Below are 72,089 nucleotides of genomic sequence, written 5' to 3' on the forward strand. Positions count from 1 at the left end.
CCTGTCAAATATTGTTTTCATCTCATAAACATAATTTTGAGAGAATAAAACATGTCACTGCACAATACATATTATTATTTCCTTTATGTAGGGTTAAAATATATACAAAACTAAACGTACAGCTTAGGAATACATACATTTGAGATAAAATCATAAAAACAGAAGGAAAAAACAAAAAACTCAAATTTTAAGATAATGGTTATGAGAGGGAGGAGTGTACAGGGATCTTTCAAAATGTTATCATGTTTTTACCCTTCAGTTGAATGTACACAGAGGTCCATTTATTGTAATTTTTACCACACATAGACAAAATATATAGCCTTTTTCATGTCTGATATACTTCATGAGAATTCAGAGTTCCAAGCTGGAGAGATAATTTTTTTAAAACACAATGTAATCACTTAGTATACAGTGAAACTCGAGAACTTCAAAAATGAATAAGACTTTCTTAAAAGTTTCTAAAATATCTCTAGAGATAAAGAAAGAATTCCCTACTAAGCAAAAAGATCAGATTGACACTTTAATTAACAAAAGATACAGAGAGAAAGTGAAGAAAGACTTTAAAGCATTGAAGGAAAGAAATTTTAAGATTAAGAATATCTGCCCAGTGATGCTTTCTCTTTTTAGATAGAAAGCCTTGGAAAATTTACCCAATATCCACCTTCTTTGAAAACAGTTTTTGGTAAAGTATGCTAATAAGAAGAGAATAAAACAAGCAGGATTCTATATTTCTTGCTGAGGATTGTATCACCCAGAGTATGTCATCCTTCTCAGGGTACCCTGAGGCCTGAGTACTTTCTGCCATGGCCTGTGACGGATAATCTGTCTACTGTCACTCTTGTTCTATTCCTCAATCAAGAACAATGGAGGCAAGAATAAGCAATGGGGAAAAGACAGTCTCTTCAATAGGTGGTTTGAGAAAAAGTCAGATACATGTAAAAGAATGAAATTAGAATATATTCTCATGCCAGAAACAAAAGGAAACTGAGACTGTATCAAAGGCCTAAATGCAAGATTGGAAACCATAAGAACAAAACTTGGGGCAGAATACTCTTTGACATAAAACACAGCAGTTAGTTTTTGGATCTGTCTCCTAAGGCAAAAGAAACAAAACAAAAGTAAACAAATGGGACCTAATTAAAAGCTTTTGCAAAGCAAAGGAAACCATCAACAAAACAAAAAGCCTACTGAATGGGAGAATATATTCGAAAATGATATGGCCAATAAAGGGTTAATATCCAAAATACATAAATAGTTCAGACAACTCTATATCAAAAACAAAAGTTTAAAATATCAGCAGAAGACCTGAATAGATATTTTCCAAAGATGATGTACGGATGGGCAACAAGCACTTGAAAAAATGCTCAACATTGCTAATTATCAAAGAAATGCAAATCAAAACTACAATAAGATATCCCCTCATATCTATCAGAAAAATAAATCATCAAAAAGGCCACAACTAGTGCTTCCCCAGTGGTCCACTGCTTAAGAATCCACCTTGCAATGCAGGGGACACTGGTTTGACCACTTGTTGCGGAGGATCCCACATACTGCAGAGCAACTAAGCCTGTGAGCCACAGCTACTGACCCCATATGCCTAGAGCCTGTGCTTGGCAACAAGAGAAGCCACCACAATGAAAAGCCTATGCACCACAACTAGAGAGGAGCTTCCACTCACAGCAGCTAGAGAAAGCCTGTGTGCAGCAACAAAGACCCAGCAAAGCCAAAAATAGAAATAAATAAATTGTTTAAAAAAAAAAATTGGTGAGGAAGTGGGGTAAGGGAACCCTTTATACTGTTGGTGGGAGTGTAAATTTGTATAACCATGGTGAAAAACAGAATGGAGTTTCCTCAAAAAACTAAAAATAGAATTACCATATGATCCAGCTATTCCACTCCTGGTTACATATTGAAAGAAAATAAAACACTAATTTCAAAAGATACATGCACCCCAATGTTCACAGCAGCATTATTTACAATAGGAAGATACAGAAGCAACCAACAGATGAATGGATAAAGATGTGGCATGTATGTGTGTATGAGTGTGTGTGTGTGTGTATATGTGTATACACACATATTTACAATAGGAAGATACAGAAGCAACCAACAGATGAATGGATAAAGATGTGGCATGTATGTGTGTATGAGTGTGTGTGTGTGTGTATATGTGTATACATACACACACACACACACACACACATATATATATACACAATGGAGTACTATTCAGCCATAAAAATGAAATTTCGCCATTTGGAACAATTTGAATGGACCTGGAGAGTATTATGTTTAGTGAAATAAATTGATGTGTGGCAGAACCAATACAATATTGTAAAGTAATTAGCCTCCAATTGAAATAAATAAATTTAAATTTTAAAAAAAAGACAAATACATGTGTTAGCTCTTATATGTGGAATCTAAAAAAATAAATGAATCAGTATAACAAAACAGGTTCACAGATACAGAGAAGAAACTAGTAGTTACTTGGGGGGAGAAGGAAAGGAAGATGGGCAAGATAGGGATAGGAGATTAAGGACTACAAACTACTAAGTATAAAATTAATAAGGTACAAGGATAGACTGTTACAGCAAAGGAATATAGCCAATATTTTACAATAACTAGATGGAGTATAATCTACAAAAATTCAGGATGGGGAACACGTGTATACCTGTGGTGGATTCGTGTTGATGTATGGCAAAACCAATACAATATTGTAAAGCAATTAACCTCCAATTAAAATAAATAAATTTATTTTTTAAAAATTGAATCATTGTGTTGTATATCTGAAACTGATAAAATACTATAAATCAACTATACCTAAATTTAAAAATACAAACAAACTCAACCATTTGCATTTATATAGACTGAGAAGAGAAAGTGGTGAAGGCAGGTTTTGACCTCCTTGCTGACCATTAATTCGTTTCCCAACATGGTTTTGTATCACTGTTCAAATTACTTGCTAACCCCTCCTGAGGAAGAGTCATAATTTCTCCACAGCCCATGCACCTCAGGTTTTACCCGTGCCTCCTGGTGGGAGGATGATACACCTCTGCCCTACTGAAGTCAATTGTGGCTATATGACTTGCTTTGGTTAGTGAAGTGTGGTCCAAAGTCCCCTATGGTTTCTGAGCAGAAGCTTCAAGAACCAGCTCACAGTTCATCATTGTACTCTTTTCTAACAGCCCGACAATAGCCATACCCCAGTTTAAAGGCTGCTCCAAAAGTCTAGGTCCTGAAGAAAATTCTGTGTAGTAAAAAAGTCACAGCTCTCCTAACAGACACATAGGATGAGAAGTGAATCTTGTCTATTGTTACGCTGGTGAAATTTTGGGTGCTTTTCACAGGATAACTTAGCCTAAGCTGACTGATACATTCAACTTCTGTTCAGTTCAGTTCAGTCGCTCAGTCGTGTCCAACTCTTTGCGACCCCATGAACCACAGCACGCCAGGCCTCCCTGTCCATCACCAACTCCCAGAGTTTACCCAAATTCATGTCCATTGAGTCAGTGATGCCATCCAACCATCTCATCCTCCGTCGTCCCCCTCTCCTCCTGCCCTCAATCTTTCCCAGCAACAGGGTCTTTTCCAATGAGTCAGCTCTTCGCATCAGGTGGCCAAAGTATTGGAGTTTCAGCTTCAACTTTAGTCCTTCCAATGAACACACAGGACTTTAGGATGGATTGGTTGGATTTCCTTGCTGTCCAAGGGACTCTCAAGAGTCTTCTCCAGCACCACAGTTCAAAAGCATCAATTCTTCAGCGCTCAGCTTTCTTTATAGTCCAACTCTCAAATCCACAATGACTTATGAAAAAATCATAGCCTTAACTAGACAGACCTTTGTTGGCAAAGTATGTCTCTGCTTTTTAATATGCTATCTAGGTTGGTCATAACTTTCCTTCCAAGGAGTAAGCATCTTTTAATTTCATGGCTGCAATCACCATCTGCAGTGATTTTGGAGTCCAGAAAAATAAATTCAGCCACTGTTCCCACTGTTTCCCCATCTATTTGCCATGAAGTGATGGGACCGGATGCCCTGATCTTTCTGAATGTTGAGCTTTAAGCCAACTTTTTCACTCTCCTCTTTCACTTTCATTAAGAGGCTTTGTAGTTCCTCTTCACTTTCTGCCATAAGGGTGGTGTCATCTGCATTTCTGAGGTTATTGATATTTCTCCCAGAAGTCTTGATTCCAGCTTGTGTTTCTTCCAGTCCAGCATTTCTCATGATGTACTCTGCATACAAGTTAAATAAGCAGGGTGACAATATGCAGCCTTGACGTACTCCTTTTCCTATTTGGAACCAGTCTATTGTTCCATGTCCAGTTCTAACTGTTGCTTCCTGACCTGCAAACAGGTTTCTCAAGAGGCAGGTCAGGTGGTCTGGTATTCCCATCTCTTTCAGAATTTTCCAGTTTCTTGTGATCCACACAGTCAAAGGCTTTGGCATAGTCAATAAAGCAGAAATAGATGTTTTTCTGGAACTCTCTTGCTTTTTCCATGATCCAGCAGATGTTGGCGATTTGATCTCTGGTTCCTCTGCCTTTTCTATAACCAGCTTGAACATCTGGAAGTTCACAGTTCACATATTGCTGAAGCCTGGCTTGGAGAATTTTGAGCATTACTTTACTAACGTGTGAGATGAGTGCAATTGTGCAGTAGTTTGAGCATTCTTTGGCATTGCCTTTCTTTGGGATTTGAATGAAAACTGACCTTTTCCAGTCCTGTGGCCACTGCTGAGTTTTCCAAATTTGTTGGCATATTGAGTGCAGCACTTTCACAGCATCATCTTTCAGGATTTGAAATAGCTCAACTGGAATTCCATCACCTCCACTAGCTTTGTTCGTAATGATGCTTCCTAAGGCCCACCTGACAGAATGTGGTCCACTGGAGAAGGGAATGGCAAACCACTTCAGTATTCTTGCCTTGAGAACCCCATGAACAGTATGAAAAAGCAAAAATATAGGACACTGAAAGATGAACTCCCCAGATCAGTAATTGTGCTGTTTGTCTCTGTATGTTTATTCTTTAATTCTTCTAAGTCTTTGTTAATTGATTCTTGCATTTTCTCCATTTTGTTTTCAAGCTTTTTGATCTTTACTATCATTATTCTGAATTCTTTTTCAGGTAGTTTGCCTATTTCCTCTTCATTTATTTGGACTTCTGTGTTTCTAGCTTGTTCCTTCATTTGTGTAGTATATCTCTGCCTTTTCTTTTCTTTTTTCTTAACTTTTTGTGTTTTAGGTCTCCTCTTCCCAGGCTTCAGGGTTAAATTCTTTCTTCCTTTTGGTTTCTGCCCTCCTAAGTTTGCTCCAGGGGGTTGTGTAAGCTTCCTATAGGGTGAGATTTATGCTGAATTTTTGTTTGTTTGTTTTTCAAGGCAAGGCTGAGTGAGGTGGTAATCCTGTCTGCTGATGATTGGGTTTGTATTTTTTGTTTGTTTGTTGTTTAGATGAGGCATCCTGCACAGGGTGCTACTGGTGGTTGGGTGATGCCAGGTCTTATATTCAAATGGTTTTCTTTGTGTGAATTCTCACTAATTGATACTCCCTAGGGTTGGTTCTCTCATAGTCTAGGGCCTTGGAGTCAGTTCTCCCACTCCAAAGGCTCAAGGCTTGATCTCTGATCAGGAACAAAGATTCCACAAGTGGCATTAAGTGGGATTAAAACAAATATCGAAAAGGCATTGTTAAGGCATTGAAAGTAAAGTTGCTCAGTCGTGTCCAACTGTTTGTGACCCCATGGACTGTAGCTTACCAGGCTCCTCTGTCCGTGGGATTTTCTAGGCAAGAATACTGGAGTGGGTTGTCGTTTCCTTCTCCAGGAGATCTTCCCGACCCAGGGACTGAACCCGGGTCTCCTGCACTATAGACAGACGCTTTACCATCTGAGCCACCAGGGAAGTCCTCAATTAAGGCATTAAGTGAGATTAAAACAAATATCCAAAAACGAGAAACCAAAGATGAATCCCAGACAAATTGCAGCTACAAAATCAGCAAATAATAATTAAAATAATGGAATATACACATATACATATGTGTATGTATGAGCAAAGTCAAAAGAGTCCAAAAAATTAAATAGATTGACCTAGTGAACAAAGGAGATGAAAAATTATATTTACCAGTTAAGAACAAAACTAACTGAAGCATAAACTGGAAAACAAAACTAAAGTAAGATGCCAAGTGGAGAATAAATCAATGAAAACAAAACTAACAGTTTTGTTGAGAGGAAAGAATATAAAGAAAGAATAGATATGCAAAGTTAAACAGAAGTAGATGAAGAAGATTTACATATGTTAAAGACTAACTGCAAGGGGAAAATAACAGTAGGAAAGGCAAACAAAGGAATAAATATAGAAAAAATATAATAGGTTTTAAAAAGTTAAAATTATTTAAAAAAAGAAATAACAAAGGAAAACTCCACAGAACTGCAAAAGCCCATTGTAGAGGCAGAGGTTTATAACAACAATAAAAATGTGACAATATACACATACACATATACACTCATAAGCTAAATCAAAATAGTCCAACAAAAATAAAGTGCAATAGATTGACCCGGCAAACAAAGGAAACCAAAAATTATATCTACCAGAACAAAACTAACTAAAGCACAAACTGGAAAACAAAACTAAAGCAAGGTGCCAACTAGGGAAGAAAGCAATGGAAATAAAACTAACAAATATGTTAAAAGGAAAGGAAAGAAAGAAAAAAAAGAAAATATAGATATGCAAAGTTAAATAGAGGTAGGTAAAGAAGATTTATATACATTAAAGATTAACTGCAAGGGGGAAAGAACAGTAGGAAAAACAAAGGAATAAATGTAGAAAAACTAATAATAGGTTTAAACATTAAAATTTTAAAAAGAGAAAAGAAATAAAAAGGAAAAATCCACAGAACTGCAAAAGCCTAACATAGAGGCAGAGGTTTATAACAACAATAAAAAATGTGACCAAGAGGAAAAAAAAAGCTCAAAAGCTTAATTGGATTTCGTAATGCCAATAAAATTGACAACTACAACAGAGGAGGAGAAAACGGGATAAGAAAAAGAAAAAAATTCAACTACAGAACAAGTCAAAACATAAGAATAATAAATGTTTTTCTTGAGTCACTGCTGTCACAGTCCTTTCCCTCTCTGGAAGTCACACACCACCTCACCTCCCTAGGATGCCTTCCAACACTGTGCTGATCTCTGGACCTGCTGTGGGGGCAGCTCAGATTCTAATCTGGTCCTTCTCCTGTGTGTTCTTGCTTCTAATGTCCACAGCTATCAGAACTAATACATTTTCTTTTGTGGGAGGTCTCAATGTCTAAATTATATATATTCCATAGACACAGAACCTCCCTAGGTGATTGTGCGGATTTAATCTGCAGCTTGTACAGATGGTGGGAAGGTTTTGGGTCTTCTTCCTTAGCCACACTGCTCCTGGGCTTCACTTGTGGTTTTATTTCCACCTCTGCATGTGGGTCATCCCCTGGGCTTTGCTTCTGAAGCTGCCCTGGAGGACTTGGGTCTGCCCCTGCGAGGGCCAGGTGTGGAGGTGGTGCAGCTGCTTGGGTCACAAGGGTTCTGGCAGCTCCAGCTACTCAGAGGAGTTGGCAGCTAGGGCAGCAGGAAATACAGTGCTCTAAAAGGATATGGCAGCAAGTAATGGCCAATATGCTCCAGTATTTTTGCTTGGAGAACCCCTCTCCCTGACAGAGAAACCTGGCAGGCCACAGTCTACAGGGTCAGAAAGAGTCGGACACTACCAAAGCGACCCTGCACGCATAGACACAAGACTTCTTTGCCTGTGGCAGCTCTGCCCCCAGTGAGAGTTGCGTGTGAAGGTGGTCCAGCTGCTTCGTTTATGGGGACATGGACTGCCTCTGCCACAGGAGTTATGGCCCCAACAGAGTCTTTCTTTGAGCCTCTTGTAGCTGGCAATCAGAAGACCTCGTTGGCCAGTTTCTCCGTAGCTCTGCCCATTCAGGCACTTAGAGGGCTCCCTCGTCTGGGGTCCTTCTCTGTTGTTCATCACGTCAGGCACATAGAGGGGCTCCCCCTGGCTGGGGTCCTACTCTGTAGTTCGGGGCATCAGTCACTTAAAGGAGCACCCTGGGTGAGGTCCTGCTCTGTAGTTCAGGCTGGCATTTGATGGCCAGCCTCTCTATTGTTCAGCTGTCAATGCTGGCATGTGGGGAGAGAGAGGCTATGGTGACGGCTCCACCTTCTATGTGTAAATCAGCAGTATCGCCTTGCTTCCATGCCTGCCTGGCTTTCCTCCATGGGCATTTCCCACCACAGTCTCCTCCCTCACATCCCTTTGATCCGTCTCTCCATAGTCAACAGCAGCCCTCTCCCTGGGTTTGCTCCACAATCCCTAAACTCCAGCTCCCAGCCACTGCGCCTTCCAGGAGACCTGCGTCCCTGTCCAGGGTATGTATGGCTGCAGCATGGACTATCTGATTCTCATCCCATTTAGGCTGCCACAGATCAGCTGTTTCACTCAAAGCCTTAAATGTTCCTCCTCTGACTCAGACAATTGCCCCAGTGAGGGAATCAGATCCCTGCTTTAGTTCCCCGACTGGTGGAGGGCAGGTCCAGTCCTACTAACACTCCTGTTTTTCCCCCCTAGTCCCTTCATCCTACCAAGTTTTGCATGGTTCTATATATTCTTTTCCCCTGGTCAGGTACTCCTGTCTGCTATCAGCTGGTGTTCTGCATGCACTTCTGTGTCTGAAGGTGTATTCCTGATGTATCGTGGAGAGAAATGTACTCCACGTCCACCTACTCCTCCGCCATCTTGTTCTCTCCAAATGTGTTCTTTTTTATAACTGAGTAACATTCTATTGTGTATATGTACCACATCTTCTTTATCCATTCATTTGTCAATGGACATCTAAGTTGCTTCCATGTCCTAGCTATTGAACAAAGCTGCAAAGTGCTGCAAAGAACACTGGGGTGCATGCATTCTTTTCAATTATGGTTTCCTCATAATTGGCATATGCCCATAACTGGTATATGCCTAGTAGTGGGATTGCTGGGTTGTATGATGGTTTTATTCCTAGTTTTTTAAGGAATCTCCATACTTTCTTCATAGTAGCTATATCAACTTGCATTCCCATGGAGAGTGAAGACGGTTTCATTTTCTCTACACCCTCTCCAACATTTATTGTTTGTAGACTTTTTAATTAGAGTCATTCTGACTGGTGTGAGATGATACTTCATTATAGTTTTGATTTGCATTTCTCTAATAATGAGTGATGTTAAACATCTTTTCATGTGTTTGTTAGCCATCTGTATGTCTTCTTTGGAGAAATGTCTGTTTAGGTTTTTTCCCCACTTTTTGATTGGGTTGTTTGCTTTTCTGGTATTGAGCCACATGAGCTGCTAGTATATTTTAGAAATTAATCCTTTGTCTATAATTTCATTTGCTATTATTTTCTCCCATTCTGAGGATTGTCTTTTTCACCTTGTTTATAGTTTCCTTCATTGTGCAAAAGTTTTTAAGTTTAATTAGGTCCCATTTGTTTATTTCTGTTTTTATTCCCATTACTCTAGGTCAGTCATAGAGGACCTTGCTGTGATTTATGTCAAAGAGTGTTCTACCTATGTTTTCCTCTGAGAGTTTTACAGTTTCTGGTCTTTAATCCATTTTGAGTTTATTTTTGGGTATGGTGTTAGGAGGTGTTCTAATTTCCTTATCTTACATGTAGCTGAACAACTTTCCCAGAACCACTTACTGAAGAAACTGTCTTCTCTCCACTGTATATTTTTGCCTCATTTGTCAGAGAGAAGGTGCCCATAGATGCGTAGATTTATCTCTGGGCTTTCTATCTTGTTCCATTGGTCTATATTTCTGTTTTTGTTCTCACTATGTTTTTAAAAATGAAAAACATGAGCAATAACCAGTACTAAAGCCTAACAGAGGAAGAGATACAGCAAAATTAAAATAAGCATAGAAACATTTACTCCGTGAAGTAAGAGACAAGAGCTTAAGCTGATTGCTAGAGAAACAAGGGTTTAGAATAGAGCAAATGGCTTCATAAGAGTAATACACTTTCAAATTGTATAGACCTGGGTATATGTGTTTGTGTGCATACACACACTCATGCTCAAAATCCAAAAGAGCTGTCGGAGACAAGATGAATCCTTTATAGAACTTCTGGATCCTCTGCTTCTTAATTAGTAGAGTAATTTGTGGCCAGAAGCTTTCTAAACTTCTGTGCCCTCAACCAGATACTCTTGGAAGCAGCCATGTCAGTAACCACTCAATCCCAGGACCAGTGGCCCTTCTGTCCCTAGCTAATGCTACCTCTCCCATGGGCAGTGGACAATTTCTGACTCTGGAGCGTCTTCTCACCATTCCTCCCCAGGGCCCACCTGGCACAAGATCCCAGGACTCTGATGAAAGAGGAAATACAAGTCACACAAACTATCCAGGAGTTCTCCCTGGGACTGAGGGAGTACACGGAGAAAACAAGAGAAAAACCTAAGTCTTAAGAGAGCCCTCTCCAAAGAGACCCACATCTGAACACTTTGGCTCTTAACCACTGCCTGTCTCTATCTGTCTCTGGCCATATTATTGGCTGGGAAACAAAGTCCACCTTTCCTGGGACCTGACTGAAGCCTCTCATCTCAAACTGCTGGAGTCAAGTCTCCTTCCAGCAACAGTGTCTTGTGGCAAGAAGCCTGGCTGGAAATTTGAAAGACGCAGCAAACCCTGAGCACTTGTGCTTAGTAAGGCAGGTGAGAGACTTAAAGGTGCATAGTTATTTGTAACTGGTGAGAGCTGTACAGGTATCTGGTCCAAGCCCCTCCTGTTCCCACAGAAGGAAATTAGATCCAGATTAAGGAAGTATCTTTCTCAAAGTCAGACACTGCTACCTTCATTCAGGTAATGGCTGAGCTGGAAGATTGAGCCTTCTGCCCTTTGTCCATTTGGAGTCTTCCTGTTTGTTCCTTTATGTATCGAGTTCTGGGACCCCTCCCTCCCCTGGAATTTAGGCCTTTATTTTAAATGGGAATGTTTTTACTGGCTGAAAAGCCAGATGAAGAGTAAGGAGAAGATTTCCTGGAGGACTGAAAATGAGAAGGGTGGAGAATATAGTAAGAAAGACAACATTATTCTGGCCAAGGAATCCCTAGGTTGCAGGGTTTTCGAAAGTTTGTACTAATGGGATGCTTTGATTTGATGAAATCCTACCACCAAAATCCTACCATCAAGTATGATTAAATAGATGAATGGAGAGATGGGGCAATTGAGGTGGATGTGAGAACCCCAAACACCCTGTAACTCCTCAGTCTCTTGATACTTAGGGTGTCTCCGTAAAGCACTATGACAAACTGTTTTCACACTTTGAAAACAGTGCCCTGAAGTATTCTGAGATCCTGGGCCTGGAATATTTTAAAATGGCACTGGGTTCAGTCCCACGTACCCAAGTAGGACTTGGGACATGTACTGAGTAGTATCAAACTACTGAGATGCCCAGGGGTAATGGGGAAGAAACCACAAAACAATTTGCACTTTAGAGGTTCAGTTTCCTTTGCCCAGGAGCTTTCTCTCACTGCAAATCAGTATTTCTCTCTGAAGAAAACAGAGCTAAGCTGAGAGTTTCCTGAAAGTCTCCAAATCTTTTCTTTATAGATATAAAAAAAAGAAATGTTCAATGGAAAAATAATTTTACATTAGAGAAACTGTTCAAAAGAAATGAATGCCCATAAGCCTACTAACCAATAGAGAAATCACTTCTATTTTTCAATATTCTGTGTCAATCTTTGTTCATACACACATTTGATGTTTTTGTGCAGTGTGTCATGGGCTAGATAGTTTGCAAAACATATGTTTCATTTGCCCAATTTCATAAATGAAAAAGGGACGGTTTCAAGAAACTGAGTAACTTTTTTCAGATGATACCATTAGAATATTTGAGCCAAGACTCAAACTAAGGTTAGTACTCTAAAACTAGCACTCTTTCCACTTAATAGCTGCTGTCACAGAAGTGTAGGGAGCACTATATCAGAGCCAAGGAATACCTGGACATAATTTAGGTGAACTCCCTACTAATTAAGTTGTTCATGACCCCAAAACCACACAAACCTCATATTAGCAATCAGTTTAAAACCAGTAAGTGTGGTACATGAGGATGCATGCAAGACTAATTGAAATATCTGGGCTAATCCCAACCTTGACTTCACTTTGCTATGAGGCCTTAGGCATTGCATTCACCTCATTTATAAAATGAAGGGGTTAAAAGCCATTATGACAACATCCTAGCATACTGTAAGTCTATGATCTCACTATTCTAGAAGGAATCACTTTCCCGTGGGCCTCTCAGCCCTTAACCAGGGAGGGTTTTCTGGGCTCTGCCCCTTGTTTTGAATCCAGAACCTGAGTTTCCTATGCATGGTACATTGTTATTATTAAATGCACATGAGTTATTATTACTATTATTACTAAGAGTGACAAAATAGGGTGAATGATTAAAGATCATGACAAGATAATGCAAGCAATTAGAAATCAAGGTCAAGTGAGAATAGAGTATCTGAGAAGACACTCCCTTATCCTGAGTTTCCCATTTTGGTCTATAGGTAAGAAGGTATACAACTAAAGTGGCTTAGCACACAGCACAGAAGGAGATATCCTCCCTTTGAGCAGAAGTCTCTTGTTCATGGAAAATGACTCAGATTAATGTCTCACAAATGTAGGACCACTCGTTTCTTGTGAGGGACAGAATCTCTAAGCAACCATGAAAAATATCAGTATTATTACTGAGTTTGTCCTTCTGGGATTGTCCAGTGACCCCCAGATCCAGACAGTGCTCTTTGTGCTGTTCCTGGGGATTTACCTGCTGACATTAGTGGGGAACACAGTGATGATCCTGATCATCAAGGCTGATGCTCAGCTCCACACACCCATATATTTCTTCCTCGGACACCTGTCTTTCCTGGATCTCAGTTTCTTCTCAGTCACTGTGCCCAAAATGCTATGGAACTTCTTGTCTCAGAAGAAAAGCATCTCAGTGTGGGGCTGTATCACTCAGAGTTTCTTTTTCACTCTCTCAGGGGGGACAGAAGCCTGCCTTCTCTCCGCCATGGCCTATGCCCGCTATGCCGCTATCTGCCACCCTCTGCTCTACACTGTGGTCATAAACAGACCTCTCTGCACTGGGATTGTGAGCATAGCTTGGGCAGTGGGGTTTTCTATTTCCTTGATGAATAGTCTCTTTGTTCACAAGTTACATTTCTGTGCTTCCGACATCATCCGCCACTTCAGTTGTGAGCTACCTCCACTCTTCCCTCTGTCTTGTACTGACCCCACTGTCAACGAGATTCTTCTAGCTGTGTCATGTACATCTTTAGGGCTGCTGACACTTCCCCCAATCCTCTTTTCTTACTCAAGAATCATTTCTGCCATACTGAGTATCCGCTCCTCTGAGGGCCAAGGCAAGGCCTTCTCCACCTGTTCCTCCCACCTCACTGTGGTGCTCCTGTTCTATGGGACGGCTCTGTTCAGGTACATCAGCCCTGACTCAGGCTCAGTGTTGGAGCGAGTGGTCTCCATTCAATACAGTGTGATCACTTCCTTGCTGAACCCCCTTATCTACAGCTTCAAGAACCAGGAGGTAAAAAGCTCTACAGCGACTGCTGAGGCAACAGAAGTGTGCCAGCAGGTAAGAGAAAGCTGTGTACTTCTGCTCAGGAAAGAGAAAATGTATCTCTAAAGGAGAAAGATGCTTATAGGCACAAAGCATTTGGGGAAATTGAATTTCAATTATATTTAACTATTTGTTTAGATTTTGAAGTAAATAAGCTGCCCCAAAAAAAGAGAGGAGGGGGCTGGGGGGAAAAGAGGTTGATGTACAGGTTCCTATCCAGGAGCCCTTCGCAAGATAATCAGAGAGAGACCTTCATAGCTCTCTCATAGCTTCCCTCATATGAGGAGCTTCCCTCATAGCTCAATTGGTAAAGAATCCATCTGCAATGCAGGAGACCCCGGTTCAGTTCCTGAGTCAATCTGCTAGAGAAGGGATAGGTTACCAACTCCAGTATTCTTGAGCTTCCCTTGTGGCTCAGCTGGTAAAGAATCTGCCTGCAATGAGGGAGACCTGGGTTTGATCCCTGGGCTGGGAAGATCCCCTGGAGAAGGGAAAGGCTACCCAATCAAGAATTCTGGCCTGGAGAATTCCATGAACTGTATAGTCCATGGGGTCATAAAGAGTCAGACACAACTGAGCAACCTTCACTTCACACACATGTTCACAGAGAGACCTTGGCTCTGTGTGAGGAAATAACAGGACTTGCTGACATTCATAAAGTATATTGAAGCAGAACAGGGTCTGGCCAAAACGTCAACTTTTCATTGGCACTTTCACAAAGGCACACAATAAAGAAAGGAGCCTACAACAAAGAAGAAATCAGGTATAAATTATACTCCAGAATGAAAACAGTCAGAGCCATCCATTCATAAGACCTGGTGGTATTCTCTGGCATCAAAAGGCTAGTGAACCTGAATAGGCTGATGTGTTGGTTAATTTTACATGTCAACTTGACTGGATTAAGGGATGCACAGATAGCTGGCAAAATATTATTTCTGGGTGTGTCTATGACAGTGTTTCCAGAAGAGATTAGGATTGAATCAATAAACCTAGCAAAGAAGACTGCCTGGGTATCACAATGTGCCTTGGTATCATCCAACTGCTAAGGGCTAAAATGGAACAAAACAGGGTGAGTTTGATTTCTCTGCCCTTAGATATTGATGCTTCTGGTCTTTGGACCTTCAGACTAAAGGTAGGACTTCTCTCACTAGCTCCCCTGGTTCTTAAACCTTCAGTTTTGACTAGAATTACAACACTGTCTTTCCTAGGCCTCTGTCTTGCAGATGGCATATCTCAGCTTCCATAATTGTGTGAGCCAATATCTCACAATAAATCTCTTCTACATACCTATGTATTTATATACATAGTCTATCAGTTCTGTTTTTTAGAATTGTGACCAATATGGCAGGAAAAGGTGAAAAAAATTACATTATTCTCATATTAGAAATCCATGTATCATGCCTATCTTATTTTTCCTAAGCTCTCTTGCTGAGATCTTATGTTTAAAAAATACAGCATGTGCATTTGATCCAGGTACATATTGTATAACAGTATATGGAGTAGGGGGTAGGCATGAATAATTATAGAAGTAAAATTAAAAGGTCAATAAGGTACCCCTTGGCATCTATGTAATTAATAAACAGATACATAATAGCAGCCTATTGAGAAACATTAATGAAGACCTAAATAGAAAGTAATATATCATGTTTATAAATGGTAGATGATTTTTAAAATGTCAGTTGTTCCCAAATCATTTATATATTTAGTATGTGTTGTTGTTTTAGTTGCTACATCATGTTCAACTCTCTTGTAAACCCATGGACTGTAGCCTGCCATGATCCTCTGTCCATAGGATTTTTCAGGCACGAATACTAGAGTGGGGTTGCCATTTCCTTCTCCAGGGGATCTTCCTGACCCAGGAATCAAACCCACATCTCCTGCATTGGCAGGCGGATTTTTACCACTGAGCCACCAGAGAAGCCCATATTTTTAGTATAATTTCAATTAAAATTCCAGAACAATTTTTTATTAATTTGAAAAGTTGATTTCAAATTTTATGCAAAGGTAAACAACTCAATAAAGGCCAAGTTAAGAAGAATAAAATATCAAGATTTATTATAAAACTATGTAATTAAGACTTTAGATTACTGACAAAAAGACAGACAAATACACTAATGGAAAAGAGAACTCAGAAATGGACCCCAAACTCAGAAGTAAACACTGAGATGGCAAGGTAGATCAATTCATTGAGGGTGTCCTTTTCAATCAATACTACTGGGATGATTAGCTCTTCATGTAGAAAATTAATAAAATTTTATCCTCACCCAGCATAAGCAAAAAAACAGTTCCAGTCAAAGTATTAAATGTGAAAGACAAAACTAAAAATCTTTTATAACATAATATAGGATAATACATTCATGGCAGAGGAGGATTTTTAAAAAACAGATATGAAAAGTACTATAACCTCAGATATGCACATGACACCACCCTTATGGCAGAAAGCAAAGAAGAACTAAAGAGCCTCTTGATGAAAGTGAAAGTGGAGAGTGAAAAAGTTGGCTTAAAGCTCAACATTCAGAAAACGAAGATCATGGCCTCTGGTCCCATCACTTCATGGCAAATAGATGGAGAAATAATGGAAACAGTGACAGACTATTTTTCGGGGCTCCAAAATCACTGCAGATGGTGACTGCAGCCATGAAATTAAAAGACGCTTGCTCCTTGGAAGAAAAGTGATGACCAATCTAGACAGCATATTAAAAAGCAGAAACATTACTTTGCCAACAAAGGTCCATCTAGTCAAAGCTATGGTTTTTCCAGTGGTCATGTATGGATGTGAGAGTTGGACTATAAAGAAAGTTGAGTCCTGAAGAATCGATGCTTTTGAACTGTGGTATTGGAGAAGACTCTTTAGAGTCCCTTGGACAGCAAGGAGATCCAACCAGTCCATCCTAAAGGAAATCAGTTCTGAATCGTCATTGGAAGGACTGATGCTGAGGCTGAAACGCCAATACTTCAGTCACCTGATGCGAAGAACTGACTCATTTGAAAAGACCCTGATGCTGGGAAAGACTGAAGGCAGGAGGAGAAGGGGACAACAGAGGATGAGATGGCTGGATGGCATCACCAACTCAATGGACATGAGTTTGAGTAAACTCCGGGAGTTGGCGATGGACAAGGAGGCCTGGCGTGCTGCAGTCCATGGGGTCACAAAGAGTTGGACACAACTGGGCGACTAAACTGAACTGAACTACAAAAAAATTTTGATAAATGGAATTATATTAAGATTAGGAACTTTGACTTTTCAAAAATAACCTCATTAAGAATGAAAAGATCAGCAAAATATATATGCCACACACATGAGCAGCAAAATCCTAGTATCCATTGTAAAAAAAGAAATCATTCAGATAGGAAAATCAGCAAAAGTCTGGAACAGGACTTTGACAAAAGAGGAAATCCAAATCTCTTAGATCCTCATCCTTAATAGGAATCATGCAAATGAAAACCACAGTGAAAAGTACCATTAAGCAGATGACAAAATGCAAAAATTAAGAAGCCCAATAAAACGAGGTATTGGCAATAATGTAAAACAATGAAAATTCTCATTTGGGAAAAAGTTTTTTGTTAACCATTATGTGGTAAAGTTAATTCAGCCCAAAGTTCCCCTATTATGGACTTATCTAGAGAAACTCTTACTCATTGCACCAAAATAAATGTACAAAAATGTTCATGGTAGCAGTGTTTGTACTAACCAAAAACAGGTAATAACTCATACCATAATACCATAACCAAACTCGCTCAGTTGTGTCTGACTCTATGCGACCCCATAGGTCTCCCGCATTGGAGGTGGATTCTTTACTGGCTGAGCCACCAGGGAAGCCTTCATAGCCATCTACAATAGAAATTAAAATATAATTTTTGATATATCCATACTGTGAAGTGAATTGGCTTCCCAGGTGGTGCAGTGGTAAAGAATCTGCCTGCCAATGCAAGAGATACCAGAGATGCAGGTTTGATCCCTGGGTTGGGAAGATCCCCTAATCTTCCCAATGGAAATGGGAAATGGCAACGCACTCCAGTATTCTTTCCTGGAAAATTCCATGGACAGAGAAGCCTGGCGGGTTTCAGTCCATGAAGCTGCAAAAGTCAGACACGACTGAGCAGACATGCATATGTATGTATATGTGAAGTGAATACAACCAAAGAAAATGAATGCACATTTCCACACCACGTAGCATGGATAAACCTTAGATATAATATTGTACAAAATGTTGCATGAAACTATTTCATTCATATAAAGTTCAAATAAAGGCAAACAGGACTATAATATTTAGGGATGCATGTATAAATGGTAAAACTATAAAGAAAGTAAGGGAATCAGTAAGAATGTTAGGCAGCCTGTGTTAGTACTAAGAGAAGAAGGGACAGGGTTCCTGTAGCAGAGTGATATACATTCCCAGTGCTGGTAATGTACTATTTCTTAACCTTTAAATTTTTTCTTATATAGTGATCACATAGATCTTTGCTTTAGTAAGTAATTGTTAAGTTATACACAAATGTTACATGGAATTTTTAGTAAACATGGTAATTTTAATTTCTTGGATAAACTATAAATAGTGAAATACTGAAGGATTTCTATTAAAACCAGAAACTGAGCTGACATGCCTGTTTTCTCCACTGCTTCCTTACATTGTTTTGAAACTTATAACTATGATAATAAGACATGAAGAGGAAATACTTAAAATAATTATAAAATATCAAATTACTTATTTTGTATGCAGATGGTATGATTAATTCTTAGACTCAATAGGCTGAGGTGAAGGGAAGAATGAGAATTAATAAGCGAGATTAAGTTGACAACACAAAAAATGAATGCACAAAAAGTTTATTACTATCCTATCAAAAACCAATTTGAACTGAAAATGGAAAAACATCCATTCACATTCTCAACAAAATAATAAAATAACTAGTAATAAATTTAACCAAAAAATATAGAATTTATATGACTAAAACTATATTTAGTCATAAAACAAGATCTGAATTAAAATTTCTTTTTAAAAAAGTTTGTAGAATTACTATCCTTTTTGTTTAAGTTTGATCAGATTCACCAGTAAAACCATCTGGACCTTGAGTTTCCTTCTGATTATACAAATTCAATCATTGATAGTGCTACTGTGGTTTTCTATATATTCTTGTAATTTGTTAATCTGTGTCTTTCAAAAAATTTCTCTATTTAAATTGTCAGATGCATTGGCATAAAATCATTCATAACATCCTCATATTGGCTTTTAAGTCTATGAAGGATCTGTAGTGATACACTCTCTTATTCATGATCCTTATAACTTATTCATTGGAAAAGACCCTGATGCTGGGAAAGACTGAAGGCAGGAGGAGAAGGGGATGACAGAGGATGAGGTGGTTGGATGGCATCACCAACTCGATGGACATGAGTTTCATCAAGCTTCGGGAGTTGGTGATAGACAGGGAAGCCTGGCATGCTGCAGTCCATGGGGTTGCAAAGAGTTGGACACGTCTGAGTGACTGAACTGAACTGATACATAGAAACACTTAAACTTTAAAATCTTTTATTCCAAAGATGCAAGGATGTGTAATATTCACAAACTAACAGTGTGATATACCCCACTAACAAACAAAGGATAAAAATCACGTGATCATCACAACTGACACAGTAAAAGCATTTGGCAAAACTCAACATTACTCATGATAAAAAAAAAAAGTCTATACCCTCAACAAAGTTGGTATAGAGGAAATTATACCTCAACATGATAAGTCCATCTATGACAAAACCAAGGCTAACATCATACTCAGCGCTGAAAACCTGAACATTTTTCCTCTAAAGTCAGGAAAAAGACAAGGATGCCATTCTCACAATTTCTATTTAATATAGAATTGGAAACCCTAGCCAGAGTAATCAGACAAGAAAAAGAAATATATGGCACCCAAATTAGAAGGGAAGAAATAAAACTATAACTATGTACAGATGACATGATGCTAAATATAGAAAACTTTAAAGTCTCTACCAAATTTAGAATAAGTGAATTTAGTAAATTTGTAGGATATAAAATTAATATACACAAATCCATTGCTTCTCTATATACTAATAAAGAACTATCAAAAAGAGAAAGCAACAAAACAATCCCATTCAAAATCACATCAAAAAGAAAAAAATATCTAGGGATAAACTTAACCAAGGAGATAAAAGATCTGTACTCTGAAAAATATAAGATATTAATGAAGGAAAGTGAAGATGATACAAATAAATGGAAAGATATCTGATGTTCATGAAGTACAATTAGGAAAAAGTGATATTGTTAAAATGGCTATATTACCCAAAACAATCTACAGATTTAATATAATCCCTACCAAAATACTCATGCCATATTCCACAGAACTAGAACAATCCTAAAATTTATAGGAAACTGCAGAGGACTTCAGTCAAAGCAATCTTAAACAAGAATAACAAAACTGAGGTATCACATTCCCTGACTTTAGACTATACTACAAAGCTACAGTAATCAAAACAGTATGGTACAGGCACAGACACATAGATCAATGGAATAGAACAGAAAGCCCCAAAATAAATAAACCTATGCATTTATGATCAATCAATCTATAACAAAGTTGGGAAAAAATGGGGAAAAGACAGTCTCTTCAATAACTGGTGCTGGGAAAACTATACAGCTACATGTAAGAGAATAAAATTAGGACATTTTATCATACTACATACAAAAATAAATGCTAAATGGATTAAAGACCTAAATGTAAGACCAGAAACCGTAAATGTCTTAGAGGAAAACATAGGCAATGCACTCTTCGACATAAGTCTTAGGAATATTTTTTTGGATCTGTTGCCTTAGGCAAGAAAAGCAAAAGCAAAAATAAACAAATGAAGTCTGATTAAACTTAGAAGATTTTGCACAGCAAAGGAAACCACTGACAAAAGAACAACCTACTTAATGAGAGGGCTTCCCCAGTGACTCAGTGGTAAAGAATCTGCCTGCAATACAGGAGATGCAGGAGACATGGGTTTGACCCCAGGGAAGAGCCCCTGAAGGGTGGCTTGGCAATCCTCTCCAGTACTTTTGCCAGTAAAGTCCCATGGACAAAGGAGCCAGGCAGACTACTGTCCATGGGTCAGAAAGAGTCAGATACAACTGAAGCAACTGAGCACAGAATGGGAGAAAATATTTACACTGGTATGACTGTTAGGGGGTAATATCAAAGTTCATACAACTCAATATCAAAAAACAACTTAATTAAAAATGGGCAGATTGCCTAAAATATTTTTCTGAAGAAGATATACAGAATGGCCAATGGGCACATGAAAAGATGCTCAACATCACTAATAATCAGCAAAGTGCAAATTAAAAGTATGATGAGTTACTACCTCACATCTGTCAGAATGACTACTATGAAAAAGATAACAAATAATAAACATTGGTGAAAATGTGGAGAAAAGGAAGCCCTAGTACACTGCTGATCTAAATGTACATTGGTACAGTCACTGTGGAAACAGTATTAAGTTTTCTCAAAAATTAAAAATAGAATGATCATATGATCCAGCAGTTCCAATCCTGGTTATATATCCAGAGAAAATGAAAAAAAAAAAAAAAACTAATCTGAAAAGATATTTGCACCCCCAATGTTGATAGCAGCATTATTCACAATAGTCATGTAAGAAGCAATCTTAGCCATCTAAGAAGAATCTGCCATTCACAGAAGCAATCTAAGTGTTCATCAAAAGATGAATGGACAAATAAAGTGTCCATTCATATGTCCAAACTGTTCATTCAAATAAATGTTTATCATGAACAGACAAATAAACTGGCACACACACACACACACACACACACACACACACATACACACAAATGGCATATTATTCAGCCATAAAAAAGAATTTACCATTTGTAACAACACAGATGAACTTAAAGAGTATTATGAAAGGTGACATAAGTCAGAGAAAGACAAATACTGTATGTTTTCGCTTATATGTGGAATCTTAAAAACAAGACAAATTTACGCATATAACAAAAGAGAAACATACTCAGATACAGAGAACAAACTATGTTTACCAGTGGTGAGAGCAGTGAGAGGAGAGCCATGATGGGGAATGGGATTAAGAGGTATGAACTAGTAGGTATCAAATAAATAGGCAATATAGACACAGTACAGTACTGGGAATATAACCAATATATTATAATTTCTTTAAATGGGGTTTAATCTATAAAAATATTCAGTCATTGTTGTATGCCTGAAACTAACATAATATTTTAAATCAACTAGTCTTCAATGAAAAAAGCAACAGAGAACTAAATTAAGATACCATACTATGTCAATGAGTAATCTGTTTAGAATTAAGTTTTTGTACTATAAAATAATGACAATTTGAGATTACACCACTTTGAAGTTGTCTGAGTATAACATGATATTTCACAGTGCTGGAATTCCCTGGCAGTCTAGCAGTTAGTTAGGATTCCACAAGCATTTCCTACAGTTCCAGCTTACTGTTACCTGTCCCTGGGTAAAATTCCTGTGTGACCCTGTGTGACAGCCTTCTCTGGTCTATAGCTGTAAGTAACAAAGAGTTCTGCCTTTCACTTGTCTGTCTCTGAGTTGTGTCCTACCACCAAAAAAACTTCAAATCTTATAAAAACATCTAGTCTTACCCTGATTGCAACACCAGCTGTCACTAACTGACAGCTGCTGGCCCTTGGTTCACTGTTTGCACTGACTACAAATTACTTCTGCCAGGTAACATCAATTGCCAACATCTTGCTTACAAGCGTTTTAAAAGTTTTACACCATGTGCCTATATTATTACTTAATTTAGTCCTCACAACAGCTTTTAAGGAAAAGAAGAATGAATGACATTATACCAAGTTGATTGATCTGTCACCTAGAGGCAAAGCCAAAACTAAAAACAAATCCTTTGCTTCTTAGTTTAGTGCTATTTCCAGCACGACTCTATGCCCACTATTCAATTTAGCACTGTCTTTCATATTAAAATTTTCCCATTTAAAGAGTACACAAGAGGGACTTAACTGGCTGTCCAGTGGTTAAGACCACATCTTCCAAAGCAGGGGGTGTGGATTCCATCCCTGGTAGGGAAGCTAAGATCCCACAAGCCTCGTGGCCAAAAAAATAAAACATAAAACAAAAGCACTATTGCAACAAATTTAATAAAGACTTTAAGAAATGATGCTGTTCTGTCGCTAAGTCATGTCTGACTCTGCGACCCCATGGACTGCAGCACACCAGACTTTAAAAATGGTCCACATCAGAAACTTAAAAATAAAAAATAAAATCAACAACAACAACAAAAAGGAGTACACAAGAAACTGTTACCTCCTTATAAGGCTACTCCTTCCCTCCCCTCAATATCAAGGAAAGTAAGATTTAAGGTTAAGCCACAGAACTCCTTAATCCTTCACACCACCAACACTATTGCCAAGCATGATTTAAGAGACCTTGGAGCTCTGGCACTTCTGGAAAGACAGCCCCTCTGGCCTTAGCTCTGTTCACAACACGATTGAAAGATGGTATACAAGTGCAGCAAACTTCTGGTGAGACTTTCATTCTATCACAGACACTTCATCTACTCATCCCAAGCCAACCCTTAAACCTCACCTCACCACAGACAAGATGACTGTCATAACAACTGACTATACACCTCCCCCTGAGAGTATTAATTCCATCATGTCCCATATCTCTACTTACAACACTGGCCACAAGAATACTTGGCCTCCAGATCACCCCTCACCGTAGAGATTCTTACCCTATTACTGTCTTCTACATTGCCTAATTTGAATCAGACTCTAACCCTCCAAACAACTTCTAACTTCTTCCACTGTGATCTCTGGAATTCAGGATCCATCATCAATAAAATCCCATTGCTGTAGATTGAATGCTTGTGCCCTCCCAAAATTCATATATAGGAACCTAATCCCCAGTGTGATGGTATCTGGATGTGGGGCCTTCAAGGAAGCGATTAGGTCTTTTGGGCAGACCCCTCATAAATGAGATTAATGCCTTTATAAAAGAGGCCTCAGAGAGCTCCCCTGCCCCTTCTGTCATGTGAAGACAGAGCAAGAAGACACCAGAAGCAGTTTTTCACCAGAATCTGTCAGTGTCTCAGTCTTGGGCTTCTCACCCTTCAGAACTGTGAATAATAAATGTTCACTGTTTATAAGCCGCCATGTCTATGGTTTTTGTTACCACAGCCTGAACAGACTAAGACACTCCTATATCCTTCAACCTCTTTGACAGATGTTTCTTTCACCTCTTTTATCTAACTGAAACCTGGCTACCTCTTTAGGAAAAAGCATGCTTCTTTTGCAGTCCTCTCAAGGGGACTTTTCTCTGATAATATACATACCAATTGCTTCTCAAATGGTAAATTGCAACCTATTCATGGTTTATGAAATTAATTTAATGGGTATGAAATTAAAAACTTCAAAATAAATAGAAAACTATCAGCATATACTGCATGTAGTTAAGGTATTGTTCCATGAAAGTAAGCTATTTTTTCAAGTATATAAATGATGACTTTCAAATATGTTTTTTTTTCAAATACAATATATGAAATTTGAAAGCCACGGCTTTACACCTTCTAGGGTTAGAAGTAGAATAAATATGCTCTTTGCTCTTCACTACTGCCTCAAGCACCAGTTTCCTCCTTTCTCCCTAAGTAATGTCCTGCTCCTTTGAGACATCAGGCCATTCCGCACATTACCCTTCCTTTGTTATTATCACCTACCATAGTCCTGGTCATTCTCCTTCTTTCATTAAAGACTCCCTCAACTAGCTTGCTATCTCATTCTACGTAACCTCATCATCATTCATGGTAGTATCCACGTGGATGGCCCATCTTATGCCCTGGGTTCAACTGTGCAGGTATGATCATTAAAATACTGAAATATTTTCATTGCCACTAGTGCCTCCAGGACCCTGCACAGAACTATAAGCTCCTTCATTTTAATGGACCCATGCCCACACTAGTACTGATAGTTAAATATTTTGATTACTATCCCCACTAATACCCAGCCTCTCCATTCCTTGACTTTCTCTTACCTTAAATAATCTTGTCCACAACCTCAGTCATTCATTTTTACAGTCGTACCCTATATCTAGTTATTACCAATAACTGTAGCCCCTATCCCATGCTCCAGTTAAAGCTCCCACTCTGCCACCTACACCTTCAGCTTCAATCAACTTGTCTACCTCACTGAGACTCAGGAATAAACTTATCTTTTATCCCATCTTTGCTCTGTCCCACCCTACTAAAGTCCTCTTTTCACCAATTATACAGCTCCATACCTAGGTCTTATCATTTACTGAATTATTCCTATGTGTTAAATTATCTATTTTGTTGACAGAAAAAAAAACAAACAAACACAATGTCAGAGTTGTGTGTTAAGTTTTATTTGGAGCAAAATGAGGACTATAGCCTGGGAGACACCCTCTCAGATAGCTCTGAGGAACTGCTTTAAAGAGGTAGGGGGGATGTCAATATATACATGGTTTTGCTGAAGAGGGATACATGTATCCAGCATATACTTTGGCAGATTACTGCTAGTCACAGAAGGTTGCTGATAGTCACAAGGAAAGAATGTCCTCATTAATGATATTAGTGCTTACCTAGATATGAGACGATGCAAGAAATTAGGCTCATAAAACCTTCTTCTGAAAATATCTATCTGAAAGCCTGTTCTGCCAGTTTTTCCCAGAGCACAGAGTGCCGCAGCCTTGATCTCCACCCTAAAGTCTTTTTAAGATGTGTTGAAGGTCAGTGACAACAGCAGCTAGTGACCTAATCCTTGTAGAGGCAAATGGTGAATGACAATTTTTAGGTGGCGATTTACATTCTCATTTATTCTTCAGAACAACCCTACAGAGTAGATATAATGACATTCATTTTATTGATTAGAAAACAGATATATCTATATAAATCTGCCCAGAATTATAGAAATAAAAAGTGAGGTTCTGCAATTTTAAATATCTGAACTGCTATTTCCTTAAATGTAAACTAGGGATTATTGTTGTTGTTGCTCAGTTGTATCTCTTTGTGAAGACTAGGGATAAAGAGAATTAGTCTATCTCCCTGAGTTATGAAGATCACATGTATACAGAAGCACTTCGTAAGTGTTAAAGTGCTCTACAAGTACCAGTTTTAATTATTAACTACTGACTAAGGGGCCCTTCCCTTTCTTTCCACAGGAGTCCTACTACAGTTTCCTCGACCTTCCTCTTTCTTTTATAGACCCAGACATAGAGGAAGCAAGTAACTGCACTGCCCTATTAGTGAAAAGTCATCTCCAACATCAAGGTTCAAAAACTTTGAGCGGAAGAAAATCAGTGTTATAAATGGTGATTGAGCTCTAATTAGCAATTGGAGGTATGTTTATTACAGTGGAACAGGTTTTTATAAGCCAAGCTGATAATTTGTTACAATCAACTAATAAACTCATAACATGATCATAAACTGGTGAACACCTGCATTATATTTTTTTTATTCAAACCATGGCAGAACAAGAGTTCAGAAATGAAGGAGCCGAGGCTGATAGACAAGAGACTGAGCCTTCTAAGGTCTTTTGAAGTCCTCACAGAGAACTTGGAACCTTAAATGACTGTGACTTCCCTGAGCCCCAGGAAGAATACTGCTATGTCCTGAGGAACTCTGTACTATACTCACTAGAATCCAGCTTTGGGTCCAACTCATCCCATTCTATTGTTCTGAACTCTATCAATAGGGCAGTCCTGAATAGAAGAGTCCCCTTAGAATGATATAATTAGACCCATCAGGTATATCTCTTGCTTATAACACTAAATATAGTGACTCTCTATAACTTGACATGGCAAGTTAGAAATCCTTGACCCACTATTCTAATCTATCATTTTCCTCATTTCATTTCTTCTCTAATTAGGCACATCTGCATATGTTCTTCACCCCACAGCATGTACATTTCTGCCTTCTGATTCTGCCTAAGATGCTGTCTTGATCTAAGACTGGAAAGTCTTAAAAAGATGGAATCATCTGCCTGCTACTCCCTGCATGAATTATTCCACCTTACATAGGAATTTGGATTCATCCACGTATTACTGTGAAAGGTAAAGTAACACTCTGGTGACAGGTGCACCAAATTATAAGTCAAAGGCCAGAGTTCAATTCCTAATTTTGCCTTTTGGCTCACTGAATGCTCTTAAACCCTTGCTGAGATGATATCTATACCTCACAGCTTGCTGACTGATATCTAAAGAGATGGCACATTAAAGCTAATAATAAAGACATTGTATATTTTTCCCCGTGATGTTAAAAAACAAATTTCTGGCATAAAGTAGATGTTTATTAAATATTAATGTCCCATTATTGTGTCATCAGGCCAAAGATGACTATTTTGCCTCCTTTTTGTTTTTTTTTTAATATAATCTGCCACCACTCCCCAAATATCTCCTTCAGGTAAAGTCAGGTTTAGGTGCTTGATTAATTATACGTGTGACAGAAGCAATGCTAACCATTCATCAAACCCTATTTCCTTCACACTTCCTGTGAAGTCATTTCACAGTCACCCCCTGCAGTTAGGTGCAGCCATGTAATCATGTACTTGAACCCTGGCTAAGGAAATGGGGTACAAATGATGTATAGCACTTCCAGGGCTGGGCCCTGATACCTCCACCAAGTCAGCCCACAGATTGGATGATTCCAAGGCAATAAGGGATGGTGGAGCCACAAGATGGTAGAAACCTAGTCTTTCCATAATTGGAAAGAGCTCATAAGCCATTCACTGGCCCCAACAAGCCCGCAACACATGGACTTGTATGAAACATAAGCTCTTATTATGTTTAATCACTGAGATATTGCTATTGTTAAATACCCAGATTAACATACCTTGTATTTCTCACCTGTGGAAATATAAATGAAAAGAACCTCTGGATTCAGTTCCAGGAACTGAGATATAAATCCTGGCTCTACTACTTCTGCAAAATACCTATGATCTGCTCTTGAATATGGTCTATACCCTTTGGCAACTGAATGTCTAGCACTTTCTCTTTCATTAATGGAGCCTTCCCCACCCTTCTCTCCCTCAAGACTTGTCAGGCCTTCTCTGACCTCCCAGCCATGCACATTTTCTTCTTTGCTCCTAGTGCAAAGTATACTCTTCCACTTTAGCATCTGTTACATTTTTTTGCAAATATTTGTTAACATGTGTTTCCACAGACTTGAGTTTTTGAATCCACAGGCAGACAATTCCTTTGGGATCTTTGACTTCCAGGATTTAGTTACAGTGCCTGGCACATAGCAAAGTGTCTGTCCCCTATGATCTTAAGTGAGTCACTTGTTAAGCCCATAAAATACAATTGTACAGAATTGTTCTGATGACAAAGAATGCGATTTGTAGATTATAAACAGATTCTAAGAGTAGTGTGTTTATTCTGTTTTGTAGGCCCTTTCTCATCTTTTCCAGTCAAATCTATCTTACTGTTTCGAAGTAGCTTTGTCCAATAGAAATACGTAAGCCGCATATACAAACACCTTAGTAGCCATATTTAAAAAGCTAAAAGAAGTAGGTGAAGTGAATTTAAACATTTTAGCTCAACATATTCAAAATATTGTTTATTAGCTATAGTTCATTTCGCTAATTTTGTCTTCCGAATTATCTGGTACGTATGTTACAACACACCTCTGTCTGGACTGTGGCTGGTGGTTTCGCAAACTGGACAATGCAGCCGCAAGGCCTACTTCAGACACACGTCTCGGGTGAAGTCAACCTCGTTCAGAATTAGTGACTCCTCCTCAACGCTCTCTCAGCCCCTTATCATCACCGTCATTTTCTTGAAACCTAGAAGGTGAGCTCCTTGAAGAATTCAGACTGTTGTCTCTAGAAATCAGCCTCATAGCGACTGCCGGCGTATAACCAGCGGTTGTTATAATGTCAAGGTAATTAACGAACCCAAGTGCAAAGGAGCCGGCGGGGGGCCGAGTGGCCGGGAGGGAAGATGACCAGTCAGGGAGAGGGCGGGGCTGAGCGACCACCGCCAGCCGGGATCTGCGCGCTCGGGCCGGCGGCGCCCCGGGGTGGCGGGCGCTGAAGTGCGGGGCTGGGCCGGCCGGGGGTCGCCGGAGCCGCAGCGCGTCCCCCGCACCGGGCCCTCCCCTCTTAGCGCCGCCGCGGCCGCCGAGCCCCGGAAGCGGGCGGGGATTTCCTGTGCCCGCCCCACCCGCGCTCGCCGGGCCGCCGTCTCCGCCTGTCGCTGGCTCCGCGGACGCCGGCTCCGACGAGGCGAGGACGGAGGGGAGGGGCAGGCGGCGCCCGGGACGGAGACACCGGGCTGCAGGCCAAACCGACCCGGGTGAGTTGGGGCCGGGCCGGCGGGAGTCACGGCGGGAGGGAAGGACACCTGGCTTCCCCGGGCGGCGAGTGGGGCCGGTCACCCGTGGGGGCGGGGAGGAGGGTCGACGCGGCCTCTGGGTCGCTTGCCATTCCCAGGTTCGGCTGCACTGACATTCTGTGCCCGCCCCTCTCCTGTCTCTTCGTCCCCAGCGTCGTCGCTGTCAGGCCCCGCGGGTTCCCGCCGCTGTCACCGCGCGCAGGTTTCCCCGTGGCTCCTTTTTCTTCACTTGCTCCTGTCCCAGTTCACGGGCAACCTGTTTTCTGACCTCACTTCCCCTGCTCCAGCTCTGCCTCTCTCTCGAGTTCTCTGAAACCTGACCCTCTCCCGGGGCACGGAGACGAGGAGGGACGAAGCAACCCAACTCTGGAGTGGGCACCCGTCCCGCCCACACCCCGCCCAGGGACCGGGGCCAGGCTTCTCTGACAGCGACTGTCCCTGTGCCCTTGGGCTACTACTCATTTCGGTAGCGTGGCCCTTTCTCTGTCCAACAGCAATAGCTGCAGAAACCAACTTCTGCAGGTGCCATGCCCCACTAAGATACATGAAGCAAAAGGGCGAACGAAACTTCTAGAACCCTGACTCCAGTAGGCCTGAGATACATCCTGGAACCAGGAGAATCCAGGTTAGGGCTGATACCTTAACTGCCCAGGTGCTGGCTAGGAGAGCATGCGCATCTTAGCAAAAGCAGTCTGAGGACAAGTACTCGCCCCCTCCTTTGCTGAGATTTCTTCCACAGGTTTTCTGTCAATGGTCTGGAGAGTCTCACATCTGGCCTGCGAAAGAGGCTTCCTATCAAGGGACTCTGCTGCTAGGGAGATGGAGAAATGGATCTCAGACAGATGTCCAGATATTTACCTAGAGGGAGGGATTGGGGGCAGGAGGAGAAGGGGATGACGGAGGATGAGATGGCTGGTTGGCATCACTGGCTGGATGGACGTGAGTCTGAGTGAACTCCGGGAGTTGGTGATGGACAGGGAGGCCTGCCGTGCTGCAGTTCATGGGGTCGCAAAGAGTCGGACACGACCCAGCGACTGAACTGAACTGAACGCCCTGAGGGAGGACTTTCCAACGAAGTTAGTGGATGAGGAAGACCTTTGGTGAAGAGGGGGAATCCATGCTTTACATATCAGAAGTGAAGAGAACACAGGGGCTGGAATTCAGAGGAGAAATCTAAAATGGAACTCCCCCTTTATTGCTTTATTGGGAATTTTCCTTTCTCATGAGAAGTCTCTGAAAAGGAAACCTAAGCTGGGAATCAGTCCAGAATGTTCCCAAGAGGCCCTGAGACATTGAGTTTAGGGTTCTCATTTACCTCTCTTGTCAAAGACAGGCAAGAAAATAAACAACTTGACATTTGTCATTATCTGTTCTGGGCTTCTGGGTTCTTGCAAATGTCATTAGATGAATATGAGTGAGCCAGAACAGTTACAGAGGTTCTAACCTGTTTTTGGAACACTTTCACTGGCTCTGATTGCTTGGGCATTGAATAAGAATCACAAAAAATACGATGTTGCCAAGCAAAAAGTGACTCTGCACAGTCTTACAAACTTTCTTTGCTGTAAGGCAGGGAGACTGCTATCACAACACAACCTGTTGTGTTCCAAAGAGGTCCAGAGCAAAGAGCTTTCAACTCTGTGCACTGCAGGATTATTAAGAATTTTTAAATCTTACCTAATTCTAATCTCTTGCAATCAAGAGAAGAGATCTACATAGAGAAAGAAAACATCTCTTTTTATTCATTGGCAGCGTCATTCATGAGCCTTCTTCCCAAGGCAAGAGAAGACTAGGTCCATTGTTTTGAACTTTTCCCTAATGGACATATTTCCCATCCCTTTCTTAACTTTTGTTTCTTGTGATGGAATACACTCTGGCTTTACCATACCCTTCTTTAAAATTGAATAGGTTTTTATAATTAGATCTGACTGGTTCTATCATGTGTCACAGGTTCTTTGCCGTGTCTTAAATCACAGGGCTGTTATTCACCCCAGGGTCATGTTAGCAACACCTGTTTCCCCTTTTTCTACCTACACGAAATTCTTTCTGTTCTTTTTTCTTTCGACATAGCTCCCCACTGCCAACAGTTTCTCTTATCTGTTAGGGTTGCTTTAGAATCTTACATCTGCTTTCCAAGTTATTGATCTGTCCACCATATTTACTACCAGTTCTGATTTTCTACAACAGAATGATAGGCTGTAAGTCTCTTAGTTGAGGCTTGTTCTAAGTAAGGCACCATTTGGTTCTGCCTTCTGAGAAATACACCCTTTGACTAAGACTTCTACCTATAGTAATCATTTCATTCTAAACTGATGAGAATGGAGTTTGTGGCAGAAAATCTTATGTGGGATTATCTCCATTTTTGTTGAATGCAAATCTGTTTGCATTCCCTCCTGCATATTTCCAGATTGCTTATTTTCAGTGGTTGAGATTCCTAGATTAAGTATTTTCCATGGTTGAAATTAATTGATAGCTTTTGAATTTCCAGGATTTTTTTTAATGAAGTTCTGCCAACCATGAGGTCCCCAAAATAACCATTAGTGACTTTACTATATAACACTTGCTCATTTATGGCTCAGGTTCAGTTGATTAGAACACATCAAACTTCCCTGGTGGCTCAGATGGTAAAGTGTCTGTCTACAATGCGGAAGACCTGGGTTCGACCCCTGGGTTGGGAAGATCCTCTGGAGAAGGAAATGGCAATCCACTCCAGTACTGTTGCCTGGAAAATCCCATGGACAGAGGAGCCTGTAGGCTACAGTCCATGGGGTCGCAAAGAGTCAGACACGACTGAGCGACTTCACTTCGCTTCACTTCAAACTTTTAAAGTTCATCTTCCATCAAGCTCTTCCTATCCAGTTTCATCTTTTATCCCTGGACTGTTCTCCATAACTCCCTTAGAACTATCACCCCTTTCCATTGTCATGGGCATAACTGATACGAATTTGTTCCAGGTCACGATTTGAGTTTGCAGCGAAAATGCTTTCAGAACAGACAGCAGCCCTGGGGACAGGATGGGAGTCGATGAATGTCCAGCTGGATAGAGCAGAGCCCCAGGTGGAAAGGGGAAGCCAGGAAGAGGTGCCGTGGAGAACAGCTCCAGGGCCATTGGAGCACCTATGCTGTGACCTTGAAGAGGAGCCACAGTCCCTTCAGGAGAAGGGTGAGAGCCCATAGGGTGTGTGTGGGAAGCACAACGCAGAGAATAATCTTCTAATCTCTATTGGAAAAGTAGAATTAAAAATCTCCAAAGTGCCACGGACTGACTGAACAGCACAGTTAGTACCAGGACTAGGGCACAGAAATAGAAAGAACTTACAGGCCCTAGTCAGGAAAACGTAAGAAGCATCTGGATTCTGCAGACCATGTAACTGGGCTTCTCCCGTTTCTTACATAATCACTCCCTCCACCTGTTACGTGGTTAGTGTAACAAATATGAGAGACAAAGGAAGTGACAGAAACACTGACTGCTGCTGGAAAACACACCCATAAAATGTACTTTACAAGGTGAAAATTACATTTGAATAATATAAATTCAAACCACAGCTAGTTTAGTAGAAATGAATGACATAAATGCTCTACTAAAAACCATTCAGTACCCTTTCAGAACATTTGAGGGAAGGTCTCTTCTACTACAATATATTTATGCATTTGAGTCTTACAGGTGGACATAGATATAGGGGAAAAATATGACGCTTAAGCCCCACTAAAATAGGGCCCAGGCTCTAACTGGAAAAAGATGGTTGCTCCATCTCTAATGGTTCCTCTCTCCCCTCACCAGCTCAGTCCACTCCCTGGGTTCCTGCCATTCCCCAGGAAGGGAGCACTGGAGATTGGGAGATGGCAGCTGCACTTCTTGCGGCGGGATCACAGGTGGGCTATGTTCTTCTCTTGGCCTCTCTCAAGGTCTTGTCACTGCTGCCTTTCTGTAGCCTTTGTGTCATTCCATTGGGCTTCCCTGTGGCTCAGATGGTAAAGAATCTTCCTGCAATGCAGGAGACCTGAATTTGATCCCTGGGTTGGGAAGATCCCTTGGAGAAGGGAACGGCTACCCACTCCAGTATTCTGGCCTGGAAAATTCCATGGACAGAGGAGCCTGGCAGGCTACAGTCCATGGGGTTGTAAAGAGTCAGACACAACTGAGTGACTTTTACTTCACTTCATTTAATTGATTTGTCATTTCACTTGATCACTATTGGTATTTAGTCTGATATCTGCACAGATTCTATCCCTTTCTAAGGAACTCATACCCTTTTGAAAAATGAATGGAGGCATGATGAGAAGAAGAAAATTCCTACAGATTGAGTTTGTTTTGTTTTAATAGATTCTCCACAAGGAGAATTTAAGAAAAATTCATTAATGTTCATTAAGAAATAAATCGTGGGCTTTCCTGGTTGTCCAGTGCTTAGGAATCTACCTGCCAATGAAGGGGACACAGGTTTGATCCCTGGTCTGGGAAGATTCTCATGCCACGGGGCAACAAAGCCCAAGCACCACAACTGCTGAAGCCCCTGCACCCTAGAGCCTGAGCTCAACAACAGGAGAAGCCACCGCAATGAGAAGCCCGTTCACCACAACTGGAGAGTAGCCCCCTGCTCACCGCAGCTAGAGAAAGCCCGTGCACAGCAACAAAGACGCAGCACAGCCCAAAATAAATAAATTATGTTAAATTTAAAAACAGAAATCTGGAAAGGTTAGGAAAAGAGGACCTGAAGGAAGCTTGGAAGAACATAAAGTAGACTGGATTAGGTGGATGATGGAGCATTTATGCACATGACTAGAAGATAGAAAGATGTGAAGAGGGGCAGCACCAGAGAGAGAAAACAAGTTTAGATTCAGAAGGCAAGGGGAGAGCCATGGGAAGTTAGTAATAATAGTAGTTGTAGTATCCATTCTCCCAGAGTGCTTACCATGCTTGCTGTTCTTTGAGTGCTTTCTGTACATTAACTCTTTTAACCCTGAAAGAAACGCAGTTATCCCCAGACAAGAACACTGGACAGGAAGAGATTAAGGCACTTGTGTAGGGTCATACTGCTAATATAAGTGACAGAGCTAGGAGTCATTTGGCTCCAGAACCTGGGCTCCTAACTGCCAGACTAGGCTGCCTTAAAAGATAAGGATATGGCATAATAGGGGGAGGAGGCCAGAAAGAATATGTTATCCATATTGTTTTGTGCAGATAGGAAAGGAAAGTAGAGAAAGGAGGAACTTGTACCCAGTTTCTGCAGTGAAGAAAGGCAGATGAGAAGAGGCTGGGTGGACACTTGTAACTACACAGAGGGACCAGTGAGTTTGTGGTGCCTCCAACTTCTCATGGTCCCAACTTGGGAATCTCCTCTACAGACATTATTGCTCACACCCTGACCATTGCTTTTGCCCCTTTCCTCTTCACCAAAACCATGTTCCTGGCCTAAGAACCTCTGGGCAGTTCTTTTTCTAGACCTTCTCTTGCCACCTCTCCTCTACTACCACCTTAGCCTTCTATACTGAGACCCCATTTTCCTTAAAGAACAGCTGCTGATAGATGATGGCTGCGTTTTGTTTCAGGGCCTGGTAACCATCAAGGATGTGTCACTGTGCTTCTCTCAGGAGGAGTGGAGGAGCCTGGACCCTTCTCAAACAGACTTCTATGGAGAATATGTCATGCAGGAAAACTGTGGGATAGTGGTCTCTCTGAGTAAGCACGACCTTCCCCAGCCACTCAGTGACTGTACTCTGGGAGAGTGGCGCCATCTGCTCTGGGACTGTTGCATAGTGTCCATTTGGGGTTCTTTTCTTGGCAGGGAATCTGTCTAGGTTTCCACTAGGGAAAGAGCACTAGCGTTAATCCAAAGAGAATAGAAGTGTCACTTAAAAAAAAAAAAAACAACAACAACAACAAAATGCTGTGAATTATTAGAGAACTTTAGGCAATTCTTGGTTGGGAATTGGGAGGTTCTTTCAGAGAGAAGGACACCTAAGAAGTAGAACTGAGTCCTTGGAAACTCAGAAACCATCTAGGGAAAGATGAGAGTGGGGCTGTGGGTGAGACAGCTGTACTCGGGCTAATTAAGTGAAGTTATGACCAGAAAGAACAGTTGAGCTGAAAGTATTTGAAATTTGCACAAAAGAGAACACTTGTTGGAAAGAGAATATGATTTTCTGAAAGGAGAGGGGACTTAGCAGAAATGGGAGTTGGGAGAGGGAAAGGCTTGTTGTATCTGGCCTTATTTATCTATAGAGTTCAAAGGAATAATCTAGGAGAAAGCTTTTTTCAGAAATGAAAATTACAGTTGAACAAACTGACATCTCTGTTTTCTTTCCCCATGGTCAGGATTTCCAATTCCCAAACTGGATATGCTTTCTCAACTAGAAGGAGGAGAAGAACAATGGGTCCCTGACCCCCCAGACTTAGAAGAGAGGGATATTCTGAAGGTCACATACACAGGTAATGATGTATAATAGACTCAGCCACAACCTCCACCCCTTTTGGAGGTTTATCATTACATGTCCCTCAAACCCCGCCTCTGCCTCAGACAGTTATAGCATTGAATGGTTTAGAGATCTTTTTCTTCAAAAGCAAGACTGTAACATAATAATTTAGAGGGCAGGCTCAAGAGCCAAACTTTGTGGATCTGAATCTAGGACAGTACCTGTGGAACCCTGGAAAAGTAATTAACTTCTCTTTGGGCTCCTCATCTATAAATTATTATGAGATTTAAATATGTTACCATAGTCAAACAGTACCAAGCACATAGTAAGCACTCAATAAATGTTAGTTGTTGTTGTTCAACCTCCTACCCATTGTGGAAATGCCTTCCACAATGTCTCCAGTGTTGCTGACAAGGTGTCACCTGGCCAGTGATTTTCAGACCATTCCTCACCTCTCTTCATGGTGATGGTGATTAATATGGTTGATTAATAGTTTTTTTTAAGTGCTAAATAAATAATAGTAATAAATAGATAACAACAATAGCATAGACTACTTAATAGTGACTAATATATGCAGGTACTATCCTATTGTCTTATAACATCTACCTTATAATTATTCCCATTTTGCAGAAGAAGAAATGAAGGCCTACAGAAGTGTAGTGGGAAAACAGATTTTGTGGGTATCTGTCTCCTAAGTCTAAGCTCTAACCACTGTACCTGTTATACTGTCTTGTACAACATTAAAATCTGTTCTTTCAGCCCTTATGGGGTAAGGTTTAGACCCTAATAGGCATCGTACAGCCTCATTTGTGACTAAGTCCTGGGCTACTCCCTTGTGACTCACCTCCTGGGGTCTGTATTTTCCTTTTTCCACAGGAGATGGAAGTGAGCATGAGGGGGATACCCCTGAACTAGAAGCAGAGCCTCCCAGAATGTTATCTAGTGTGTCTGAAGATACTGTTCTCTGGAACCCAGAGCAGGATGCGAACTGGGATTCCATGCCCAGAAGCTCCAGAGGCATGCTCCTAGGCCCACCTTTTCTTCAGGAAGATAGCTTCTCAAACCTTCTGTGTAGCACAGAAATGGATTCCCTGTTAAGACCACACACGTGCCCCCAGTGTGGTAAACAGTTTGTGTGGGGCTCCCACCTGGCCAGGCACCAGCAGACACACACCGGGGAGAGGCCCTACAGCTGCCTCAAGTGTGAGAAGAGCTTTGGGAGAAGACATCACCTGATCCGACACCAGAAAACCCACCTACATGACAAGCCCAGTAGGTGCCCTGAGTGTGGCAAGAATTTCCGATGCAACTCCCATCTAGCCAGCCATCAGAGAGTGCACGCAGATGGCAAATCCTGCAAGGGCCAAGAGGTTGGAGAGAGCCCTGGGGCTAGGAAGCGGCAGCGCGCACCACCTGTGCCAAAGTGCCATGTGTGCACTGAGTGTGGGAAGAGCTTTGGCCGACGGCACCACCTGGTGAGACACTGGCTGACACACACCGGAGAGAAGCCCTTCCAGTGCCCACGCTGTGAGAAGAGCTTCGGCCGTAAACATCACCTGGACAGGCACCTGTTGACCCACCAGGGACAGAGTCCCCGGAGCAGCTGGGACAGAGGGACATCTGTCTTTTGAAATCTGTTTCTGCTGCAGCTGTGGTCACATCTGTCAGCTGGTGCTACCTGGAGTCTCTGCCAGAGCTGCCCCTCTCCTGCACCCCCGTGGTCAGTCATGAGTCCTGGCCCCATCCCTAGAGAGATGCAGTTCCAGCATTAGCCAGAGCCTTTCTCCCCAGTTCTGTGAGATGCCACATAAAGTAGAGTTCTTTGGGCAAAACTCTTGGGAAATGCTGCTTAGTGGGTGGGCTGATATTCAGCCTGATCCTGTTCTCTAGGGTACAGTGAGTGGTACCAGCAGTTTGTGGCTAAGGCCCATTCTGATTGGTTGAAGCCTGTGCCATACCAGTTGTTAAATATTTTGAGTATCATGCTTCTATAACGTAAATATTCTGCCTATATATATATAGAGAGAGAAAACACATACTAGCTTATTAAAGGCTCGAAAATTTATGCATTAGAGCAAATGGTTAAGCCTTTCTTACTGCAGTGCTTCCTAAATTTATTTTGACCTCAGTATCCTTTTTGTCTCGCATCTCACAGAACTGGTGACTCCTTGAACCACACTGGTGAACACTGGGTTACAGAGTAATAAGGAAACAGAGAGAGTGATCAGGCACCCAGAGCCCCCTTTTTTATCCAAATGAAAGTCTAGGGGCAGACCTCATTCCTGTGTGGGCCTATCACCCCTATTCCAATCATCTGAATATACATCCACACCTCTCACCCCACCTGCTGAAAAACAAACAGTAACCTTCTCACCCCCTGTTCCTGCTCCCTTCACCCTGCATATACATATATCTAGCTGAGAGATCGCGCTACAGTGTTAAGAGATGGACCTTATACCCCTGGGTAACCCAGGCCTACACAGAAGAAAAATACTTTATTCCCTTGAACAGACCCCTCTCCTCTTGACAGTGTCTTTATGTGTCTGTGTATCTGTGTGCAGGGTCTTTGAAGAGAGCATGCAAAGTGCAAACTGTATAAGCTAGATTTTCTAGGGGCTGTGTTCTGGGGATGAGGGTAGTGGGGATTGTATGGGGTTTTTGGTTTGTTTTGTTTCAAGATAATAAGCAAGCCGAGAGATTAAGGGAGCCCGAGTAGAAAGGCTTAAGTTTGAGGGGTTGAGGTATATACAGCCTTCCCCAGTATCACTGAGATCAAGACAACTTGGATATGTAAGTCTAGGTCTGAATCTCTGGGCCACAGATTCTTTTTGCCTAACTGGAGAGAGAGACATCCTCTGTGAGGTGAGCTATGTCTTATTAATTTCAAGTCAGGTGCACATAGCAGCTTTGTGCTGAGTGGGTTTTGGGGTCTTGTTTTCAGTGCTGAGAAGTCACAGCAGGAGTCACAGTGCTTGCAGGTTGTTGTCGTCACTCTTGTTTGACCTTGATTGCCTCATCGAGGGGCAGAGTTATTGTTGCAGATCTCATTCCCCTAAATAGAACTTTAGGGAAAATGGCTGTGGCTTAGCTATTTGGCTGATGCAGGGTGATGAGCTTTCTGGTTGGTTCTCCTCCCAGTTCTGGGAAAATGTCTGCACTGACTCTTAACTTGCATAAGTATTCTAGCATTGGTTAATGCATTGGTCATTGTTTCTCTTTATTGATAATGTGTTAATACCAGTCTTATAATTTAAAAATTACCTTGTATGTAAGAGCAGCTTGTGGGTAGGGAGGGAGAAAAGCAAAGAGGATGGAAGTGGGATATTTTCTCTTCAATGCTTAGATTCTGGCTTTTCCTTAACACACTTGTTTCTCAACCACAGTTGGTGGAATTAACCAGAGAGACAAGAGGAAGTGAGCTGCAACAATCTAGTTTAATGCCTTTTACACTTGCTTAGGAAAAACTGAGTAAATCATAGCTCCTCAGAGTCCTGGGCCCAAATGGAGTCGAAAATAGGGTGATTTTACTGACTGAGCTTCTTACAGTGGCTATAATTTGAGCAATCCAGCCCCTACCTCCCTTCTGCTCAGGGCAGCCTTCCCATTTTGCCTAGAATGCACTTCTCTTGCTTATGTTCCTATGAATAGAGCAAAATGGCCAGCCATTTGTAAGGCATCCTTGTCCCAGGTCCTCTGAGACAGGAGCATTTTAGGATCAGTATTAGGAGACACCCCAGGGTATAGGAAAATACTGGATTCCATTGGCAAAACGGAACGATGCCATTTCTTTTACCTCCCACTATGCCTCATACATAAACACACTCAGCTCTATGTGAGCATCGTCCAGAACCTGTTTTGGATCACAGACCCTTTTGAGAATCTGATAAAAAAGAAACAGAAACTCACTTTTGAGCAGAAAAGACATTAGTAGTTCACTCAGTTTTGCATACGCATTCAGCAGGGTCAGAGCCCATCCGTGGAATCACTAAAGTTACCCTGATCCAATATGGTCATTATATCTTTGTGTCAAGAATTACACAGGAAGGATCTCTAAACATTTTAAGGACTAAGATACCAGAGGCAGTAGGATATCAGGAGAGTGTTCAGTCTTTAATGATTTGAAGGGTATTGCTTACACTCTGTGCTTTCTTAAAAATTTATAAGATGCTGACAAATCCAGTTTCTCACAAACCTTGTTCTAAAGACTTGTATGAGGTGACCCTCCATACCATTGGATCACACCTCTTAAAAACCAGGTGTTAACCTACAGCCTTTGATCTCTTGTAATTTTAAGGACGGAAAATGAAGCCCAAAGTGTAGGCGCACTCAGCACCCAACTGAAAGGCATCGTGGAATCTAAGGGCATTTGGCAGAAGGGGCATCCCTTTAGGTCGTTTCTACTGTACCACTGTCTTCTCTACCTCCGTCCAACACCACTTCCCCTGGACAAAAAATAAAATAAGCAACAGCCACCAGCTGGGTAAAGAGATTTGAGTGATTTTTCCCTCAGGGAAAACTCCCATCTTCTTCCCAACTCCTTCTGCCACATGTCTACCCTACCCTATCCCCTTTAAATAAAAAAATGTCTCCGTGTTCTCTCTGGACAAAATGTAAAATAGGGAAGTCTATCTTTAGGAACCTGTCACCTTTTTTCCTCTGTGTGGTGCCTCTGCCTTATTCAGAGTCCAAATATCCCTGCCTTTCCACCCCATTAGGGTATTTCTGCAAAGAATCCCTTACAATGGAGATTATAGCCAAAGGATTGACTTTCCCAGAGCTATCTACATTTTAAGCTGTAGCTCTGACAGTGACGCAGCAGCAGCAGCTGATATTGGAAGAAGGAAAAGTTTCCTTGTTAAAATGATGTTATGCATTCAGGGAGCAAAGAGGTGATAATTTGGGATAAAATCCTCCCCTTTCCAGCACTCCTACAATCAAATCATTATGTCTTGTTTCCATCAAAGATAAAGTGAGCCCTAACTCAGAATCAGAGGTTCCAGAGAACAAGTTCTTTCCAGCTCTGTTTAGTTGAGTGCTCTGGATGAGGGTGAGCAGGGCTGGGCAACAACAGAGAGTGAGATCTATTCCCTTGGATCCCTTAGAGATTCTGAGATGGCAAAATTTATGGGTCTCAAATGAATCTTTGGACCAGCAACATCAACATCACCTAGAAGAAGTTATCTTAGAAATGTAAAATTTCACCCTGGACAAACTGATTGAGAAACTGGGGATGGAATCCAGCAATTGGTCTTTTAACCTGCCTTCCAGGGTATTTGATGTGGACCCAAGTCAGGATGGAACAAATGGAACCAATGGCTAGGAGATCCAGATTCCATTTTAACCAGTAGTTCGTCACCCTCTTCAAATAGCTGCTGCTGGTGCTAAGTCACTTCAGTAGTGTCCAACTCTGTGTGACCCCATAGACAGCAGCCCACCAGGCTCCCCTGTCCCTGGGATTCTTCAGGCAAGAACACTGGAGTGGGTTGCCATTTCCTTCTCTAATGCAGGAAAGTGAAAAGTGAGAGTGAAGTCGCTCAGTTGTGTCTGACTCTTAGCGACTCCATGGACTGCAGCCTACCAGGCTCCTCCATCCATGGGATTTTCCAGGCAAGAGTACTGGAGTGGGTTGCCATTGCCTTCTCCATCCTCAAATAGGGAGAGATGGAATCAACACCCGTGTTCTCAGATTTATTTTCTGCAAACTCCTAAGATAAGTTGCTCCTCACTTCAATTCCTCTTGAGTCCCAAGGTATCCCACCAACCTTAAGTCAGAAAAAGAACTGGATTAATCACCAATTTCAGAAATTGTGGTGGGATAGCTACGAAGTTTCTGTAATTGATTGAGGCTGGAGCTTCTAAAACAGGTACTGAGGTTTCACCGGTCTAGAAATCTAAAAAGACAAAAAGAAGCAGACATCTCAAAGATGGTAAATCCAACATAAAACTGGAAAATGGACATCCAAAGAAATGGTCCTCCTCATCTGGTCTTTTTCAAGCCTAATATGAGTTGCCCTGGAGGCAGAGGGGTGGGCATTTACTCAGCACAGAGGCAAAGTAAGGCCATCTGTCTCAAGCCCTTAAGGACCCAAATATTCTTACCTCACAATTGCACTGAAGATCAATAAGGTGCCATGCAAAGGATTTCTCACGATGATTTGGCCAACCCTGTGGGCAAGGGCAGCAGGAGGATCAGAGAGACCCCCAGGACATAAGAGGAGACCAGGCTCTTTCAGTAAGATAAGACATGAAATCTGAATCGAGACTGTTTACTAGGTAGAGGTTGTAACTAATTAAGCCACAGTGCCTACATAAAAAATGCATTCTCCTGCTTTGAATATTTTGTCTTGGCCCTGATACCTTTCACCCTCTGTCCTAGACATACCCATGAGGATCCTTGCAAACCTGCTACCTCTGGGGCTCTGCAAGGTCAAAAGGTTAGCATGAACCCCGGTCTCTTTGGAAATGATCAGCTCCTCTCTCCTAAGGCAGAGAAACTCTAGGCCTCAAGCTCTGCCTCCTGTCGCTGCCTCCGTCTGTCCAATAAACAGCTCTTCTTCTACTCTTCACTCCCACTTCTCTTTTTCAGTTTGGTTTGGTTCTCTCTTGTTTTTCCTGGGGAATGCCACACCTTCCCAAGGGCATTTGTTTTTCCCAATTCCTACCCTTCTCCCATTGTAGTTTCTCTCTTCCAGTTTCTAGCCAGTTCCATTCTATTCTGAGCCTACTTGCTACCTGTACCTCTGCCTGTTGTCCAGTTTCTTTTCTGTCATCTTCAAGCCTACTAAGAAGGGTCCTTTCGTCACACTTCCCACTTTCTTCCCTCAGAGTCTTGGCTTGGCTGTAGCAGCTCAACCACCATCACCCTATTCTACCCCTCTCTGCTGTACATACCTTCCCACATCTGGACTAGGCCAAGGTTGCCTGTACTGCCAAACCCAGGCCCTTTACACCCTCCCTACAGACTCTTCTTCCCTTGATGCAGTTTCCAAAACTCAGTCCCCTCCTGTCTCTTTTGGCTCCTGAGAATAAGCTTCAATTCTACAAGCCACTTTTTGTGTGCTTACTATGTGCCAGGTGTGGGTTGTCCCAGGCCTGGAGGACTGAGTATGGCCATGGTCCCTATACTCAGCATCTTCCTCAGCTGACCCCTCCCTTGCCAGCACCAGGCTGCCATACCTCAGAACGCTGTGCATCGGCAGCCTCAGGGCTGTATACCCACTGGCCATCCAGCCTAATTACCTAGTGCCTTCCAGCTTTCTAGCTATTGTCTGACTTAGTTCCCTCTGATGGACAGTGAACTTCCCATGGATCATCCAACCAGGGACCTTCATCTCTATCTATAGAAATCTGTAATCTACTCTTCATGGTCCCTGTCAGTTGAATAAAGGATGTATTGGCTATGTCACTGACATCCTCTCTCCATCCTCTCCTCTACCCTCCATTCTCAGCTCTTCTTTCCTGATACAACAAAGTGGGGAACACCAGACAGCTCTAGGGGGAGTCACACAGCCATGCAGGAGCCCCCTTGCTTCCCTTCCTGAAACGAACACCTTAAGGTACCCATGTTAGGTCTTCCCGCCTTCCTCCTAGTGTCTTGGCAGATGTCACTTCCATCATCCAGGGATGCAATGCATTCTGGAGACTGAGGGAGCAGAGTGCTGAGGAGCCAGGCCAAGGGTGAGGGAACAAGGGCCTTGCACACAAATATAAGGAGGCATTCCATCTCAGGGTTGATTAAGTGCTGACCCACTCTCAGGAGACCCTTAGAGTGCTGAGCCTAAGTCTGGAACCTGAGGTGGTGATTGAATTGACCTCCCAGACAAATTCACAAGTACTGGAAGTTTGGGGGGACCCAGAAGAAACCTGCACAGTTGAGTCCACCAGATACATTCACCATCGAGGGTGAAGAGGATGGGCATCTGGTAGAGGGTATCAAGAGGACAGAGTGAGAAACAACATGGGGAAAAATCATGGAAAGCTGGCCTAGGGGAAACCAACCAGCCTCTGACCCACTGACATGGCCTCTTACCCATGGAGCTTCACTGGGATGGGGGCAGGAAACCACTCTGCAGGCACTGGGTACACCCCAAAGGCTTTGCTCTTCTCCATGGGAGTTGCCTTTAAGAGCTTCAGTCCTACTGCTTAGGGGTGATGTGTCTCTGCAGCTTTCTTAACACCAGCCAGGCTGTTTGCCACCTGCCTTGTGCTCCATGTGTTTCCTTATTTTCTTGCATTCACTCTTAATTCCCCCCCAGTCACTTGGAATAAAGCTTTTGACATGTCTAGCCTCTCCCCTAACCAAAACGGGGAAGAGGGAAGGAACTGATAAGAGGAGGAGGAGAAACACAACTGTGATTGTTCACCGATGGGCCTGTTCTCTCAGCCAACTCCAGTGGACTACTGACATCCTGACTTCCTTCTTATCATATCAATGTCTTTGCTAGCATTGACAGCACTCATGCTAACACCCCCTCAGCCAGTCTTCAGTTCCTCTCTTCCAAATCCTTTGGCTTTCTTTGAGCCCCTTTCAGCATGGTGTCCCTCTATCAATTCCCCAAATGGCCTATCTTCCTGTCCTTACTAGGCACTTAGGTTTTGGTTGAATCTGCAATCCAACCAGACAGCCTTGCCATGTTTGAGATCCCCAGAGAAGGAAGAACAGGAGAAATCTATTGTTTTGAGACCACTAACAAATGGAAATACTTTCATGATCAGAAAACAACCCCCCCACCATGTGTTTCCCCACCAAGGGAAATACCTTTCCCTACAAGAAGTTGCTAAATTATTAAAATACTCAAGTGTATAAATGAATTCTAAACTTCTGACCTTTCCCTACATTAACTCTTGTAGAGGCCCTACTCAACTATAACTATAGTGAAGAGAGCCCTGAATTTGCAGTTAAAAGTCGATTTCTAATTGTACATTTTCTAACATTAGATTTTTCACTTAAAATCTAAGACTGTCATGAAGTAAAATGAAACAATGCCTCCAAAAGTATAAACCACTGTATAAGTGAAAAGGCTATAATTGACAATTATGTGGAAATTTCTACCTTATCTTTGAACAAGTTACAATTTATATGATTCTGAAAACAAATACAAGAAAAGATATGGTAGAGAGTTTTATTTCTATGTGTTTTCTACAGTTCCCATTACCTTCCCCTCACAACAGAAACAGGATTTTGTGTATCCTTTCAGAGTTTCTTCATACAGTTGCAAAGAGACACATTTTCCTTCACTTTACACAAAAGGTGGTTTGGTATACTCAGTGTCCTGAATTTTTTTACTTCATCTATATTGGGGAGTTTGTCATAATACATAGAGAATCTTTATAGCTGTGTACTATTTCACTGTATTGAAGTTTCACAGTTTAATCAACCCCCTAATGCCATTACCTTACTTTCTTTTTTTGTTGTTATTGCAATGCTGCAATTAAATACATTGCACATGTCGTTACACAAATGCATTAATATCTAAAAAGTAAATTTTAAAAGTGGTTTCCACTGAATCAAAGGACATTTGCATTTTTTATTATCAAAGCCAAATTTCTTCCACTGGGGTCATGGAGATTTACACTCTCACTAGCATTGCGTATTGTCACCCTGCTTATTTAACTTATATGCAGAGTACATCATGAGAAATGCTGGGCTGGAAGAAGCACAAGCTGGAATCAAGATTGCTGGGAGAAATATCAATAACCTCAGATATGCAGATGACCCACCCTTATGGCAGAAAGTGAAGAGGAACTAAAAAGCCTCTTGATGAATGTGAAAGAGGAGAGTGGAAAAGTTGGCTTAAAGCTCAACATTCAGAAAACGAAGATCATGGCATTTGATTCCATCACTTCATGGGAATTAGATGGGGAAACAGTGGAAGCAGTGTCAGACTTTATGTTTTGGGGCTCCAAAATCACTGCAGATGGTGATTGTGAGACGGTAACAGGCAGAGACATTACTTTGCCAGCTAAGGTCCGTCTAGTCAAGGCTATGGTTTTTCCAGTGGTCATGTATGGATGTGAGAGTTGGACTGTGAAGAAGGCTGAGTGCCAAAGAATTGATGCTTTTGAACTGTGGTGTTGGAGAAGACTCTTGAGAGTCTCTTGGACTGCAAGAAGATCCAACCAGTCCATTCTGAAGGAGATCAACCCTGGGATTTCTTTGGAAGGAATGATGCTAAAGCTGAAGCTCCAGTACTTTGGCCACCTCATGCAAAGAGTTGACTCATTGGAAAAGACTCTGATGCTGGGAGGGGTTGGGGGCAGGAGAAGGGGAAGATAGAGGAGGAGAAGGGGACGATAGAGGATGAGATGGCTGGATGGCATCACTGACTCAATGGACTCGAGTCTGAGTGAACTCCGGGAGTTGGTGATGGACAGGGAGGCCTGGCGTTCTGCAATTCATGAGGTCGCAAAGGGTCAGACACGACTGAGCGACTGAACTGAACTGAACAGGTAGGAAGGCCAGGGGTCTCCAAACAGAGGAAATAGCCTGCAAGTGTCAGACATTTTTATCTCTTAAGCAGCAGGAGGAAACAAACTAGTGATATTTTTTCCTTCTCTATACAAATTTAAAAGGAGGTTTCTCTTAAAATACTGTGTTGCCATAATGACACCTGGTTTCACCTGAAGTTAACTATTCTCAAACCTTGAGATAACCAATGCCTTTTTCTTATGAAAATGTTTATCTTAAGCTATGCTAATGTACTATGCCTTTACCCCAAACTCTGTCTTCAAGTCGGTTCCGCCTCTTGGCTCAGAACCTACTTGACAAACCAGCATGTTATACTCAGATATTGTTCCCCTAATCTATGTAAACGAAACTATTTGTATGGTAATCTGTCCTTCTACAAGATTCAAGTTAATCATTTTATGGCCCAGGATGAAGCATTTGGTGCCAAGATTATCCCAAAATGCATCTTAAGGGTGAGGGGCCTCGTGCCATTCTGAGTTTTAAGATGTTCCTTTCTTTCATTAACAAACTGCTAGTGACTATATAGGGCTTCCTTGGTAGCTTGGAAGATAAAGCGTCTGCCTACAATGCGGGACACCCGGGTTCAATCCCTTGGTCAGGAAGATCCCCTGGAGAAGGAAATGGCAACCCACTCCAGTATTCATGCCTGGAAAATCCTACAGGTGGAGGAGCCTGGTGGGCTACAGTCCATGGGGTCACAAAGAATCCTACATGACTGAGTGATTTCTCTTCAGTTCTTCTTCACTTAATGACTATATAACATCCAGCTGAAGATTAGCAGGGGAGTACTCCTTCTGCCCCCTTCTGATGCCTATGTCAGAAGCTTTCTCTATCTCCTTTATACTTTAATAAAACTTTATTACACAAAAGCTCTGAGCAATCAAGCCTCGTCTCTGGCCCCGGATTGAATTCTTCTCCTCTGGAGGCCAAGAATCCCTGCGTCTTTTCTTTCAGCAACAACCTTTCAATTGCAGCCATGAAATTAAAAGACGCTTACTCCTTGGAAGGAAAGTTATGACCAACCTAGATAGCATATTAAAAAGCAGAGACATTACTTTGCCAACAAAGGTCTGTCTAGTCAAGGCTGTGGTTTTTCCAGTGGTCATGTATGGATGTGAGAGTTGGACTGTGAAGAAAGCTGAGTGCCGAAGAATTGATGCTTTTGAACTGTGGTGTTGGAGAAGACTCCTGAGAGTCCCTTGGACTGTAAGGAGGTCCAACCAGTCCATTCTAAAGGAAATCAGTCCTGGGTGTTCACTGGAAGGACTGATGCTAAAGCTGAAACTCCAATACTTTGGCCACCTCATGCAAAGAGTTGACTCATTGGAAAAGACTCTGATGCTGGGAGGGATTGGGAGCAGGAGGAGAGGGGACAACAGAGGATGAGATGGCTGGATGGCGTCACCGACTCGATGGACATGAGTCTGAGTAAACTCTGGGAGCTGGTGATGGACAGGGAGGCCTGGCGTGCTGTGATTCATGGGGTTGCAAAGAGTCAGACACGACTGAGTGACTGAAATGAACTGAACTGAACTGAGCATTGTATATGAGTGCCTGTTTCCCCACACCCTCACCAACAGAGTATGTTCTCAAATATTTTGATTAAAAATGTTATCTTATTGTTTTAATGTACATTTCCTTTATGAGTAAAATTATACTTTTTTTCCATATTTTTCAAGGCCACTTTATTTGTTTTTTCAACCACCTCTGAATATTTGATGTTAGATGGCATTACAACTGTAAAGTCCAAAAATTTTCTGACCATAATTGCACTAGGCAGTTGAGATAAAAGAAAAGCAAAGAATTGAGGGCAGGGATGTTCTATTTGCTCTGACCAAAGTTAAATACCTAAATATGCCACTAGAATGTGAGCACTAACAAATGGGAATTATGGTTTATCCATCTTTATTCTCAGCAAAACATTCAGAATCTTGCAGACACTTAGTCATCAATGAACACTAAGGATGAAGTGAGCTATTCTTGGCAGTTTCTCCATGGAAGTTAGTTTCTCCATGGAAGTATCTCCATGGAAGTTAGAATCATGACCTAAACAATCTGGATGGCCTACCTATGAGTTAAGATCATGCTTTATATTTAATCAGAGTACAGTCACCCTAAAGCTTATCAATGAAAATAATCTGAAATGACCATTGTTAGCTATGTAAATTATAGAAATAATTTACTTAATTTGGTAAATTTACTGAGTGATTAATAACATTTGCTTAAATGAAGAAAAACATCATAATACAAACAGAAGCATGAAGAGTCCTAGGAAATTTAGAAAACAAGTTGTTGCCAGTGTCCTTCCCATCCTAATTTAGGGGAAAGGGATTTCTAATTTGAGATGATCTTGTTCTTTAAGTAAAAACATCCTGGAACTATAAAGGGGCAGTAACATCTGGTGATCATATAGGCATTTAATTTGTTCTAATTGTGTTCAGTAGACAATGTTTCTCTTTGCCTTTTTTCAGGTGGCTATTTTCTGATTGTTTGCTTCATTCTGCCTCTTACAGACAATTCAAGTGCATAGTAAAACTAATTATAGCAGGGGGAGATTTCAAAGTTCAGATCATCTATAGATGAAATACAGGGCATGCATTTTGCTGTTACATCGTATAGGCTTAAAAGAGTGATCCTCATTTAAAGGTGTCAGTGAATATTAGCATCACTGAAGTTTGTTTTAAATATAAATCCCATGCCCCCTTATAAAAGATATCAGAATTTTCTGGGGAAAGTTTGGTCAGGTATACTCTAAAAAACTCTTACGTTTACCTCCCAAGGAACCATTTCTGTGTCCTGTCATGGCCGATGGCATGAGAACTGTTCTCATAGTGTGCTTTATGCCTGCTTTGAGAACCCAAGGAAATCATATATTTGCTCCAATTTGGTATATAGTGCTTACTACATGTGTTTTGAGAAGAGCAAAGATCTAGCTATTCAGTATTTAGCCTTCCCCATCTTCTTTTATTTCTGATATGCATTCTGTATATCTTAGTAGTTTCCTCACTAGGAGCTAGTACTTTCCCAGCTGATAATTCCCTTAATGAACTTTGTCAATCAAACCATACACCATGATGTCTAAGTCCCTCTTATCATTTTATGGACACTTAAGATCACCTAAAATAATCCTACTCTAATTCCAGCATTTTTTTAAACAGAGAAGGAAACCAAGACCATGAGTGATTAAAGAACTTAGTTAAGGTCAGAGTGGCAGCACTTTGACTAGGATCCTGGTCTCATTAAGTACTGATCCAGTGTAGTTTTCTCTGGTAGCACATTATCGCTCTATCACAAATCGTTTATACTCATATATAATTCTTGTGATAAGCACCTACCGTGACTTAAGCCTTGTGCTAGAGGCTTTCACACACACTGTCACTCAATTGAGGAGTAACATATTAAGACATATTTTTCTAAGTTAAAACAATTATCAAATCAGGGCAAAAATTACAAACGCATTACAATCAATTGCGGGAGACAGGCAGTCTTCGAAAAGGAATTTCCAGTAAGAACACTTTGGATTAGTGGGACCACTTAACCTAAAGGCTGTCTATTCTCTCGCCCCAGTGATGCCCCCACTTCTCTCCTTACTTGCCCTTCTCTCCGAAACTCAATTTAGATTTGCTAGGCTGTCTAACATTAATCCAACACATCCTCTAACCCCGTGAAGTTGCTGGCTTTCTTCTACCTGTTTTCTTTCCTTTTGAAAGGCATTTTCCTGGCTCCTGAAGCAGAAACAGAATGTCATACTCCTTGTTCTGTCTTCACTCGACAAGGCTTCTGCTACAGGTCTCCGCTCAACACCCACCCTTTTCCCCTTCAGGTGCGGCAAAGAGGAAACAGACACAATGTGGTGGAAAGGTCTTGTATAGTTTTGTTCATTTCAAGGAGTGTGGGGAGCTGCTCTCACTGGAGCTTATGGGGAAAGGCATCTGTGCCTGGAGGAAAGGGCGTGGCTCCCACACTATGGACTCCGGGTGGCACTCCGAGCACCTTCAGCTTTAGCCAAAGTCTTGGTGCGAGTAGCCCTCGGGTCGCACGTCCTCGCCTGCCCATGAGGAGTCCGGTCGGTTTTAGAGGAAGCTGGCCTCTGGGCGGTCCGTTTCACGGGCTTCTCCGGGTCCTGCTTCTTCTCTTCCCTGGCCCTGGAGCTTGGCCTCTTCGCATTTCGGGATCTGGGCCTGATGTCTTCCTTCTTGGCCCTCCCTTCCTCCTTGGTTCTGGAACTCACCAGGTCCTTGGCCCTTGACCTCACCTTCCTCGAGTCTGCCCTGGAGCGCCCCCTCCTCACCTTCCTGGCCACCGTGCGGCGGGCAGAGCGCCTGCGCGAGTTCCGTGAGTTCCGCGCCCCGAGAGGGGTCCTCGGCGAGCGCCCGCCCTCCTCCAGCCTTGGGCGTCCTGGCTTTCTCTTCGGCTTCGGAACCTTCCAGATCCTGAAGTAGCCGGCGGCTTCGCTGCCGCTCACCCGGAGGAGAAGGCTCTTCCCTTCGGACCTGCACTTTTCGCCCGAGAGGCGGCCGCAATTCCTGCGCACCTCGTAGCCCGCATTTCCGAACTCCTTCTTGAGAGCCGCCAGGGTCAGCCTTTTGTGTGAGGCGATGGCGCGGAGCAACAGCTGGGACACCTTGAGCACGGAGCGCGAGCCCCGCCTCAGCGGTCCCGTGGGCTGCTGGGTTTTAACTTCAGTATCTTGGGTTTCGTCCATGGGCTCAACCCCTTCAGCCATGGCCCCGCTCCCGCTCCCGCTTCCGCGGGGCCACTGGCTCTGAACCTCACTCACCCAGGTATGAGCTAGTAAGAGCGGCTGCCAGGCCACGTCACAAAGGCAGGTCCTATTACGAGAGCGGCCGACCCAATGGGTAGGGGGTCTTTCTCACTTGGAAAAACCAATCAGACGCCGTTTCCTTCTAGGTCTAAACCAATTCGGATTTTCAGAGCCTTTGCACACCTGAAAAATCCCCTTTATAATATCTAGGGTTCTGTTTCCTGGTCTTAAGTTTATACTTCTCATTGATCTTGATCTCAGCCGCTTTCTGAAGGTCACTATTTTTTCTGTGGTCCTGCACACCATCTACCCACATTCTCCTAAAAAGGAAGAGAAGTTGTTCCCAACCACCCACAAGTAATATAATGCCTTTAAAAAGTAGCTATGGTAGTCTATAAAACACTACCTGGTTGAGAAATTCCCATTTTTAGGTCCCACCAGGAAAATGTATGCAGTCATATCTCCCTGGCTCTCAGCACAGTGGATTTTGTGCAAGAGTATGAAACAAAGTAAGAAATCACTGTGTTCCCTCTACCCTAAACATAGTTCCCACACCTGTAAAGTTCAGATGCCTCATTCAGTTGGATTGGAACAATCCAGATTCCAAATAAGGACAGCCTAAGAACACTGGTCTAATCATTATTCTTTAAACAGACTCTTAATTTTCTGCTTCTTGTCCTCTTAGATCGCTTATCCCATTTCTGTCCAAATAAATCCTGCTTGTCTTTCAAAATCCTGCTAAATGCTCCTTCACTGAAGCCTCCTCAGACTCCTTCAGTAAAAGAATGTCTTTTCTCTTAATTACCACAATTACTTCTGTAACCCTATATGGTTTTTTCTTTACTGTAAATTAATTTGATATTAGAAGGTACAGTGTGGCACAATATTTTAAAAAAGAAAAAACTGGAGCTGGAAGATATGAATACATATCCTAGCTCTTTAATAGCCATATGACAGTAATAATCCTTAATATTTTTAAACCTGACTTCCTTATCTAAGAAAGAGGTTTAATAATCCCTTCCTACCAACATCACAGAAACATACCATACTGCAAAAATTCAGAAGATGTGATAATAGACAAATGAGCATAAAAGTTATTTCACTCTGGATCTTTATATCTTTCCAATGAAATAAAAAGGTCGCTCAGAGTCAGACGGTCTTTGAATTTCTATACCCCGTGCTGTACCTAATACAGCATTATTATATATAGCAAGCATTTGATTTGAGTCTGCTTAAGCTCCTTGCTGGTGAGGAGGCTTTTTCTGGATTCAGAAGGAAAGTCCCAGAAAAACATGAGAAAAGAGCAGGATGAATTTCAAAGAGCTGGAAATGACGGCAACCAAGGAAGCTAGTTGTTCAAGGACCTCTAATTTAAGACACGGTTTAGTTGAGAATAATTCAAAGAATACCTCAAGTTGCAAAGAATATCATACTTTTCCAGAGGACATTCACATATCATCAGCAGTCATAGGCTGGAGTGTGGCATTGTTTCTTCCAGGAATCAAAGTTCCAGGAAGTTGCTTAGACCAGAGCTTGTTAAGTTTTAACATGCACTTAGTTCATAATGTACAGCTTCTAATACATTAGATCTGAGATGGACCCAGAGATTTTACCAACAAGCTCCCACGTAGTTCCTGGATAAAATACAAGTGCTAGGGGTAGAGGAGAGTAGACCATGAGAAGGAAAGTGGCAGGAGATAAGACTGGAAACGTAGATGAGGGTCAAGTTGTGATGGACAGAGACCATTATAATGACACAGATGTTATAGATCACACAGCAGTTAAGTGGTAGAGTTTGGATTTAAACCTGAGTCTACTTAATTCTGGGCTTCCTTGGTGGCTCAGAGGGTAAAGTATCTGCCTGCAATGTAGGAGACCCAGGTTTGATCCCTGGGTTAGGAAGATCCCCTGGAGAGGGAAATGACAACCCACTCTAGTATTCTTGCTTGGAGAATCCCATGGACGGAGGAGCCTGGTAGGCTACAGTCCGCGGAATTGCAAAGAGTTGGACACAACTAAGACTTCACTTTCACTTTCTACTTAATTGTAAGACCTGAGTTCTTAAAATTACTATGCTAGGTTTCCTTTTCTCCCCACCGCCTTATATATCTCCATTATAGAATAGAGGGGCCTCCCAGGTGGTTCTGGTGGTAAAGAATCTGCCTGCTACTGCAGAAGAAGCAAGAGACGCAGGTTCAATCCCTGTACTGGGAAGATCCCCCATAGTAGGAAATGGCAGTCCGCTCCAATATTCCTGCCTGGAAAATTCCATGGACAGAGGAGCCTGGAGGGCTTTAGTCCATGGGGCTGCAAAGAGTTGGACGTGACTGAGCAGCTGAAAACATATAGAGGAGAGGGAAGTTTAGAATCACGGCTCAGAGTCAAGAGTATTTATAAGCAATCACTGTACTTTCTCCAAGGCTTTCGATCAGGGCAGAGTTCTGTGACCCTGAGGATCTCCAAGGGCAAGGGCTAACACAGCAACACAGGGACAACGCTCCAAGGAAGAGCTGCCAGATGCAGAGGCAGAACTACATGGTGCTAGATTTCTCCCATTTGTAGAGTCTCTTGGCCTGGCTGTTCTTCCTGGTTGCATAGGCCAGTGGTCACAGGAAGGGGCAACCACCAGAGAAAAAGAAAAACAGACAAAAGTGTTTGCTTTGAGAATAGGAGGAAAGTAAATGAAATATCACCTTCGTATCAGCTGATTCCAGGTAAAAACAGGTTGTTTTTTTATGTATGATACTGCATACAATGGTATCGTCATGAAGGAAAGAACCAAATAAAAAACCATGTTTACTGATACCCCTGTGATCACAAAGGAGGCAAATTGGAAAACTTTGAGGCTGAAATCAAAGGAAAAGAAACCTATGAAAAACTATCCAAAATACCAACACCTATGACAAAAAAAGAGAAAACATTTTTTATTTATATATAACCATTCATTTCACATAGATTTCTGTATAAATATGCTGTAAATAAGAGAGGAATAACTAAAAATGGGAGGTAGAAAACAAATGCCCCCACCACCACTCAGATGACTCAGAGGCTAAGAAAGCCAGTTGACATCTTTCATAGTGTTAGGTAGTTAGAATAGGAAAAAGGAGTCCAAAATGGCAGTGGCTAAAAGACAAAGAAGGGAAAAGCTTGCAAAAATAGAACAAAGGAAGGTCTGAGGACCAGAGTGAGGACCTCAGGTAAAACAAACAGCCCTCCTGGCTAGCCCAATTTACATAGAGCAGGCTCTGGGAGAGGAGAGAAAACATAAAAAGATGAGCCAAAATTGAACCAGGGGCTTCTCTTCGCGTCTTTTGGGTCGGCCCACCCTCATACCTTGAGGGTGTATTTTCCTTTGCTTGCCAATAAAACAGCTATAACACTGGTCCATCCGGCAGTTCAAATTTTTGCTGCAGTAAGACAGAACTGAGGAAATTACACACTCCTCCAACATATATGGTGCCACGACTCGGGTTTAACCTGGCTGAAACAATCTCGGCTCAGCCCCCAAGAGTCAAGATGCCAAGCACAGCAGAAGCCTAACTCAGTGAAAGCTTCCACAGTGAAAGCTGAACACGAAGAAAACCCAGTGCAGGGGAAGTGACAAGAAGCCCACTGTGCTGGAAACTGGGACAGCAAAAACAAACTCAGCAGAAAGCTCACACGGCTCAGTCTCAGATTCCAGAGACCACTGATTTGAGTAGGAAGTCCTCGCTCCTGTGGCTGGAAGGACATACAGCTAACAAAATCTAAATTCCTTTACAGTGTCTTGTTTCTTGTTTCCTTGAACCTCCTGCGAACAGGCGAGCAGCAGTGGGTGCCCAGGGTGTCTCGAAGGCTCCACTATCTGTGGTGCCCTAGTAGCTGTTGCCCAAGTGGGTGGGGATTCTTCTGTCCTTAGGCCACTGAAAACTGTGAGCACAGGTCAGGTATTCAGCAGATTTTCTGGCAGGTTATGAAGGGGATTCCTTGGCACATTTTTCCCACTGCTTTTTCCTCCCATCCTTCAGCTCCTCTCTCCATCTATGCCACTGCTTACAAAGTATTGGGCAGGTCATTGTCTTTCAATTCGTGAAAGTTGCGCTTGAAACCATTTACCTAAGATTGGGACTCAAACCCACATGGCTGGGACTCTGTACTATGCTTAGTCACTCATTCATATCTGACTGGGACTTGAAACCGGCCAAAACCCATGGTGCCTGGTTTTAGGACCTAATGAAGCTCAGGCTCTTGATACCTCATTGCAAAAAATTCAGTGAGAGACACAGTGATAAGTAAGAGGTGGATTTGTTCGGATTTAGAGAGAAGTACACTCCACAGGGTGTGGGGCATTGCAGAGAGTGGTGTGGTTAGTTTTCCCTGAGCTGGATGATTGCATATGCTAATGAGTGGGAGGATCATTCTGACAATTGGGGAACCACCCACTCCTCAGTCTTTTGACAGTCCCTTGGAACTGTCCTGGCCAGATAACCTCTGGCTGTGTCATTTAGCTTGAATATTGAGGATCAAGGTTTAGTTGAATTTGGCTTGTCATCTTGGACCCGTTTGATTTTAATTGGTCTATGTTATACCCTTGGGCTATGTCATTTTTTCTAAAGTTGTGCCCTGCCCCTCTCCTGCCTGTTTCATGCTCTTTTCCTGAGCCCCATCCAGGCCCAAAATGTTGCCTCTACAATCTTCTGGAGGGACTTGGGAGAGACATACTGTATAATATCCAATCTCTCTAGATATTCAGGCCCTCATCTTCCATGTTTCCTACAACGTGTGCAACAATAGCATCTCTCAGGGAACCCTCTAGGGCAAGTGACAGGCCCACAGTGCCTGCTAGAAGTCCATCTGTTGGTGGCATCTCTTCAAAGGCAATTGGGCTTCCAGGGATAATGTTTGCAACTCTGGGAGTTAGCCCTCCAGGCTGTTTGGGCCCAAACCCTTACCATCCTTCTCCTAAAGTTACAAACATACCCCTGGATCAAATCTCCACTCCACTTTTATGGAACATCTGGTCTGTTGCTTCATCAATTTGTTCTTAAACCGCTTACTAACTCCTACAACCAGGACCCTGCCCCCTTGTAGGCAACATCACTCCACCATGCTTCAGTTCAGTTCATTTCAGTTCAGTTCAGTCGCTCAGTCGTGTCTGACTCTTTGCGACCCCATGAATCGCAGCACGCCAGGCCTTTCTGTCCATCACCAACTCCCGGAGTTCACTCAGGCTCACATCCATCGAGTCCGTGATGCCATCCAGCCATCTCATCCTCGGTTGTCCCCTTCTCCTCCTGCCCCCAATCCCTCCCAGCATCAGAGTCTTTTCCAATGAGTCAACTCTTCACATGAGGTGGCCAAAGTACTGGAGCTTCAGCTTTAGCATCATTTCTTCCAAAGAAATCCCAGGGTTGATCTCCTTCAGAATGGACTGGTTGGATCTCCTATTATTAAAATACTCCTAACGCCCCTAACAGGACCAGATAACCCATTCCTTTGCCATTACTTCTGTTATTACCTAAAGTGGGTCTATGACAATGAGATGTATACCGTTGAAGACACCCTAAGCTGCTCTTATGAAAGACTAGGGGAGGAAATCAATGACTTACATTCCCTCAGAGCAATAAGAGGATAAGGCTTATGGCTGTTTCACCAGGTTCCCAGTCTCATAGCACAGGCTTGGATTACTTTACATCATGGTATCTATGCCCATCTGCAGTGGACAAACCAGCAATGAGTTAAGATTACAACCCCTTAATCCTACCCAGCACTACTCATGCTGGAGACCTTAGGGACGTCCAACTCCAGCCTGGAGTCCCAGGAAGTCGACATGCCTCAATCTGTCTAGGGATTTGGTCCCCAGGAGGTTGTCATGCCTCAGCTTGCTCAGGGATCCACCAGCCCGTGGTCCCTGGAGGTCGACCTGCCCAAGGATCTGGTCCTCGGAAGGTTGTCACACCTCAACTTGCTTGGGGATCCACCAGTCCAAGGGTCCCAGGAGGTCAACCTGCCTAGACCTGCCAGGGAGTCAATCTCCAGGAGGCTGTCACACCTCAGCCTGCCTGGGGATCTGCGCCCTGACCTGGGGACACCTGGCTCTCAGGTTGCAACAGTACTGGGTAGGATAAGCTTCAAAAAGACTCACCCCTAAGGAAGTCCACCCACAAAAATAGAAGGAAGCCTATTAGCTGTGGGACTATGCCCAGTCTCAGCAATAACTCAGGAGCCCAATGAGAACTCCATTGCCTTTCTGGAAAGGCTAAAAGGCCCTCTAAATGTTTGCCAATCTGGACCTAGACTCTTATGAGGGACAGGTGATTTTAAAAGACAAATTCCTGCGCCAATGTGCATCAGACATCAAGATAAAGTTACAACAGCTATAGCAGCAGGACCCTGATGCCTCTTTAGATGAGATGGTCCAGACAGCCACCAATTCCTTTTATAACAGAGAAAAGGAGAGGGAGGCCAAGGCCCAGGAAAGGGAGAGAAGAAAAGAGACAAGGCATGCCCAGATGCTGGCCGCCCTCCAGAGAAGCCCTATGGCAAACCCCAAGTCCTTAAAGGATAAGGCACAAGGCAAATGCCTAATCTGTAGACAGGTAAGACATTGGGCCAAAGAGTGTCCAATCTGTGACAAGTCTCCTAAAATGGCTCGCTACAAATGACATCAGTTGGGACATTGGGTGGCACTCTATCCTCAGGACCCAAGAGCTTCTAGGTCAAGTGCCAAGCCTTCCCTCACAATGGTTCAACAGGACTGAAGCAGCCCACTCCAGCCAGCCCACCTGTCACAGATAACCATCATGGGGCTGGAGCCAAGGGTGCAACTGGATGTGGCAGGTAGGTCCGAGAATTTCCTGGTTGACACAGGGGCTACCTACTCTGCCCTGACCTCCTACTCCGGAACCTTCTCCTCCCAAACCTGTACCATTTTGGGTGCTACAGGAAAAACAATTACAAAAAGATTCATTCACCCAAGCACTTCTCTAGTTTCTTGGATGGACAAATATCTTCCCATCAGTTTCGGGTGGTCCCTGAGGGTCCAATTCCCTTATTGGGAAGAGATCTTTCCCTGCCTTCGAAATCTTGCAGCTATTGCAGACCTGCTAGATGCTTTAAAACTCTCTTTTGGGGACAAACTAACACTATTTCTACCATCCACCAAGTGAAACAACTCCTGAATGGGAGAGGCCATTTATGGATGTCTGATCAAAGAACCCTCAGATATCATGTAGTGCTGATGGAAAATCAGGCCTGACTATATCCCCTTGTGAGGTTCTTAACCCAGGTACCTTCCTGTTTATCCCCAAAGGCTCTCTCCCCTTTCGCTCTTGCCTAGAAACCTTGGACCACTGGACAAAACTCTGAAAGGGATTGTCAGAAGATCCTCTGACCAATCCTGAGGAAATCTGGTACACTGATGGAAGCAGCTTTGTCTTGGATGGAAAAAGAAGAGCTGGATATGCAGTAGTCTCCAATTTTGAGACCACAGAGGCTAAATCTTTGCCACCAGGTACTTGAGCTCATGGCCCTGACTCGAGCTTTAGAGCTGAGAAAAGGAAAAAGAGTAGCCATTTACACTGACCCCAAGAATGCCTTTCTGATGCTACATGCACATGCTGCTATTTGGAAAGAAAGAAGCCACTTGGCCACCCGAGGGTCCCCAGTCGAATATGGTGATCAAATCTTTAGGCTCTTAGAGGTAGTTCATCTGCCCAGTGAGGTTTTAGTTTCCCATTGTAAAGGACACCAAAAAGGGAGCACAGAAGTGGCATAAGGGAACCACGCAGCCAATCAGCCAGCTAAGAGAGAAGCATTACAGAATACTGACCTAATAGGGGCTGCCACCTTAGTTCCACAGACTAATTTGCCAGAAACTCCTTCATATACTGAAGGTGAGATTCTTAAAGCTAAGAGTGGGGCTTCCAAGAAGATCATACGGAGTGATTCCAAAAGGAGGGACTCCTTTTTCTGCCTGGGAACCTCCAATGGAAGTTGGTTAATTCCTTACATGCCACCACTCATTTAGGGGAAAAGGCCCTCCAAAGATTACTAAAAAGATCCTTCAGAGGAACAGGCTTCCAAACGACTATAAGGCAAGTGGTCTCCTCTTGTCCCACTTGCCAATTAAACAACCCCCAAGGAGCTCGACGACCCCAGCTGGCACAGCCTGTCCAATGACGTGAGACCTACCCAGCAGAGGACTGGCAGATGGACTTCACCCAGATGCCAGTTTTTCAAGGGTCAGTTAAGTTCAGTCCCTCAGTCTTGTCTGACTCTTTGCAACCCCATGAACCACAGCACGCCAGGCCTCCCTGTCCATCACCAACTCCCGGTGTCCACCGAAACCCATGTCCATTCAGTCAGTGATGCCATCCAAGCATCTCATCCTCTGTCATCCCCTTCTCCTCCGGCCCTCAATCTTTCCCAGCATCAGGGTCTTTTGCAATGAGTCAGCTCTTTGCATCAGGTGGCCAAAGTATTGAAGTTTCAGCTTCAACATCAGTCCTTCCAATGAACACCCAGGAATGATCTCCTTTAGGATGGATTGGTTGGATCTCCTTGCAGTCCAAGGGACTCTCAAGAGTCTTCTCCAACACCATAGTGCAAAAGCATCAATTCTTCTGAGCTCATCTTTCTTTATAGTCCAACTCTCACATCCATACATGACCACTGGAAAAACCAGAGCCTTGATTAGACGGACCTTTGTTGGCAAAGTAATGTCTCTGCTTTTTAATATGCTATCTAGGTTGGTCATAACTTTCCTTCCAAGGAGTAAGCGTCTTTTAATTTCATGGCTGCAATCACCATCTGCAGTGATTTTGGAGCCCAAAAAAATACAGTCAGCCACTGTGCCCAATGTTTCCCCATCTATTTGCCATGAAGTGATGGGACCAGATGCCATGGTGTTAGTTTTCTGAATGCTGAGCTTTAAGCAAACTTTTTCACTCTCCTCTTTCACCTTCATCAAGAGGCTCTTTAGTTCTTCTTCACTTTCTACCATAAGGGTGGTGTCATCTGCATATCTGAGATTATTGATATTTCTCCCGGCAATCTTGATTCCAGCTTGTGCTTCCTCCAGCCCAGCGTTTCTCATGATGTACTCTGCATATAAGTTAAATAAGCAGGGTGACAATATGCAGTCTTGACATACTCCTTTTCCTATTTGGAACCAGTCTGTTGTTCCATGTCCAGTTCTAGCTGTTGCTTCCTGACCTGCAATTTTCAAGGGTATAAACACCTATTAGTCATGATAGATACATTCACAGGATGGATTGAAGGCTTTCCCACCCACACTGAGAAGGCTGAGGAGGTGGTAAAAAAAAAAAAAAAAAAAAAACTGCTCCATGAAATCATTCCGAGATTTGGTCTTCCCAGGTCATTACAAAGTGATAAAGGGACATCATTTACTTCTAAGGTCACCCAAGGGCTATCTACAGTATTGGGCATTACTTACTATCTCCATTATGCCTGGAGGTCTCAGTCTTCAGGAAAAGTAGAAAGAGCCAACCAATTCTTAAAATCAGTGATAAAAAAGGTAACCCAAGAGACCTCCCTGGGGTGGAAGTAGGCTTTACCAATAGCTCTCCTCCACACCCATATTGCCCCTAAGGAACAGATTGGTCTTAGTCCTTATGAGATGTTGTATGGGAGACCTTCTGTTTATGTCAATGACCTCTTCCTAGATCCAGAGGCTCAGTCCCTCCCATCTTATACCATGGCCACTGGGCAATTCCAACAGGATATAAGCTCATGGGGTGTTAACCAGGACCCAAAAGATTCTAAAAAGTCACCGCTATATGCTCCAGGGATTCAAGTCCTAATTAAAGTCTGGAAAGATGGGTCCCCAAAGGCTCAACTCCAGCCTTTCCAGCTCAACTCCAGGACCCCTACCCTGTAATACTTTTGAGAGGGTAACAGGCAGGAAGGCCAGGTGTCTCCAAAAGGAGGAAATAGCCTGCAAGTGTCAGACATTTTTATCTCTCTTAAGCGGCAGGAGGAAACAAACTAGCGATATTTTTTTTCCTTCTCTGCTGCTGCTGCTGCTAAGTCGCTTCAGTCGTGTCCAACTCTGTGTGACCCCATAGATGGCAGCCCACCAGGCTCTGCTGTCCCTGGGATTCTCCAGGCAACACTGGAGCGGGTTGCCATTGCCTTCTCCAATGCATGAAAGTGAAAAGTGAAAGTGAAGTCACTCAGTCGTGTCTGACTCTTCGCTACCTCATGGACTGAAGCCTACCAGGTTCCTCTGTCCATGGGATTTTCCAGGCAAGAGTACTGGAGACAAATTTAAAAGGAGGCTTCTCTTAAAATACTGTGTTGCCATAATGACACCTGGTTTCACCTGAAGTAAACTATTCTCAAACCTAGAGCTAACCAATGTATTTCTCTTATGAAAATGTTTATCTTAAGCTATGCTAATGTACTATGCCTTTACCCCAAACTATGTCTTTAAGTCGGTTCGCCTCTTGCTCAGAACCTACTTGACAAACCAGCATGTTATACTCAGATATTGTTCCCCTAATCTACATAAACGAAACTATTTGTATGGTGATCGGCCCTTCTTCAGGATTCAAGTTAATCATTTTTATGGCCCAGGATGAAGCATTTGGTGCCAAGCTTATCCCAAAATGCATCTTAAGGGTGAGGGGCCTGGTGCCATTCTGAGTTTTAAGACATTCCTTTCTTTCATTAACAGACTGCTAGTGACTATATAACATCCAGCTGAAGACTAGCAGGGGGGTACTCTTTCTGCCCCCTTCTGATGCCTATGTCAGAAGCTTTCTCTATCTCCTTTATACTTTAATAAAACTTTATTACACAAAACCTCTGAGCAATCAAGCCTCATCTCTGGCCCCAGATTGAATTCTCCTCCAGGGCCCAAGAATCCCGGCATCTTTGCATGATTCAACAACAACCTTTCACTTTCTACCCCCACAGCAGTCAAGGTACCAGGACATGACTCCTGGATTCACTACTACCAAGTCAAGCCATGGAAGAAAACATAAGAGGAAACTCAGTACACCTGTGAGTCCTTGGGAGCTCTCAGATACCTATTCAGAACAGCAAATAATTGCCATTATAATGCACATCCCCAAAATTAAGTTTCTGGGAATAAGATTTCTCAGGAGAGCTCTAAAGAGCCAACACAACTTGGCAGGGGTTGTACTCCAAAATAGACAGGAGACAGATCTCCTGATCCCTGAATATTCAAGGAGGGACTTGAGCCATCTTGAATGAAACATGTTGTTTCTGGGTAAATACCTCCATCTAAGTTAAAGAAAGTCTTACAGTCTTCAAGAAAAACATTTTAAATCTTACAGGACCTCAAAGAATGAGCTGGAGAGTTCGTGGGGTGGCTACAATCTCTCTGGGGATCCTTCTCCTGGAAATAAGGAATTTGGAGTTGGCTAATGCCCCTGCTAATCCTTGCTATCACCATATTGATGCTGCTTATGATTGCTCCATGTATTATCAATTCTCTAACCCATTTTGTCTCTGCCCTGGTCAACAGGCTACAATATGCAGTGCCAGTTTAACAAGGATATATAAAATTACATCTGATGACAGAAAATATCACTCACCCTTAGATGGACATTGCTATAAGGCTTGACACTGCTATAAATCTCTGAGTCTTGAGACTAGCAAGAGGGGGAGGCCCTATGCCCCTTGTCATCCCAGTTCAGCAGGAAGTAGCCAGAGAGACTTTGACATCCCTATTCCTGAAGAATTGGGCCTCCATCTATTGAGTGAGGAATGTTAGGTAGTTAGAATAGGAAAAAGGAGTCCAAAATGGCTGTGGCTAAAAGACAAAGAAGGGAAAAGCCCAAGAAAATAGAACAAAGGAAGGTCCAGGGACTGGAGTAAGGATCTCAGGTAAAACCCTCCTTGGCTAGCCCAATTTACAGAGGGCAGGCTCAGGAGAGGCGGCGGGACAGAGAAAAACATATAAAAAGAGAAGCCAAAATTGAGCCAGGGGCTTTTCTTCGTGTCTTTTGGGTCGACCCGCCCTCATCCTTGAGGATGTATTTTCCTTTGCTTGCCGATAAAACTGAGCTATAACTCTGGTCCATCTGTCAATTCAAATTTTTGCTGCAGAAAGACAGAACTGAGGAAATTACACACTCCCCTGACCAAAGCACCAATCTCTTCCTCTTTAGGATAAATCTACTTGCCAGCTCCCATCTTCTGACACCCCAAAAGGAAAAGATACTCCAAGAGAAAATTATTTCTTCAGGAAGAGTCACTACAAACCAACATCATACCCCTAATCAAGGAATACCAACCCCAGCTCCAGAAAGACTGAACTATCCCTTCCAATTTTAATAGTCTATGATTATAAACCAGAAGTTATCACCAAAAGAGGACAGAACCACCCAGTTGTGAGAAAGAGTAATAACTGTTAATTTCTGGAAGTCCTGGGGACTGTGTGTTGGTGGGGGCGGGTGGGGGGCGGAAAGTGGGGGCGGGGGAAAAGGACATTTGGAAATGTGTAGTCTAAACCCTTCTGCTTCAAGTTCCAGAGCAAGATCATTTTGTCCTTGGAAACAAGACCCTTCCTTTAGGTTAGTCATGCCTCTATGAGGAGTCTAGAGTAACTTCATTGAAATATTTAGACAATAAGCAAACTTTTATTACTACACTAAATTCTAAGACCATCAGAAGTTTTATTAATCTCATTCCTTCATACAGTGTTATATAGCTCTAACTTCACCGAGGAAAACTCCATGTCAGGTACAGCAAAATTTCGTAGCACACACTGATCTAATCTCAATCTATAATAATCTATAAATAATCTCACTGCCCCTCAGGCCTGGAGTTCCCAGGGGCTAGGTCTTCTGACTCAATTATCTTACATTGATTCTATTTCTCTCTGACCAAACTGAATGACAGAAACCTGTTCAGCAATCTATTACAACTGACCTTAAACTGCTACTTTTTTTCTTTTTGCAAAAGTAACTTCTCATCTCATTTTGTTCTATATTCTATAATTCTTTTCCTCTCCTGAACTACTATTGAGCCTTTCATTTTAGTGTGAATAACCCCACAACAGTTATTTGAGCACATAAGCCTACTGATCCACTCATGACTTTCAGGAGTACTAAAGTGGTTTCATAAAAAGTAATGCAAAGATATCAAGATTCCTTAAAAGCATGGAGACAGTCTGGCAATTGGACCTTCATTATTTTTAACCCTCAGCACAACTGTTCAGAAGGCAGTATAGAGAATCTAGACCCATGTGATCTTACTGGAGGACCAGATAAATCCCTCAGCAATTAGCCTGCAAATATGAAGATCTGGTCTCCCTAAGCCCTTCAAAGAAGCTCTAAGCACTCTGTAAAACATACCCATCCCCACATGCATAAAACCCTTATCTATGACAGCAGGAGAGAAAAATGGGCTTTGGTATTACTAAAGTCCTAACCCAAACAAAGATATGCTATACAAATTAAATCTTTCATCCAGGGCTTATTAATAGTTAAAGTGAAAGTGAAGTCACTCTACCACGTGCCTCTGTCCATGGGATGTTCCAGGCAAGAGTACTGGAATGGGTTGCCATTTCCTTCCCTAGAGGATCTTCCCAACCCAGGGATTGAACCTGGGTCTCCCACATTGTAGGCAGATGCTTTACCATCTGAGCCACCAGGGAAGTCATCATATATTGGGTTAATACATTAATAGTTAAGTCTTTCCATAAATCTAAAATATGGGGTGACTAAGAGTCATTCTACTACAGTCACTTAAGTCTCAAGCTAAAACCCCATTTCTCTGAGGATTTATACTTTTAACACGAGGCTTGGGAAGTCCCAAGACACAGTAACGTTGCAGCCCCCCAGGCATCAATTTTTTTCAATTCAATTCAATCAACATCAAATTTTTCAATTCTTTATTGTAATTCCCAGCCATCTACCTCTTTTCAAATTATCAGAGTATTCCCAGAATATGTACAAATGAAGCCAAAGCAGAAACAGAAAATTGGCAAATAACCATCATTTATCATAATATATTGGGTTGGCCAAAAAGTTCATTGAAGTTTTTCCACACAATGCTATGGAAAAGCCCAAATGAACTTTTTAGCCAACCCAACATGTTAACTCCTATAGCCTGAGAATTAAAATACCCCAGACCTAAGAGCCCAATTTGATATATCAATCCCACCATGAAGAACCTTATTTCTATCCTAATCTCTAAACACCTAAAATTCCACAAAATTGAATTCACTTATTAAAAACTGCTTTCCACCATATTAAGAAACTCATGTAAATAAATATCCATGCTAAAGAATACAGCCAAAAGCAAGCTTTATTTGCATTCCATTTAACAACGCATGTTCTAGTATTTTACTATATAACTTCCCCCAGTTTTTTCTTCAAAGCTCAAGTTTTAAAATTTTCAATTCAAAAAATGCTCCATTTCCTGGGAAAATAATACTCATTTAAAAATTTTAACCCAACTATCCTCCCATGGATTTTTGTCAACCTTTGATCCATCTAGGGAAGAAGAGCTACTATTTACTGAAGGCCTATGGGCCAAGCATTATAACTGGTTATAAATTGTCTCTAATTCTTTCAACAGCAATGAAAAGTAGGTAACATTTTTCACATTTATAGATGAGAAGGTAAATGGTATACAAAAGGAAAAGTTCAGAATGAGAATTCTCCACAGTTCACAAATAAATCCAACAAGGATCTCAAATTTTCCTCTTCCATCTAGAGAAGAGAAATTGCAACACTCTCTCTTTTCTTCTATCATTTCACCAATCAAAGCTTTGAGCAAGCAATTCATATTCTCCTTTTCCTACTATAATTTCTACCATTCTAACTATGCCAGTTACCAGTTTATTGCCTTTCATCACCAAATTTATCCTTTGTTCGCTAATATGTGAAAATGGATCAGGGTCTTTTAAATATTTTTGGTTTTCCAGGTAACATGATGTTAAGTCTTGTCAGTAGAGGGCACTGGAGAGACAGCGCAGGAGGAAACAGTTTTCCTCTAGTTCTGGTTCTCTCTGGCCTCTCCTTCATCAGATTTCTAGAGCAGATATTGGAAAACTGCAGTCTAAGGGCCAAATCCAGCCTGCTGCCTGTTTTTAAATGGCTTGCTGGCACCACTCAAGTGGACCAGCACTTTGAGCTTCAAAGAACAAGACAGAATGTTCCCACCTCTATTTCATCCTCCATTGTCAGCATAGCCTATGCCTCCCTGGCCTGGGGCCATGCCTCACCACTCCCCAGGACCCGTACATGTCACTACTTACACATTCCTCAATATTCCAGCCAGCTGCCCAAATTGACATGACGCAGATCTCTGAGAGGTGAGAAAGTCATCCTGGGATCTGGGTGTAACTGAGGCAGAAAGAGAAACTGCACCCCACACCACTACCTTCCTGCCAGGTCCCTCTCACTTGGGCTGACTGCAGTTTGTCCCAAGAATGCCTCAGTTGATGGCAAACAGGGCAGGACAACATGATCTGAACCCTCATTCCAAGTCTGTCCTTCCTTGTTATTCTCCTATAATTGCTTAAAAATTCTTTATATTAACTTTTCCCTCTTTAAATTACTGTGTGGTTTCTGTCTCCTGACTGGATCAGACTAAAACAGTAGCATCAGAGGAGTTTTGCAACAGAGGGCTATTAATTAAACTTGACCTGATAAGCAAATTTCATCTCTAAAATGAAGATGAAAATCATTTTATATTTTTAACAAAGACCCTGGAGTTTTTAATCTGCTTGTTATTAGACCTGATTTTCAATAAGTTAGGAGTAACTTTTAATGAGAAATGTATAGAATGTAACATTTAACAAATTGATTTTTTTTAATACTCATGTTTCACCACACAGTAGTAAATTTAAAATGAATCAAAGAATTAAACATTGAAAATGAAAGCAGGGAAATGTTTATATGAAAGAATTTCTAAGCATAAAAGTAGTAAGAGGGACTTCCCTGGTGGTCCAGTAGCTAAGACTCTGTACTTCCAATGCAAGGGGCCCAAGTTCAATCCCTGGTCAGGGAACTAGATCCCACATGCCACAACTAAGACCCATCACAGGCAAATAAATAAAAATAGACATTTTTTTAAATACCAAAAGAATTCACGTTGAAAAGAAAAAGTAATGAGAGAATCACAGAGGAAATTCCTCACAAATGATTATATAAAAATCTTAAAATTGGGTACACTAAAAAATTATTTTTTAAAAAAAAAGCACACTGGGGTTTTCCTGGCGACAGTCAGGGAAGGTACTGTCCTTGTTTTCTAGCCAGGAATGCGGAAACCTGAGAGCCAGAAAGTAAGCAGATGATGAAGGAAATGAGGGAGCTGGAGAAAGGGAACCTTAAAGCTTGAGCTGTACATATGTGAAACTGACTGAAATTAGCAGAGTTAAGACTTTAAATAAACACTGCATTACACTGAATTTTGCTGTGCTTCTTGGATCTACAAATGTCTACTTTTCACCAAATTTGGGAGGTTTTCTACCATTATTTCTTCAAATACACTTTTTTTTTTCCTTCTGCTTTAGTCTCTCCCTCCTCTTCCTCTGGAACTTCTATATCATGATTCTGTATCATTACGTTACATTACATACTCTCCCCAGGTTTCAGGCTGGTTGTTGAGGTGGATACACAAGAGAAGAAGACCAGAATAGCACTGTAAGGCTTTGAAAACTAAATTAAAATTGGAACCAGAGCCCACAGAAAACAAGCCAAGACATATGATCAAAACATAACCATGTTAACTGCCTGCTGTAAAAATAAATAAATCAACATTTTCCAGAAGATTTAAACAGAACTCAGAGTCTCATAACATAATATTCAATATGTCCAAGAGAGAATCTGAAATAACTCAACATAAGTGGAAAACCTAAACAACTCTCTAAAGAAAAGGCAAACAACAGATGCCAACTAACTGCAAGATGACCTAAGTGTCAGAATTATCAATGACTGAAAAGCAACTATTACAGCCATGATCCAAGAAGTCAGGGTTGTTGAAGTGAATGGAAAGACAGAAGTTTTCAGAAAAGAAGTAGGAGTTTCTTTTTTTTAAGGAACAGTTTTAGAATAGAAAAATTCAGTAAGTGAAATTTTAAAACTCACTATAGAGATTCATAGCATTATGGAGGTGACAGAAGAGTGAGTGAAATTGAAGATAAAAATTATAGGTATACTTTGTTTTGTTTTAATACACTTCACAGATACTGTATCTTTTATAAATTGAAGGTTTGTGGAAACCCTATGTCAAGCAAGTCATTCTGGTAATTCTTACAATGTTTCAGACTTTTTCGTAATTATTATATAAGCTATGGTGATCTGTTATCACTGATCTTTGATGTTACTACAAAAGTATTTTTTAATTAAGGTATGCACAATGTTTTTTAGAAATAATGTTATTCTACACTTAAGAGACCACAGTATAGTGTAAACATAAATTTTATATGCACTCAGTTCAGTTCAGTTCAGTTGCTCAGTCGTGTCCGACTCTTTGCAACCCCATGGACTGCAGCACGCCAGGCTTCCCTGTCCATCACCAACTCCCAGAGTTTACTCAAATTCACGTCCATTGAGTCCGTGATGCCATCCAACAATCTCATCCTCTGTTGTTCCCTTCTCCTCCTGCCTTCAATCTTTCCCAGCATCAGGGTCTTTTCTAATTAGTCAGTTCTTTGCATCAGGTGACCAAAGTAGTATATGCACTAGAAAATAGAAATTTTCTTTTGGTTCAATTTATTACAATATTTGCTTTATTGTGATGGCCTGGAACTGAACTCGCAATATCTCTGAGGTATGCCTGTATTATATACAAGCTAGAGAAGGAAAAAAGAGTGAAAAGAATTGAAACAGTCTTAGAGATCTGTAGAACAATATCAAAGGAACCAATATTCATGATACAGAAGTCCCAGAGGAAGAGGAGACATAGACTGAAGCAGGAGGGAAAATATATATGTATATTTGAAGAAATAATGGTAGAAAACCTAGAAAATTTGTAGATCCAAGAAGCACAGCATCTTTGTCAGGTTTTGGTATTAGGGTGATGGTGGCCTCGTAGAATGAGTTTGGAAGTTTACCCTCTTCTGCAATTTTCTGGAAGAGTTTCAGTAGGATAGGTGCTAGCTCTTCTTGAAATTTTTGGTAGAATTCAGCTGTGAAGCCTTCTGGACCTGGGCTTTTGTTTGCTGGAAGATTTCTAATTACAGTTTCAATTTCCATGCTTGTGATGTGTCTGTTAAGATTTTCTATCTCTTCCTGGTTCAGTTTTGGAAAGTTGTACTTTTCTAAGAATTTGTCCATTTCTTCCACATTGTCCATTTTATTGGCATATAATTGCTGATAGTAGTCTCTTATGATCCTTTGTATTTCTGTGTTGTCTGTTGTGGTCTCTCCATTTTCATTTCTAATTTTATTGATTTTATTCTTCTCCCTTTGTTTCTTGATGAGTCTAGCTAATGGTTTGCCAATTTTATTTATTTTGTCAAAGAACTAGCTTTTGGCTTTGTTGATTTTTGCTATGGTCTCTTTTGTTTCTTTTGCATTTATTTCTGCCCTAATTTTTAAGATTTCTTTCCTTCTACTAACCCTGGGGTTCTCCATTTCTTCCTTTTCTAGTTGCTTTAGGTTTAGAGTTAGGTTATTTATTTGACTTTTTTCTTGTTTCTTGAGGTATGCCTGTACTGCTATGAACTTTCCTCTAAGCACTGCTTTTATAGTGTCCCACAGATTTTGGGTTGTTGTGCTTTCATTTTCATTCGTTTCTATGCATAATTTGATTTCTTTTTTGATTTCTTCTGTGATTTGTTGGTTATTCAGAAGCGTGTTGTTCAGCCTCCATATGTTGGGATTTTTAATATTTTTTCCCCTGTAATTGAGATCTAATCTTAATGCATTATGGTCAGAAAAGATGCTTGGAATGATTTCGATTTTTTTTAATTTATCAAGGTTAGATTTATGGCCCAGGATGTGATCTATCCTGGAAAAGGTTCCGTGAGTACTTGAGAAAAAGGTGAAATTCATTGTTTTGGGTGAAATGTCCTATAGATATCAATTAGGTCTAACTGGTCTATTGTATCATTTAAAGTTTGCGTTTCTTTGTTGATTTTCTGTTTAGCTGATCTGTCCATAGGTGTGAGTTGGGTATTAAAGTCTCCCATATTATTGTGTTATTGTTAATTTCCCCTTTCATACTTGTTAGCATTTGTCTTACATATTGTGGTGCTCCTATGTTGGGTGCATATATATTTATAATTGTTATATCTTCTTCTTGGATTGATCCTTTGATCATTATGTAGTGGCCTTCTTTGTCTCTTTTCACAGTCTTTGTTTTAAAGTCTATTTTATCGGAGATGAGTATTGCTACTCCTGCTTTCTTTTGGTCTCTATTTGCATGGAAAATCTTTTTCCAGCCCTTCACTAGAAAACTACAGGCCAATATCACTGATGAACATAGATGCAAAAATCCTCAACAAAATTCTAGCAATCAGAATCCAACAACACATTAAAAAGATCATACACCATGACCAAGTGGGCTTTATCCCAGGGATGCAAGGATTCTTCAATATCTGCAAAGCAATCAATGTAATTCACCACATTAATAAATTGAAAAATAAAAGCCATATGATTATCTCAATAGATGCAGAGAAGGCCTTTGACAAAATTCAACATCCATTTATGATAAAAAAAAAAAACTCTCCAGAAAGCAGGAATAGAAGGAACATACCTCAACATAATAAAAGCTATATATGACAAACCCACAGCAAACATTATCCTCAATGGTGAAAAATTGAAAGCATTTCCCCTAAAGTCAGGAACAAGACAAGGGTGCCCACTTTCACCGCTACTATTCAACATAGTTCTGGAAGTTTTGGCCACAGCAATCAGAGCAGAAAAAGAAATAAAAGGAATCCAAATTGGAAAAGAAGAAGTAAAACTCTCACTGTTTGCAGATGACATGATCCTCTACATAGAAAATCCTAAAGACTCCACCAGAAAATTACTAGAGCTAATCAATGAATATAGTAAAGTTGCAGGATATAAAATCAACACTCAGAAATCCCTTGCATTCCTATACACTAATAATGAGAAAGTAGAAAAAGAAATTAAGGAAACAATTCCATTCACCATTGCAATGAAAAGAATAAAACACTTGGGAATATACCTACCTAAAGAAACTAAAGACCTATATATCAAAAACTATAAAACACTGATGAAAGAAATCAAAGAGGACACTAATAGGTGGAGAAATATACCATGTTCATGGATTGGAAGAATCAATATAGTGAGAATGAGTATACTACCCAAAGCAATCTACAGATTCAATGCAATCCCTATCAAGCTACCAGCGGTATTTTTCACAGAACTAGAACAAATAATTTCATGATTTGTATGGAAATACAAAAAACCTCGAATAGCCAAAGCAATCTTGAGAAAGAAGAATGGAACTGGAGGAATCAACTTGCCTGACTTCAGGCTCTACTACAAAGCCACAGTCATCAAGACAGTATGGTACCGGCACAAAGACAGACATATAGATCAATGGAACAAAATAGAAAGCCCAGAGATAAATCCACACACCTATGGACACCTTATCTTCGACAAAGGAGGCAAGAATATACAATGGAGTAAAGACAATCTCTTTAACAAGTGGTGCTGGGAAAACTGGTCAACCACTTGTAAAAGAATGAAACTAGATCACTTTCTAACACCACACACAAAAATAAACTCAAAATGGATTAAAGATCTAAATGTAAGACCAGAAACTATAAAACTCCTAGAGGAGAACATAGGCAAAACACTCTCCGACATAAATCACAGCAGGATTCTCTATGATTCACCTCCCAGAACACTGGAAATAAAAGCAAAAATAAACAGATGGGATCTAATTAAAATTAAAAGCTTCTGCACAACAAAGGAAACTATAAGTAAGGTGAAAAGACAGCCTTCTGAATGGGAGAAAATAATAGCAAATGAAGCAACTGACAAACAACTAATCTCAAAAATATACAAGCAACTTATGCAGCTCAACTCCAGAAAAATAAATGACCCAACCAAAAAATGGGCCAAAGAACTAAATAGGCAGTTCTCCAAAGAAGACATATGGATGGCTAACAAACACATGAAAAGATGCTCAACATCACTCATTATCAGAGAAATGCAAATCAAGACCACAATGAGGTACCATTTCACACCAGTCAGAATGGCTGCGATCCATAAGCCTACAAGCAATAAATGCTGGAGAGGGTGTGGAGAAAAGGGAAACCTCTTACACTGTTGGTAGGAATGCAAACTAGTACAGCCGCTATGGAAAACAGTGTGGAGATTCCTTAAAAAATTGCAAATAGAACTGCCTTATGACCCAGCAATCCCACTGCTGGGCATACACACCGAGGAAACCAGAATTGAAAGAGACACATGTACCCCAATGTTCATCACAGCACTGTTTATAATAGCCAGGACATGGAAACAACCTAGATGTCCACCAGCAGATGAATGGATAAGAA

At 41.7% G+C, this 72,089-nt stretch overlaps 3 protein-coding genes across 3 annotated transcripts; 2 read left to right on the plus strand and 1 right to left on the minus strand.

The window, feature by feature from the left end:
- Positions 1 to 12,722: 12,722 nt before the first annotated feature.
- On the plus strand, positions 12,723 to 29,797 carry LOC128048119 (olfactory receptor 8S1-like). The gene is given in 4 exon segments (XM_052640558.1): positions 12,723 to 13,603; positions 13,605 to 13,646; positions 28,755 to 28,943; positions 29,722 to 29,797. Coding segments are annotated over 4 exon segments (1,188 nt in total).
- On the plus strand, positions 28,817 to 40,080 carry ZNF641 (zinc finger protein 641). The gene is made up of 6 exons (XM_052639791.1): positions 28,817 to 28,943; positions 31,934 to 32,142; positions 32,761 to 32,852; positions 34,527 to 34,656; positions 35,293 to 35,406; positions 36,267 to 40,080. Exons 2-6 carry the CDS (start codon positions 31,959 to 31,961, stop codon positions 37,019 to 37,021), a joined length of 1,275 nt encoding a protein of 424 aa, XP_052495751.1. The 5' UTR covers positions 28,817 to 28,943; positions 31,934 to 31,958; the 3' UTR covers positions 37,022 to 40,080.
- Positions 40,081 to 49,822: 9,742 nt separating this feature from the next.
- Positions 49,823 to 50,584, minus strand: LOC128049041 (testis-specific H1 histone). The gene has a single exon (XM_052641550.1). It carries the CDS (start codon positions 50,582 to 50,584, stop codon positions 49,823 to 49,825), a length of 762 nt encoding a protein of 253 aa, XP_052497510.1.
- Between the last annotated feature and the right edge of the window lie 21,505 nt (positions 50,585 to 72,089).

The sequence above is a fragment of the Budorcas taxicolor genome, chromosome 5 (genome assembly GCF_023091745.1).
Source record: "Budorcas taxicolor isolate Tak-1 chromosome 5, Takin1.1, whole genome shotgun sequence".
Taxonomy (NCBI): Eukaryota; Metazoa; Chordata; class Mammalia; order Artiodactyla; family Bovidae; genus Budorcas; species Budorcas taxicolor.

Coding starts and splice junctions, on each gene's coding strand:
- ZNF641 (XM_052639791.1), top strand. CDS start 31,959: ATGCTTTCAGAACAGACAGCAGCCCTGGGGACAGGATGGGAGTCGATG. Junction 32,853..34,526: donor TTCTTGCGGCGGGATCACAG/GTGGGCTATGTT, acceptor GTTTTGTTTCAG/GGCCTGGTAACCATCAAGGA. Junction 35,407..36,266: donor TCTGAAGGTCACATACACAG/GTAATGATGTAT, acceptor CTTTTTCCACAG/GAGATGGAAGTGAGCATGAG.
- LOC128049041 (XM_052641550.1), bottom strand. CDS start 50,584: ATGGCTGAAGGGGTTGAGCCCATGGACGAAACCCAAGATACTGAAGTT.